Source organism: Columba livia, chromosome 2, assembly GCF_036013475.1.
Source record: "Columba livia isolate bColLiv1 breed racing homer chromosome 2, bColLiv1.pat.W.v2, whole genome shotgun sequence".
NCBI classification, from domain to species: Eukaryota; Metazoa; Chordata; class Aves; order Columbiformes; family Columbidae; genus Columba; species Columba livia.
Window position 1 is genome coordinate 37,589,213 of NC_088603.1, and position 71,716 is coordinate 37,660,928.

General features: G+C 40.8%; 2 protein-coding genes across 21 annotated transcripts in view; one reads left to right on the forward strand and one right to left on the reverse strand.

Moving 5' to 3' along the window:
* Positions 1–3,289: 3,289 nt before the first annotated feature.
* WIPF3 (WAS/WASL interacting protein family member 3) lies at positions 3,290–42,860 on the forward strand. 8 transcript variants are annotated; one of them, XM_065051431.1, is made up of 9 exons: positions 18,521–18,615; positions 19,048–19,075; positions 19,690–32,199; positions 33,582–33,714; positions 34,359–34,487; positions 35,943–36,677; positions 38,421–38,567; positions 39,262–39,363; positions 39,761–42,860. In XM_065051431.1, exons 3-9 carry the CDS (start codon positions 32,179–32,181, stop codon positions 39,799–39,801), a joined length of 1,308 nt encoding a protein of 435 aa, XP_064907503.1. In that variant the 5' UTR covers positions 18,521–18,615; positions 19,048–19,075; positions 19,690–32,178; the 3' UTR covers positions 39,802–42,860. The 8 variants fall into 8 exon arrangements, with proteins under 8 accessions (XP_064907498.1, XP_064907495.1, XP_064907496.1 ...); XM_065051426.1 differs by lacking the exons at positions 19,048–19,075; positions 19,690–32,199 and adding an exon at positions 3,290–3,430 and having other exon boundaries at positions 18,477–18,615; XM_065051424.1 differs by lacking the exons at positions 19,048–19,075; positions 19,690–32,199 and adding an exon at positions 3,535–3,886 and having other exon boundaries at positions 18,477–18,615.
* A 2,243-nt stretch (positions 42,861–45,103) lies between these two features.
* The window catches only part of SCRN1 (secernin 1), a 38,939-nt gene continuing 12,326 nt past the window's right edge, over positions 45,104–71,716 (reverse strand). For 8 of the 13 annotated variants that reach the window (XM_065051437.1, XM_065051436.1, XM_065051439.1 and 5 more), the window contains 7 exons: positions 61,318–61,499; positions 55,274–55,476; positions 52,001–52,195; positions 49,884–50,049; positions 47,760–47,940; positions 45,686–45,845; positions 45,104–45,410 (listed from right to left, as the gene is read on the reverse strand). In XM_065051437.1, coding sequence (XP_064907509.1) covers positions 45,687–45,845; positions 47,760–47,940; positions 49,884–50,049; positions 52,001–52,195; positions 55,274–55,476; positions 61,318–61,499 — 1,086 coding nt within the window. In that variant the 3' untranslated portion in view covers positions 45,104–45,410; position 45,686. Of the gene's footprint in view, positions 45,411–45,685; positions 45,846–47,729; positions 47,941–49,883; positions 50,050–52,000; positions 52,196–55,273; positions 55,477–61,317; positions 61,500–71,716 lie in introns of all 13 variants that reach the window. The other 5 variants (XM_065051433.1, XM_065051445.1, XM_065051432.1 and 2 more) reach the window with 1 other exon arrangement.

Here is a 71,716-nt window from a genome sequence, read left to right on the forward strand (position 1 = left end):
ATTTGTCTACAGCTTTCCTCAGTATTGCAGTCTAAACTGCATTTGTAAACATCACTCCATTGTTCTGTAGCAAGCAACTCACTCATTTTTAGGAATTTCTTACTAAAATCTATTAAAGCAAAATTAAAGTTTTGAGTTGTTATTAACCCTCCATGGAAAAGACAAAATTTGTACAAATAACAAGGAAAAGGTCAATATTTGCAGACAAATATATGGGAATATCTCTGTTCATACATGGGAATGTCTCTGTTAATGTGGAATTAGAGCAAACAAAGTCATCAAACACAATAGCTGAGACTGTAATTGTAACAGAATTTTCAAGTGTTGAGAGCTGTTCAGAAGTGTAATCAAATAGCATGCTAAAAGCAAGAAACTTCTTTTATTTCTGCTCTTAAGCTTTTATGCAAAACCTATTTTTATATTATGCGCAAACACTTTGACCTATAGGTATTTCTGTTAAGTCTTAAAAATGTTTGCATAAATAATGACAGATACAAACCAATCTGTATTTTCTGACAGATGTGTTTAGCCTTGACTCAAGTTTAAATTATTTTTTTTTACTTTAAATTTAAATAATTTTTGTTTATGTTCAGTGGTGACTAGAAAGCTTTGTATGTGCTTCTTCAAAACACAAAGGTACAAATGTTGTAAGGGAATGAAGGTTTTCACATTTTCCTTATATTGTCTGAGGGAAAAAAATATGAGTACTTATAAGTACTTTCTTTGACAAGTATTTATATTGATACATACCAGTAAAGCATCTCAGATTGTTCTACACAAAATCAGTAACAATGTGCCAAATGAAAGATCTGGTTCTTCTTCCTCTGTTTGGGACACTCTATCTCCTCTTAAATGGTTTTCAGGTATTTTTCATTTTCTTGTGTGGGATTTTGGGGAGTCTTGGAGATAACAGTGTCATAAACATGCTCGCATTGTAGAAATATATCTAAAGAAATGGTCAATGATACATTTGCTAAGAATCATTATCATCTAGCATTGAACAAGCTATGAATGGGAGGAATCTTCAATTAAGCAAAATGCATTTTAAAAATTGTTTTAATTTTCATTTGTTTGTAGCAAAAACAGATGAATCCAAATGAAATTTCTCTCGCTACGAGGCATCATTCACCCATCACATACTATGGCAGGTCACCACAGGCCATTCTCATCTCTCTTGTCTTTAATAGTCCTGGCTTCTCAATGTATTGGACAGAGATTCTGCTTCCTCCTGGTTTAGGTTAAGTTTATCCTGCCACTCGTTCATACTCTTGTTCAACTACACATTTGTAATCTCTTCGGAATTATAATACAGGCTCATAGCACATCTGGCTTTCCACAGAAGGCCTAGGACCAGAAATGGAAGGGTGCAAATTTCTCATTTAGGCTGTCAAGGCTGGAGGTATGAGCTGGGGTTCAGCTGTGCAAGATACAGCAAGGGAAGGAAATGTGGGAGAAAGATACCAAGTATGGCAGCTGTCTGTGCTGGAATAAAAAGACGACAGACTGGGGCTGTTCTGTTGCTCAGCCAAGCCATTCAGGAGTCCCCAGATCGATATGAGAGGCATGTTCCCATCTTGTGACAAAACCCAAAATAAGCTTTGCAGTTGCTTGCTGTGTGGTACCAAGGAACCACAGAGAATGCTGAGTCTAGAACAGAGGCAGAGGTTCTCCTTTTCTGGAAAAAATTGTTATATTTTTTTGATCCACATTAAAGCATATTTGTCAGGAGTAAAAATATAATTGCAGGGAACCAAAAAGAAGGGGTTTTCAGTGCACTACCCTTCACAAAGCTCCTTGCCATTTGTCCAGAAGTCTTTGGTCTCTTCCACTACCGTTGTGCATTCCAGAAATGCCATCGTTCTGATTCATCATTGGAAATGGAGCATTCTTTTGCTTTTCACCTATGCCTCTCAAAGACAAAACAGAAAGAGAAGACTTTTGTAATTCCTAGGTGTGCAGCCCTGTTGGACTCTTGTAATAAAATCTAATGCACAACAGGTTTCTGTAACCAGCTACCACTAGCCAAGAGGCAAGTATTACGTTCTTCGGTGTATTAAATGTATGTGAACTATGTGTACCGCAGGTAAAGTTAATTGTTACAGACTAGACCAGTGCATAAAGTTCATACCAGGTCAGTCCAGCTGCACAGGAAGAAATGCATACTGTTGCACTGTACAAATTCTGCTGTTACTATGTGGACCTTGTTGGGACATGAAAGAAAGAAAGTGAAAGAAAAGTCATAGAAACAGGATTAAACCATTTTTTTCTGGCATACTTGAAGCTTGTTCCTCTTAAGTTCCTTTTTGATCTAAACCAAAAGGTGGACAAAGTCCATTTCCACATTAGAAATCTAAAATAAAATCTCAGCTGAGATTAATTTACATGAATACGGAAAGATATTTTCAAGTGTGGCATTATATATATATATATGTATTTAAGTAAATGCTTACACTTAAAGTTTTTTTCTGGGGCATTACCTATGGCACTCTTGTCTTGGTTTTGTGCTTTTAAGTTAAAACTAGTGACCAATTGGAAAGGGGTTTAGAGCTCCCTGACCACTGTGGCAACAACTGGGGCAGATGCTTAGGACTGGGAATTATTTAGTCTGACAAGCAACCAGGAGGATATTTTCAGAATCAAACTCACACTCCCAAACAGATGGGACAGAGAGGTCTAGAGCACAGATTTTTGTGCCCCTGCCCTGTTGAGCAGAGGAACCACAGCCTGATGGTGACTTTTCACCAGTCTCAGAGGCTATATTGCCATTGTCCAGACCCAAGCAACACTGATTTTCCTGACTCTCTTTATGATCAAGCAGGGCAATAGAATCCCCAATTCGACATTTCTACAACAAAACAAGTTTTCAGCAAAATCCAAAGAAGGTAGGCCTGCCTCTCAGTTACCTGAAAGCACCATCTGAAGGCCACTGTGCAGACAAGGACCTGCACTATGATATAAGCTATTCAGCAGCATCTTCATTTCAGTGGCGTTTGCTGCATGACAAAATGGGGGTGCCTTGTTCCTCCAGCTTGCTGGAAGCCTGCTCAGCAGCAGCTCCCTTGCCCTAACAGAAACACGGGAGGTTCTCTAGTGTGAGGTTGTAATGTTTCCATCTGCAAACTGCCTTGAAAAACATCCAGAAGAAAATAAGTTTGTTTTGGGGATTTTTTTAGATGCTTCTACGGCACAATCTGGGGCACAAAAAACGAGGGCACCCAGCCAGCTCTAAACGCAGGCCCTCCCGAGACTGCTGGGCCGAAGCAATCCGGCAGCTGGACAGCTTTTGGCAGGGGGAGCAGGTAGTAACATCTTCATGCCATGGGACAGTATTTTGGCTTCCGCGCGGACTTTAAAAAATAACCAGCTCTGCCACGGCATCCACTCGTGGGATGGTGCGCCAGGCTGCAGCTGGATTTCAGGTGTTTCAAAGGTAGGGATGGAAAACGGGTCCCGCGGGTGGGTGCGCACGCCGCACACCCCCGCGCAGGCCGGCTCCAGGCCCGGGGACGCGCTGGCGCCCGGAGCCGGTGCGGGGCGGCGGCGGCGGCACCAGCACCGTGGGGCCACGGGCGTCAGAACCGGCCGGATTCGGCCGGCACTCACCTGTCCCCGCGCTCCCCTCTCGCTCGGGGCAGGGTGTGTGTTAAATTACTTTTATTTATTTATTTTTTTAAATTATTTTTAATTCCCCCTGAGGACCTCAACAGGCGTTTTTCTCCTCGAGATCTTAAGATTTTCCCTCTCTCCTTCCCCCCGCCTCCCAGCCAGCTCCCCGCTCCGCGGAGGGGAGGCGGGGGCCGCCGTACCTGGCGCCCTCTGCCCGGGGAGGAGCGCGCCGCGCCGCCCCGGCCTCGACGCACCGACACCGGCACAGGCCGCCGAGCAGGTGGGCGCGGAGGGGGTGCAGTGCTGCGGCTGCTGGGTTGGGGGGTGCACGGTGCCTCCGACCCGCCCGGGACCCCCGGTCAGCCGGAGACAGCAGGGAGGGCTGGGCTGGCCGGCCCCGAAGGCGAGGCGGGCGCTTTCCCTCGCCGCTGGGGCCGGGGGCCGCGGTGGGAGAGCTGGCCCGAAGGCAGGAGCTGCCGCGGGGGACGAGAGGACTCCGCGGACAAACTCGCTGCCGCGGCTCCTCACTGACCGCTCAGCAGCGACCGGGCAGCGCCGCGCCCAAGCCCCGCTCCCCGCGGGGGGCTCCGGCAGCGCTCCCGGCAGCGCCCGGACCCGCTCAGCGTCCGGGCGCCGGGCCAGGGAGGGCACGGCGGTGGCGGGGATACCCAAACCCTTGGGATTCGTTTCCTCACAGCGGCAGAGGACGTGTGGCTGCATGTTCGGGACAGGGTTTGCGTGGTGCTGCTCTGCTCTTTTGCCAAGTAAAGGAAAACGCGCTGTGTTCAGGCGGCGAGGGATAGGAAGAACTTTTTTTTCCTTGTTTTTGCCCTTGAAATAGATATGCTGGAGTAGGTCAGCTAAGAAAAAGGAGGCTGAGTAACCATCAGAGCTACCGTGCATTATGCTTATGTACCTGTTACAGGGGGAATGCTGGAGAAGAAGCTCTTAAAGGTTTAATAATAATTAACAAGGGTAAAAATTAGACTAAAATCTTGTCACCTGGGCATCACCCTGTTTGCATTAATAAAGAGCGACAGGAAATGTGTTGGAAGCGGGTAGCAAGAGTGGGTTTTGTTACTATTCTTAGGATGTGCTTGGGGTTTGCAAAGGCGTAGCAGCGGCGGGGAATGTCACAGCCCGTGTCGCTGCCCGCGCAGGGAGGGGCGGAGGAAGGGCGTGTTTGTGTTGTTCAAGGAGTCCGGGAGTTCTAGGAATAGGAAGGACACGTTAGGCCAACATGCCCTTTTTTCATTTGTTACTGAAAGTGGAATATTACGGAGTTTTCTGAAAGGTAGCAAAATAAATCTGGTTTAGGAGAGAAGACACTGAGATATAACGTAAAGGTTGATCATTTCAACACAGAAGGTCTTGGGACAGTCCGGATTTATGGGCTAAGATCCACAAGTGCTTCTGCTGATTCAGACAGAGAAATATTGCTGAAATTGTGATAACAGTGATACCTGTTATCATGCCTGCTGCATGAATAGAATTGTTGAACTGCTTCCTGATACAATCAGTATTTTCAGTTTCTCCATCCAGCACAATATCCTGTTTATCTAACAACGTGCGTTTGTACAATCATTGTTAAAAGTCTTCAGTTCACATCCTTCACACTGAAAGGTAAACCACGGGGAAGATGATGAAGGAAGTGAATACAACTTTATTCTGTGGTGGCAGTCGGAGCAGGGACAGTTGTTAGGTATGTGTGCCTGGGGGTGGTTCCAGTTCACTGCCTGCACCTGTGACCCAAAACAGTGTCCCAGCTGGAATGTGCAGGTGGTGCAGATGCAGCTGCCACCCACGGCTCAGCTGGTGAGGGACATTGCCCAACATGAGGTGGAAAGATTGAGTCTTCTTTGCCTTCAGTCACAAGCTTCCTTGTACAAGGTAATATACAAGAAGCTCAGTGTGGAACCCTTAAAAAGGATTGTGTAAGTGTGTTTTGTTTTGCTTTGGATGTTTTGCGGGTGGTGATAGTGACAAAATGTGGATTAGACTCATAACCAGAAAGAAATTCCATGGGAGTTGATTCTTCTCCTGTAGAAGATCATGGAAAGGAGTGGGGCTTAGCAACCAACTGCAACCACTCTTGATGTTACAGTGACCTTGCTCTTAAAAGTTTTAAAGTATTATCTGTAACATTTTATTAAGATTGAGCCTCCACTAGACTAAGTGGCATATGAAATAGCACAAAAGTGCAGGTGCCTGTGCCAGCTTGCAATATAAGTATGAAATTTAATTAAAAAAAAATAAAGAGATATGTTGTATGAAGACGGGAGTGTACGAATACTTTGACTGGCTTTGTATACAGACTTTGGTTGCTTAGGGACAGATGCAGAGCTTAATTCATAATGTGCAATGTTCAAGTCATTACTAGTTTGGATTTATTCCTGAAAATGGTTGAGGTGCACGTGAGATTCTGATTCTGTGGTTGTACTGCACTGGAAAGAGCTATGACTGTATTTATCAAATCATAGTATAATACAAAGCAACTCTCTCTTTTTCCTTTGTTACTTCTCTCCATCACCTTCTCCCCTCTCCCCGCCCCCCTAGGAAAAGATAAATAAAGGTCTTGTAGCATTTCAGTTTCTGCTACCTTGCATCAGGAAGGGCCATGCTAGGGTTCTATATGTAATGACTACTAAATATGAATTCACAGAAATTATTATTTTATTTTTTCTAAAACATTATATCAAAACATAGCAGTATTGCATCTCAGTAATCATACCATAACAGTCAAGACTGTTTGTTGAATGTCATAACAGAATGTAGCATAGATGCTAATAGATGCTCTTTACATAATACTGTAAAAGAATGGCTTTTTTGGTTGATGAGGTAATTATTTTGGGAAATTAATTGTTCTCTGGAAATAAGCTCTTGTAGTGAAAGCAGCATCTTAGTCATAACAAGTAGAAAAATATTTGCATACTTTAAGAGACAGATATTAAAAGCTCTGATTTACAATTGTGTATTATATCTAAAATAAATATTAACTGATATTATATATTAAATAGTTTTAAAATATTCCCTCTCTGAAAAGAAGCAGGGCAGTGAAAGGATTTGTGTTCCATTTCTTTGTCTGTTTGTTAGTCATAACTCACCTAGAAGAATTGCATGATTTTTCAGAAGTGTTTGCTTCTGTGGAAGCTTTTTTTCTCTGTGCTCAGTGACTGGGACAAGTTCTGTTCAGTTATCAAAAGTAGGTAAGATTGAACTAGCTCAGTTCAGCTCTCTTAACCTTGACTTCCATTCAATTACGGATGTGGGATGTGTGTGAGCATCTGCCGGGATATTTTGTGGATATTTTTTACCATTTTATTTTATATTATGTGGATATTTTGTGCCATTCACTTTAAGGTCTAATAAATGAGATCACAGATGAAAACATGAAGATAATTGCTTTAGGAAAATCATGTAAGGCTCTGTTGTACCAGAATAAAGATTCCTGCCTTCTTCAGATTATATGTAAAATTAATATCTACATAAACGTAATAATTGGCTATAATATCCAGTAAATTATTTTATCTAAAGAGCCTCCAGTACTCTCCTTACACTGAGTCACTAGTGACTGCTATGCAGTTTTGAGGTATAGCTTTCTGGAACTCTTTTTGCCACTGTTCTTATAGATCTTCCTTGATTAGTCTGTGCTCTTATGCAGAGTAGTTGCTCTCTTTGGAAGTCTGAAGGGTTCTGAAAATTAGCTTATGGTAGCAAAACCTTAAAGGGACTTCACAGTTGCTTTTTCATCTGTGGTCATTCTGTGTGAGGGTTGTTCAGTGGCTTCGTTGTCAGGATGAACTGTGGTGCAAACAGTGCTGTATTTGCTAAAAGTAAAAATGTCCCTGGGCCATCCAAATCAGAGAGAAAAAGAGTGCGTTTTTAGACAAAATTGTATTCTTCTGAATATGGCCACCTTAATTTGACTTCTGAGTATCGTTGAGTGGACTCGTTCAGTCTTACATATGTGACAGCTGTAAAGCTGCCTTTGGATTGCTTTGAAAGTGTGTGTAACAACTAAAGAATTTTCAGAAGGTGTGAAAAGCGTGTTTTCATGCCTTGGTTATTCAGACAACAGCTGAAATGGATTTCCTTTAGACTACCAGAAATAACCTCTCTCTCAAATAAGATCATGGACAGGGAGCCTGATACTTCTTTGCATTGACCCTGTGTCATCTTTCACCACTGTTACCAGACGATCTATATAACTCACTGTGATGAGTAGGGAATAATTTTGTAGCCAGCCCAGGCAGAGGAGAGCAACAAAGCAGCCGTACTATAGCTACAGTGTAAGTGATAATACCGCATGAAAAGCAGAGGAAAGCTGGACCAAGATAAAGTTCACTAAACATAAGAACAGAAAATTCAGCGTGAAAGCACTTGCTCAATCTTGATGCTGCTCTTTCAAATACCTAAGAAAACTACCTGCAGCTTCTATGTAATGGATATGCTGTATCCTTCGTTGACACTGTTGGCAAGTGCAATGTCTGCCTTGATAAATTAAAGCGGTGGCTAGAAATTACAGTGCTTCTGCTCGATTCGTAAGATGGGGTAAAATGCTCCTCACTAGATGAACAAAGTGAATGAATGGGTTTAGAGATAGTAGCCCCTTTGTGTTGGTCTTTCAGGAAATAAATGCAGGTCTGTAAATGACTGCTGTGCCATTTAACTTTTTCTAGTTACTGTATCATGTTTTACTCTCTTCATTGTAAGTAACAAAAAAGAAAAAAAGAGGAGGGCAGAATATGGTACCAGATCACAAGGGATGTCTTGGGATCTTTTGTTCCTCCTTCATATCCTCTTGTTTGAAAAGGTATTATGTTATTGCTGTCCTCACTAGCATAGTTTTATGCAGTGAAAAATGTACATGCACCAGCGCTGCTGGCTGCCTATAAAACTGGCAAGTTTGGGACTTTTGTCCGAGTCAGTCACACTTTTGTTTCACGTTCAGAAGAAAAGAAATAACACTGTATCTGTGCAAAATCTATAGATCTGCTTTGTTAGTTGAGTAGACACATAAAGAAAAGAGCACAAAAGGCAAGCCAGGCTTACATATCAGGAAAATGGAGCATTTTTTAGTAAGTTACTTTCAGATGGAATGTTTGCTCCTCTTGAGGATGTGTGAATCACTGCAGAAATATGTCAAATTCTGCCTAGGATTTGGATGGAAAGTTGCTTCAGTTGATTCGTTGTGTGAGTGCAAACAGCTTAACACACATTAGTGATGTTACTTGTGTTACTACTTGAGTATTTTCAGAATAAAACCCTGAAGAACTGACCTCACTTCTACTTGAAAACGAAGGAAAAATTAGTATAAAAAATAATAAGAGATTAGTCCTTAAGTTAGTAAATTGTCTGAGGGGGTGGAGACTATCACTGTAGTGTACTGTGTGAGTGACAGATGTGGGGCCCGACAGGACATTTAATGCAGAATGAAAGCCTTTTTTAGCCTTGAAATGACTAAGTAGCAAGGAAATTATGCAAAAGCGGATTGTACAAAGTATTCTTGGATCAAGTGATCATGAGTTTACATTGACTTAGCAGCAGGCGAAATGCTGCAGTGCCATGTGGGGATACCAGAGCTCACTCTGAACAAGCTGTACCAGGAGCTGCAGAGGCCCATATAGCTGCAGGATGTGTTTACTGTGGTTGCTTTGCTGCTTTCCTCTGCCCAAACTGGTGGTTTTTCTCCAAAATTTCAGTCTCGTATCCAGTCCATCATGTGAGAGTTCGTATGCTGGCACTAATGCTTACCAGCTCTAGTCAGGGTGTATCTCCTGGTACCTCCTAGAGTCACATTTCCTTTTTTTCAGAGCCAAATCAGCCTAGTTCTGCATTTCCTTTGATTTCTCTCAGTCCTAGCAACCTGTGCTGAACCCTCTGGTATCATCATGCAGAGTTATTCACTTTTGCATCCTATGCAGTGTGCCTTCTCCAGGACAGACAACTCTACCTTGTAAATAAATTGTACATTGACCAAAGACAAAAGTGAAGAGATGGGATGGAGAGACTGGTAAACAACTAGAAGAGGCAAGTAAAGAAAGAGAAGGGCCCAATCCATAGCGGTAGAAGTGAAAGATGAAGTCCAAAACCAGCATAAAACTTGCCACCAGTGTTGGTGGAAATGAGTGATTCTTTATCTTTCTCCTGCTTATTCTGATGGTAGCACATACTTGCTGCATTGGAAGTATTCTTGGGAGCAGACTCTGGCCTTGTTTGAAGAAAGGAAATTGCAGGAAACCACTTTGCTTCTTTGTGTCTGTGATGGATACATCTTCACAAAAATCTTCTGTTGCCAGTTAGTCCCTAAAATTACCTTCCTTCTTCAGCAGGCAGCACAGTTAACTGGTTTTGGATTCCTAATGTTGGTTGCTTATTCTGTGTGTATAGGTACACGTCAGTCACATTGTCCTGTTTGAATATAGTGACTTTCACAAAGACTTGCAACTGAAGTGCATTGATAGGTCAAAGGGCTGAATCTTCAATTTAGTAAAACTCATATTGTTTCTTCTGAGGACTTTGTTTTACCAGCAATGTAGGCCTACAAATCAAAACATATTTTGTCAGGGATTTTAAAGGGAACTAACAGTTGCAAATGACTTTGTGATTTGTTGTTCTTTGCACAAAGCAATATCATTGTCCTGGAAATGGATGTAGGTTTGGAGGTAGATATTTTGTCCATTGCCTTTAAAAACAGCTAACAATTTTTAGTACAAGAAAACATATTTACACTTTGCACACAGGAATTTTTATAAATACATCAGCTATGACACTTAAGATGCAATAAGAGCATTTTGCACTCTATTTCAGAACACGGAATTAATTAAAATACTAAGAATGCAACATTGTGGTAGTGTAGTGAGGCTTCCTTAATAACATGGGGTCTTATATGCCTTTTACTTTTAAGTATGGAAGCTTTACTCTTCAGTAAAGAACATCTAAGATGAGGTCACCAACTACGTAACTGAAATGGAGCGGCAGTTTCAACCAGATTGACAGATAAGAGCATGAAAGTAAGGATGTATAAGCATGTTCGGAAGTTGTAGTTTAATTTGTTGGAACATCAGGGCTAGTATTTTTACCACTTGAAATAGATTTGGAAGGAATATTAAGTAATCACAGCTTACTGAAAACCAAGATCACAGCTTCCCTTTCTTTATTTGAGGTGAGGATTTCCCTGTCAGCTTATTCCTGCAGGTGATCAGACCATCACGTTTTACATCCCTTGTGACAGACAATTCTCCTTACAGAATATGGTGACCACAATCCCTGCTGGGCCATGATACTGATAACCGTGTTGCAGGGTAAAACAGCTTGTGTTATATTGCCAGATTTATTTTTCTTGCATTGCCAGTATTTGACTGTGTTTCTTAAGCTGGTAGATATCAGCCTGACATGGCATGCATACAAGTTCCTATCAATTTATATTTCCAAGATGGAAAGCTGTGAATGTTTAAAATAGGATCTCTGATGAAACATCATGTGGTTGAGAGTGAAAATTTTATAATTATTTGAGATACGGATTTTGAAAGTCTTGGAGTGTTCTCATACCCACGTTTGCAAATTCTTTTCACTGGATTCACTTTTGAAAACAGACATTTGTTGAGCTGTGTATAGCAAATATAAAAAGCAAGTTGCTCAATACTACCCTGTTTGGGTTTTCTATTTTGATGCTAGCTACTTAACTGGAAAGCAAAACTTTCTTAGGGGAATTGACTAAACCACTTCAGGGATTTCTTTGGTAGAATGTAAATAAATAAATGTGAAAACATACAATACTTCTCTGCAGAGGCCACAAAACTTGCAAGTGTTAACTTGAAACATCCGATTGCCTCTACTAAGAGAGCTCAAGTGGTGTTCACAGTGAAACTCTTGAGGAGTGTAAAACAGTCATCTTCAAGATGCGGCAGTGACCTTGAACTTCCACCGAGCTGCGCTTTATTTATTTAGCTTAGGCCAATGATTAACTTTGCAAATGACTGTGTATCAAATTCACTATTGTTTATATATCTGGCAGTGAAATAGGCCATGTCTGACTTTGTGTGGACTATACATTTAAAGGAAACTCTTTTTATAAATTGTTTCCTTTGCAAAGTTACATCTTTGTGCAAGTCCTAATTTCTTGTAACTTACCTCATTTGTCTTTGGATTCTTTAACTTCAGGTTAGCACTATGGTCGGCATAATATATTTCTTTTTCTTCTTAGATGTTGTTCTTTTCTCTTGCTCCTTATTTAAAAGAGGATAACAAATTCTGTTATTCTGCTTCCTTACAGCAATTAGCCTTCTATGGCAGATCCCCACAGAACAGAGGAAGCTACACCCTGAAATAGTCATGTGTAGGGACATGAAGTCATCTGCACAGCTTTGCCTCTGAAGGGAGGTTTGTCAAGACCTAGCACTTCAATTTCCAGCCTCAGCACCATAGGGAACCCAGGGGAGAACTCTACCCACGGCACACATGGAAGCAAGGCGTCTTCAAATCCTTGTAATTTGTGCTAGGTCAGCCCTGGCTTGTTTGTTGCGGCGTTATCAGGCTCATGACAGAACAGGAGTCATGCTGGTTTTTGTAGGCAGAAAGGGAATGCAGCCCTTAGCTGGATCAAGCCTGGTGGAAATAGTCCAAACTGGGGAGAATTTATGCTCCTTGGCTTAAATGCAGGATACTGTTACATGCTGTGAGATAATCCCACAGACTGTGTAGACAAATGCTGCTTTAAAGTATTTCATCGGATATTAAATGGAGGAGAAGCCCCCAAGGTTTGTACATTTCAATGGAAATTAAAAAGCCAGATTCTGCCTTTAGTTGCAGTAATGTGAATGGTGACTGAGAGCAGAAATTTGCCTCATAAGTTGTATGTGATCTGGCTACTGTCTGTTAGGAAATGGTGAAAGACTGTAGTTTTCTTAGTCAGCTGTAGGAATACATCTGTGAATGTCTTAAACTATATCTAGTAAGGTAGGTATGTATATCAGTGCTTTCATTTCTCATGAGCTGTAAAAGGAGGTAACAGTTTCACGGTTCTGCACTGCTCTGAAATCTCTCAAATACAAGTATTTTCTGGAGGGGTTATTTTGCAGAGAGGAAACCATAAGCATACTTGCAGGCTCTACCATGATTCTTCCTTGTTCTATTTTCTAAACACAAAAAGTGATTCACACTGAAAATGGTAGAAGTAGCATCTGGTGCTTAAAAATTTCATAGTTTGATTCTGTTATGCTTAAAATCTAAACTGATCCATTCCAAACAGAAGCTTTTTCCAAGTCATTTCCAGTTGTGTGATAGTGACAGAAGAAAATTTGATCTGTGTAACACACATCCACTACTCTCTGTTTTTTCTCTTCTCTGATTCTGCATGTGTTGTACTGTCTTCAAAAGACCTGTGGTGTGCTTGTACCAGTGATTTCAGCTGCTCTTTGGTGATGTTTGACAGGAGCAAATGGGGCCACAATTAGGCTCACTGTCTACTTTTCACATTGTGAAAGATGAGCAGATGCTTATTTCTCCTGTGTGATTTTGGAATTCTTTTAGTTTACTGTTAAAATATAAGGCGTTAAAAGCTGTTACTCAGAACAGTATAGTTAATGGAGAAATCATAGTTGATTATATAAAAGCTGATTAAAACTTAAAAACAGAGTTTGTGTTCTACATTTTCTTTAGTTTTTAATCAGGAAATAAGACCAATATTTTAGATAAGTTTTCCTGCACATCTGTTAAATATCTACCCCAGCCTTCATTTTGAAGCAAAAAAATCTGTTCATCTCCCCAAAGCTGAATTACCTGCCTCAGAGTATACAATGCAAATGATTGCATATCCAGTAAAAACAGATCAGTTCTTTTGCAGTCCTTTCTCCAAATTTGTTAAGTGTTGTATTTGAAATTCCAGCTGTATTGTTATATGATTATGCCACCTAAAGACATAAGGAAAAGAAAAAAAAAATGCTACTAGCTAAGAAATAAATTTGCATATAAGTGCATATTATGTGCATTTAAACAGTTGTTTTCCTCTGTCCTTTTACCTTCCAGACACTGTTCCAAATGGGAGGCAGAGCGCTCCCTGCCTTGCCTTTCCATGCCAGTTGAAGGTACTTCAGCACAGCCTTTCCAGACAGACCTGTGGTGGTTCTGCTGGGCATCAGTGTGGCAGGAGATGTGACAGCTGCTGCCCTAAACCCAGCTTGTTCCTTAGTGTGGCTCTGTGATCCCAGCAGGACTTAATTGTGGTGCCCAGCACTGTGTCAGTGGCACTTTAGAAGGAGACCTTTGGGAAGCTTTTGGATCAGAGCTTGTGTCCATCTCATGGCTGGGCAACGTGAGACCAGATCTACATAAAAGCTTAGTCTGAGTTTACCACAGGTGAATTCAGGCACAGGGCTGAGACCACTTCATGAAGAAGCAGCATCTGCATCTTCATTGTCTTGTCTGTCACTTCAAAATGAAAGTCTAAGTGAAGACTTTATTTGGGCCTTCAGAGTTCTGTGTTGAGGACTGTACTTGCTGTTCTTACTTAAACCCAGCTGCTGTTCAAGCAAGCGCTGTGAGAAACAAGGAACAGTCTGTGACACCTGAAATTACCAGTCTTAGAATTACCCTTACCAAGGGGACAAAAAAAGACCGATTGCTTTGAGACCCAAGAACAATAATCAGTTCACTGACTGATGGGATGACTTGTAAGAAGTAAAACAGCTCAAAAAATATAATTAGACCTTGTAAATGTACTTCTGAATTAGAATTCTTGTATTTCAGAAAGCTGATGCTGAGGGGTAGGAGAAACTATTTTACTTAGTACAAGGCAGAGTCACCTGCAGTAGAGTGCAAATGGGATCAAATGGAGAAAAGGAGAAATTAGGCTGATTTTTCAGGCAATTTGAACTATGAGAATTGACTGTTAAAGAGCCTCCCAAAGGAAATAATACAAGTCACATTATTTGGGACACCTAAAATTAGACTTCAGAAAGCACTAAAAAAAGATGTACAACTTTGCTTTCGTAGGGAGGTGGACTAGATTTGGGATTTTCCTTTTTTTTGCAATAAATTCTGTGATTGTTGGGCCTGATTATATTCTGTGATGTAGAAGTCAAGGGAAGATTTACATTATATTTTTGCCTGAGAAAACTGAGGCTAAACACACGGGCTTCTCCCCTTCATCTATTGCCAACTTTTAAAACTGTATCTTTATCTTTCTGTCCCTCAGGGATAATTCAGACCCTGCTCTTCCAATTAGAAATATGTATAGAGGAAAAAGGGCACATGTGCCTTAAGGACCCTTTGTGGCATTTCCCTCTTGTCTGCCTCTTAACAGACGCTAGAACTGATCAATGTGATACTCCTTTTTTGTTTTTAATTCAGAATTTATTTATCTTATAATGTGCAAATCCATAACCCCAGCATATTCTGAAGCTATTGTCTGAATTTCCAGCCATATTTTGAGTAGCAACTTGATGAGGGAGGAAGAGGCAAATGAACTACAGCCTAAATACAACCTTTAACAAAGGAATAGAGGCTTCCACATAACACGTGTTGATATATTAAAGCGTTAGTGCAGTGATACAAAAGAGGTTCTCATACCCGGTTTGACATGTTAAAATGTGTAGATAGTGCAGTTATGACCAAATTTTAAGAGCTAATTTTTTTAATTGAAGATGCCTATCTTTATCTACATCCAGTCTTTCTTTGCTATCAGTGTCTCCTTGTGTGAATGACAGCACTCCTTCCTCCAAAGCTCGCTTGAACAGATAGAACCCTTACATGGAAAATGTTTGTTCATTGCGTAGGTATTAGATGTGATCACCTTGACACTGTAATAGTACTGGTATAAAAAAACATATGAATTTGTCTGTGTGCACAAAAGCATGCCAAGGTTGGGACACTTTGCTTCTGAATTTGTGATAGGAGACAAAGGAAGGCAGAATTTTCTGAAAGATAGTTCATTTGTAGAGGATTTGAAACAGCATGGGAAGAAAGCTATAGGGCATCTCCAATATTTAATTCAAAAGTTGTGGGTTATAGCCCCCCCAAATACATTCTTCTCCTGCGTCACTGGACCAGAGGATTCAGGATGGGGGAGTGGGATACGTGGTGAACACTGCCTATGCATGGAATTTTGGGTTGTAGGTGGCCACAAGTGGCCTCAAGTTGCACTGGGGGGGTTCAGATTAGATATTTGGAAAAATTTCTTCATGCAAAGGGTTGTCAAACACTGGAACGGAATGCCCAGGGAAGTGGTGGAGTCACCATTCCTGGAGGTATTTAAAAGACATATAGATGAGGTTCTTAGGGACATGACTTAGTGCCAGAGTAAGGTTATGGTTGGTTTTAATGATCTTGAGGTCTCTTCCAATAAAAATGATTCTATGATTCTGGCCCTGGAACATCACTGGAAAGAATGGGTGCTGGGGCCAAGACTAGTGAGAGAGGCAGGCAGAAAAGAGGAGACTGAGGAGGACCTCATTATGGTCTACAATTTCCTCACAAAGGGAGAAGGGGCAGGTGCTGATCTCTTCTCTCTGGTGATCAATGACAGAACCCGAGGGAATGGCAGGAAGATGTGCCAGGGGATGTTTAGGTTGGACATTAGGAAAAGGTTCTTCACCCAGAGGGTGGTGGAGCACTGGAACAGGCTCCCCAGGGAGGTGTCATGGCCTCAATCCTGACAGTGTTCAAGAAGAGACTGGACAATACCCTCAGAGACACGGTGTGAACTGTGGGGTTGTCATATGCAGGGACAGGAGTTGGGCTCGATGATCCTTGTGGGTCCCTTCCAACTCAGGACATTCTATGATTCTGTGAATGGTCTGCATTTCAGATGCAAGATTGACTTCTAAATACCAAGAGCTGATTCCCATTTCCTTTCTCCCACTGCCGCTCACCCCCAGTGTGCTTCACCTCCTGCTGCCATGCATATGGTCTGCCACAGATGCGTGGGTTGTATTTTTTTTTCTAATTTGACTAAGAGCATATTTTCCCATCTAAATCCTTAATGAAGACAAAAGGCCTGTATTGCAGGGTAGGAAGATGCTAACCCAAAACATATTATTAGCAGGGAAGACTCATTCTCCTTATGTCCAGGTTTTTGAATGACTTAATTGACGAAAAGAGATAGCTTCTGATAACAGTTTTTTGCACAGGGCAACAATGAGGGTGGAATGGTGGAGATGCTGTGATGCCAGCTTTCTTGGAAAGCTTCATTAAGCCATTATTGAAGTGATTGTGACCAATTCTCTTAAAGATCCAGAGTGCTTTGATATGATAGGCCTTTGCATAGCAATCTCTCAAGGGAGAAAAATGTTGCGGAAGCTCTGCATAGTTAATTTTTGATCGGTCTCCCATAAACTGTTTTACAAGATACAGCAGAAGAAAAATACTCAGATATTATCTGGATATTGTTCACAGACACTTGGTATGAAGTGGACAAAGCTGCATGTACCTTTTAACTTCACTGACTCTTCCCATCCAAGTATTCCCTCAGATTGTAACTTGCCACATTTCTGTCGTGTCGTCTCTCCTGAAACCCTCCGGGTTGAATAGTCTCATTTCTTCTGCTTACACAGGTGATTCTTAAATTACTTGACCAAAAGGTTTCAGGCAGCTGGAAAAGCATAAACAGAGTAACTGCTTTTAAAAAAGAAGGAAGGAATTAGGGGACTATGGCCTGGGAACTGTGATGCTTTCAACTTCACATAAATTTCTAGAAAAACACCAAAATGAGTAAGATGTTTCTAAATGCTCAGAGGACAAAGGAAAAGTTATCATCTACAGAGATGTATAGAGAACAAATGTGTCAAATCAGTGTAATTTCCTGCTAAGATAAAGCCTTATAGAAAAGAAATAGCAGATGACATGTTTTGTGTTATGGTAGGACTTTTGATGCTGTTTTGCATGACATTGTAAAGAATCTCTGAAGACAGTCATGATGCGATGAACATAAAACTAGATGTAAACCCATGTTTGGAGCATTTCTTCGAGAGTCACTATCAAAATAAAGGAAGTTATCAAGTATGGCTTGCAGAGGGCTATATTTGGGGCTGCCTAGTACTTTCATTTGCAATTTTACTGATGAAATACAGGGTTTGCTTACTAACTTTACAGATGACCTCAGACTGAGAGGGGATGCAGTCATGTCAGGGGCTGGGTTAGAGGTGAAAATCAGTGATTGATGGATGCCCTGTCATTCTGCAGGCAATTTAAAAAACAAACAAAACAACACCACATAGCTTTTGCCGGAAGATATGTGTCTCTATAGTCAATGCATTACTAAAGAGTTGTGGAAAGTTAAAATTTAAAAATGGCAGGAAAACACGTGTGACTTTAATACACGAGATGCTTGGTCCTTATATGCTGTCCTTTGGTAATAGAACTATGTTTAATGAAACTTTAATTTGTAGAACAATGAATGATTTTCCTTGTTTTTTTCTTTTTTTTTTTTTTTTTTTGGTAACTTTGGGGCAAGTCCAGTGAATGTCACAGAGTCACTTACTCTGTCTTTACAGCAGCAAAACTCTGGCTCAAATCAGTGGAGTTTTTGTCCCGTCAGGAGTGTGTCTACCTATGGTTGCCTGTGAGTTGCATTTCAGGGCTATGGGCTGGATTGAGGCAAGGCATAACAGTTAAAGCTGGCCTGGCTGGCATCGATGCATTCGGTATTCATGGCACTTGGCCAGATCTGTGAGCTTGCTCTTTAGATGAATGTTGTCATCAGAGAACTATAATGAGGCTGCTCGTTCTGTAGTTTCGGAAGCAGCACAGTATAAAAGTCTTCAGTCTGCTGTGAGCTAGAAATTTGGCTGATCTTCAGCTTACAGTGTATAAACACGTTCCTCCTTTTCTTTTTTCCCCCCACTTTTCTTTCTCCTCCCTTCCTTCTCCTCAAGGACATAGACTTTGGTTATATTTTTGATAACTGCGTGGAGCTAGAAATCTGAACGGATGCCTGTGCCACCGCCGCCACCACCACCTCCTCCTCCACCGCCCCCTCTGCCTTCTGGAGGGCCCCCTCCACCACCGCCTCTGGTAAGATTGACTTTTCATCTCCATTAGCAAAAGCTTAGCTGTAGTAGTCAGCTCAGTCCCCCAGAATTTTGGTGTGGATATTCATAGCAAATATCTGCTTGTTATGCTGGCTTTTGTCCTTCTATTCATTAGATCTGTCATCTCCAAAGTGGGATGTGTGTGATCATCCTTTGGGGTGCAAGAAGAAAATACTAGAACTTTGGTCATACAGGTGTATTATTTATAAATAACTAAATATAGGTACATTGGGGTGCATGCTCAAAAATTTTTTATTGCTAGGGGTGCAGGATCAGATGGTTTGGAGATAATTACATTAGGGTGCATGTGGTGAGAACTTAACATTTATGAATACTTCTCCAGCCACAGGGAACTAATTTTGTATTGGTAATGTGCAGGTGGTAAATGTTAATTTCTTCATCCTCTTTCTTACAGCTTCTGTTAAGACTCACAGTGTTCAGTGGTAGGTGTTGCTCTTTCTAGCATATGCTGTCTTCCTGGGGATACAGCACAATGTGCTTTTATACATGTGCAGGAACAACTACGGCTTCCAACAGATGATTGCTCTGTGTGTCATTAAGCAGAACATGTGTCCTGCCAGTATGTTTGCAAGAAGAGGAGGATGCTCTGAGTGAAGTTTCAGGGTATTGCGTTTTCATACCTTCATAATCAATTATTGTACTTATGGTAAAACATACGTAAGTCATGCCTTGTGTTCTGCAATTAATTGTTCATAGCCTGTTTCTGCACTGAAACTCTTAGACTGTTTTTGAAAGGGTGAAACCTGGCAGGGTTGTATTCAACACATAATATCTCTCCTGACTCTTTTTTTTCATGTATTTTTCTGTCACTGCTGTAATTATTTGCAGTGTATGTTAGTCCCTGTAGTAAAACAGTACATGGTACTTTAAATGTACTTCAGATTATTATTATTTTTAAGAACTTTATTTCTCCCTTGCATTCTCTGGCATCTTTGCCTGTTTTGTTCCCATGAATGTCTATAGATTTTGTTTGATAATGTTCTTATCTTCCTTCAGGAGAAGGCTTCCTTGCTTGTTTCTCTCTGCTACTTTGCAGGCTGAACTATTTTGTAAAACGCTCTGTGAACTGTGGAGATGAAGAAGAGGAAGACACAGACAGCACGTGAAATCAGCAGTGCTTGATTCCTTTTTTCATTCTGTTTTACCTTTGGGCACCATGAGCAGCGTTCTCAGTTAGCAGCTCTTCTGGATTGGTGCGCAACCTATAATGAGATACTAAAATTAATGGGCTGAATTTTGTGAGCAACTGAATCCCCACAACTGCAGTTAAAGTCAAGAGAAGCTGCAAGTGTTCTTATCCTAATACATTTAGTGCAGTAAATATCTAGAGATATTTTTAAACTTCTCTAACGTATGTCAATTGTAAAAGACTTGAGAAAGCTAAGAGTACCCTGAAAGACCAGTGTGAACAAGTTCAGCTTTTTGTTTCCCCTCCTTTTCTGATGACTAGAATCACTACTATGACAGGATTTTGATGCAAGGGGGCTTATGCTGTATTTCTTTATTTTAGTTAGATCATTCTATTTCAAATGTCATCTGCTGTGTGTAAGACATACAGAAATTAGAGTCAGTTTTATCTTGGTGATAGGATAAAAACTAAGCATATTTCTAATTAATGTCTGATATTACATTCTTAATTTTAAAGAGTGTTGACACTGAAAAGAGCACATGAACCAACATAAAGAAAACAATGTGACAGAACATTGAGGTTTTTTTGTAACAGCAAAAGGATCTTTCCCTGTCCAAACTGATTCAGAGAGGGCCAACTTTGAGAGATCTGTAGTCTCCCTGGTGAGTTCAGCAGGAGTACAATGTAAGAGTCAGCTGGTGCCAAGTTGCAGAGTAAAATCTTATAATTGGGGAATCCATGAAAACTTGCTACAAACCCCATTTTCTTTTACTAGGAAGCTGTTTTCTGGTACCTGGCATCTGTATTTTACAGCTGCTAAACTGCCCAGCTGTTGTTACAGCTGCTAAATCTGCAGTTGGAGGATGGAAGAAGAAAAATTCTAACAGGCACGTAGGTTTAAGGAAAACCTTCAAAGCAAATAAGTTTTATTTGAGCAACAACTGGAAACATTCCAAAGTAAACAGCACTGTGATTTTTATTATACTGATATAATTAAACCAGAGTAACATTTACATGTTAGCAATTAGAAGTTAGGTTTTAATTTTGCTATTGATGTGCAGGCAATCCACTACTTTAATTTACTTGATTTATGTTAGAAGAGAAATGTCTGTGTGTAGGTTGAGGTTTTAGAATCCTGTCATTTTGCATTATGCCATTGCATGGGTACCATGGACTTCTCTTGCTTTTCTAATTACATGGAAAATACCCGTACTTTCCGCTTGTTTTCATTGTTAAGAGATTTTTCGCAGAAGTATTCACCACGTTATCTTTTTTTTGGCACATTTTCTTAAGTGAATATGATGAGCCATGGTCCCAAATGATTTTGAGGTCCTTACTTCATTGAAATCCTAAGTACTGTTGGCACTTGACTTTTCTGTACTGTTAACTCTGTCTTAAGGCAGAAGAAATTTAGGTCCTTTCCTACTGTTTTCAAAGATTTTGGATTTGCAGATATTCTGCAAGTATTTGTACTGAATTCTGCTCACAAAAGTTGTTGCAAGATAATAGTAAAGTGGCTTGGAGATGGTACTTCAGACGTGTTAGGAGCCACCTGTGCCCAACAGCTGAAAAGCTTCTGGCTATTAGAGCTTGCTTAAAAGAAAACAAAGTGGACTTTTCAGGAGGGAATGGTAGGGTATCTGTGATAGCAGATGTAGGTGGCTGAGTCAAAATGTAAATATAGTTAATTGGATGAATTGAGCATGTCTTCAAGTGCCTGCCTAGAGAAAGATGAGACGGATGAGTAGGCTGAATAAAGCTGTGCCCCAACATATTTCCTGGTACTGGCTTACAGAATTCAAATCTTTTTCTCTTTCCCCCTCCACCCTCGTAGAGGAAACTTAGCAGGGAGGCATTAGGTTGTTTGTCCTAAAGCTCTTTCAGTTTTATAGGCATGTGTGCATCACCTAGGTATGTTTTTTCACAGGTCTTTGTTGCTGGTTTGTGTGGGTTCTGGGGGGGCTGCGATGGTGGTGTTTTTGTGTTTGTTTTTAAAGCTTTCTATTTCTGAAAAAATTATTTTTATTCCCCCTCTATTTCTTTTATCTCTTTTGCCCTTTAATTTATCATATGAAATGTTCTGGTTGGTTTTGGCTGTCATATTTCCAGGAGTAGATACCACCACTGAGAGTGACTGAAAATTTCTCTGCTTCATCTACCAAGAGAGGATCAAGAGAAAGTTTTGCTTTGATAAACCATGTTCACTTTTTACGTGCAATGGAGGCTGCTGTGCAGCCTTTGTCTGTACATTTGAATTCCTAATGTTATGATCAGTCGTCACCTATTAAAAATGTTAACACTGAAGGAAGTGTGGATGTGTAGCAGCCCTGCTGGGTTGTGCCTTATTCAGAGAAGATGTTTGTTTAATGATTCATGTGTTTTTGGAGTTTAAGAAAATACTTCTATTCTCTTTAGACTTGTTCTTATTAAAGCTTTAGCATAGAAATTAACCCCCCAAAACCATAATGGATCAAATAATTAAAGCCAGTAAAGTAGCACCAGGAGTTTATTTGCCTTATTGATGTACTGAAAACTACGAGAGCAGGAGAAGAAAGAAATGTGCTTACCTTGGTGTGGAAAAGTGTGAAACTTGAAATAATGCTCAATGCTAGACTGGTATGTAGATTAACCTTAATGATCACTGCATTATTATTTGGTTTAAAAACCCATAATTTCTGTTGTAGATAAACAAATTTATGTGTTTTCTAAGTTTGTTATTCTGACTGGATTTTCCCTTCTTGTAACAAAAATTCGGAGGAGCAATTCCTCATGGTAGAATACTGTGATAAACGCATAATTTACACAGAGGCAGGATTTCCAATGTTAAGGAAAACATCAGCTGATAGTTTTCTTTGGGGGGATGGTTTTTTTTCCCCTCCTTCATACAGTTGTCAGAGTGAAAACCTTGTTGAGCTGTTTTCCCCAACCTTCCCAAGAAATTCAGAGCGCTACAGTGCTTATCTGAAGCTGTGTGGGAGTTGGTTTTTCTCCTGTGACATTTAGTACTACTGTTCTTTGGCAAGAGAAAAAACAACATATATACAACATCTTGGCTGAAAATCCTGATGATTTATGGTATTTTGATTTAGTCTTAACCAAATATAATGTGAGAAAGAGAATGTGTGCATATAAGTGTGTTTATGCATTAATGTGTGTACGCCTGCTAATTATTTATTGTAAAAATGAAGGTAGTTTCTTGGGTGAGCAATAGGCTGACAGGCCAGGCTTAAATGGTTCTGGTAAATGGGGTTGTGTCGGGCTGGTGACCAGTCATTAGCAGGGTTCCACCGAGATCCCTTTTAGGGCCAGTGCTCTTTGATGTCTTTATAAATGACTTAGACTCAGGACTTGAGGGGTTGCTTAGTGAGTTTGCTGGTGACACAAAACTGTGGGGAGCTGTTGACACTCCAAAGAGCAGAGGGGCCCTGGAGAGGGATCTGGACAAATTGGAGAAATGGGCAATCACCAACTGCATGAAGTTTAAGAAGATAAGTGCTGGATTTTGCACCTGGGACACACTGACCCTGGCTGCACATACAGACTGGGGGATGAGATGCTGGAAAGCAGCTCTGCACAGAGGGATCTGGGGGTTCTGGTCAACGGCAAGTTAAACGTGAGCCAACAGTGTGTCCTGGCAGCCACAAGGGCCGATTGTGTCCTGGGTGCATCCAGCACAGCATTGCCAGGTGGGTGAGGGAGGTGATTGTCCCGCTCTGCTCTGCGCTGGTGCGGCCTCACCTGGAGCACTGGGTGCAGGTCTGGGCGACACAGGCTAAAAAAGATATAAAGCTACTGGACAGTGTCCAGAAGGCTATGAAGGTGGTAAAGGGTCTGGAGAGGAAGCCATGTGAAGAGAGGCTAAAGTCACTTGGTTTGTTTGGCCTGAAGGAGACCGAGGGGAGACCTCATTGCGGCTACAGCTTCCTCACAAGGGGAACTTTTCTCTTTAGTGACCAGTGATAGGACCTGAAGGAATGTCAGGAAGATGTGCCAGGGGAAGTTTAGGTTGGACATTAGGTAAAGGTTCTTCCCCCAGAGGGTGGTGGAGCACTGGAACAGGCTCCCCAGGGAGGTGTCACAGCCCCAAGCCTGACAGTGTTCAAGAAGAGACTTGGACAACACCCTCAGACACATGGTGTGAACTGTGGGGTTGTCACATGCAGGGACAGGAGTTGGACTTGATGATCCTTGTGGGTCCCTTCCAACTCAGGACATTCTACGATTCTAAGTTTCCACTCGGGCCCCTAGGCATGCATTCATAACACTGAAAGCGCAACAGGATCACCCATAGTGCCAATTACAAGATAATTAGGAATGTGTTTACTAAAATTTTAGGTGAGCTGTGAGTAAGATCAGATACAATACTTTGTCATGAAGTTCCTAGGTCAGGAGATACTAAATCATAGTATTTATTGCAGCTAGGTAAAACATTCTGGAGCAGAGTGCAGGCTTGGTTACCTTGTTGATGACTGGCCATCATACAGACTGTGCTGAGGGCTGGCCAAGGTGCAGCTGACATTTTGGAGAACACTTTGTTCCAGCCAAAATAAAGGAACTGATTTTTAGTGTTTTAATAATGTATCACATCTCATACCTGTCTGCTTTCATAAAGAAGTGAGCAGCAATTATGTAGGGAAGATGATGTGTCTGTGTGGTTTATTTGACTTCATTTTCAGATAGTGGAAAATGTCGCACAACTATAGCATCTCAAAGCATTGTTGCTGCAGTCTTCTGTTCATGTAGTCGACAAATACAGAAAGGGTAAGTGGGAGCTATGAAAAGTGGGGAAGATGTAAAGAAAGCATAGTACTAGGTTGGCATTGCTCCCTGTGTTTAATGTGGACAGGGGCATGTACTGCAGATATTCAAATGTGCTAATCTTAAATTCTTTACTTGAGATCTCTAAGGTCACCACTTCTAATGTATTTGGGTGGCAAGTTCTGTTTTGCAGGTTTCTTCATAATGTTGTTTGTTGTCTGAATGGAATGGAAAGCATTTAATTTTTTTTTCTTGCTGTCTGTTTTTCATCTGTTTGATGTATAGAGACTACAGCATCTCGCAGAGGTACCAGATGTAAATATCAAGCCCAGGTACTAGAAGCAGCCTAGCTACAGAGAGCTCAGAGGTTAATTTACCATTCTAATCACAAGCTAATACTGCCCTGAAAAATCACTACCCCATCTGTAGTGTATGTAGTGGCTACATATTAAATTCCATCTGCCAGTTAATCTTACACTTGTAGCCTTTTAATTAAAAGAGAACTCAGAATTATAGCAATACTTGAGTTGAACTTCTCTACGTGGCTGGAAGGTGACATTGCAAGAAATGTTAGTTTCTTACTATTCTTCTGTCTTGGGCTGACCGTAATTTTCAGGGATACTAAAACACATAACAGGTAACTGGGTAGGAGAAATGGCACAGCACTCTTAGAACAAAGCAAGATTAAGTTGTGATACGCGTAGGTTGCCATATGTTGAATATTTTGTTATCACTACTCATAGTAACCCTCGTCATTCTGGGAACCCTACTGTGGTAGAGAGAGAGAACAAACAGCAGTGGTGTCACTGGCTCCCATGGCAGCATTTTCAGCCTTGTGCTGTTTGACATTATCATTGCAATGCCAGGGCCTCATGTTTCCTTCTTTGTGGAAGAATTTTCACTTATGTTTTCACTGATGCAGAGGAAATCCTGGGAATTTGAATCCCCAAAATTTATAAATCAGAATGTGAAGGTCAAAATTGTATTTGAAGACAGTCTCAGGGTATTTTTGGTATCTGACTTTTGATCTTTCTGAACGGCTGAGAAAAAATTTTAGACTAGTTTTGATTTTATACTCCCTTCATTTTGGTGGCTTCTGTTACTGCGTATTTTCTTTTAGTGAAAGAACAGCCAGAATATATGCCGAAAATGTGGGTGTTGGTAAGTTAAATACCCACAGAAAAGCTAAATGGCTCAGCAGGTATAAATCACTATATTGATTCCCTTGCATTTTTGCATTCAGGTACAGAAATGTAGCAACCCACACTGGAAAACTTTAAGTACAGCCTTGTGAATGAGCCCACTGCTCCGTTTGTAGCAGGAGCAATTGAACCTTTAAGTATAGAAGATTTTACATTGTCTGGCAGAGTGGTGCTAACATAACATGAAGAGGGTTTTATTGGGTGCAGTGGCGTCAGTCACTGGTGGTGTTTGGAATGAGCACTGGGATAGAGATGTAGAAGACAATAACTCCTGCTGTGCCATTTTTTCTCTCTTTTGTTCCCTGCTGCTGTGTCTGCTGGGAACGGGTAGATGCTCGTGCAGAGCAGGCACCATCTCTGCTAATGCTGAAACGCCTCATTATTTGGGACTAAGGCCAGAACTAGGCGGTGGCTCAAAGTCCGGGAAGAGATCTGTAACAACTTCTGCACAGTACTTCCCTTGCTAGAAGCTGAGGAACAAGGCTGGTGTGGACAAGGCCTATCTAAGGACACACATTGCTCGGTGACCTTCTCAACCCGGCAGGTTCAGATTGCAGAACTTTGTGCGATGGAGACTGAGATCATAGTTAATCATTATTGAGCTGGGTGTAGATGGAATAGTGAAATGCTGGTCATGTCATTCTCTTGAAACAATGACTTCGTTAGTTGCCAAGAAGCTATTTGGCATGTCCCCTTATGTGAGTTCCCTCAAAAAAAAAAAGTTGGCTGGAAAGTGAACCCCTCACATGGGAAGCGTTTGCAGCTCAGCTTGCTAGAAGGCTGAGATATTGCTGTGTTTACCCAGGTAAACCAAGTGCCAGGAATTAATTAGTTTCATCCTATGCTACACAGCAGAAACAGGAGAAGCGGCCCTGATCTTGCGATTGACTGTGCAGGTGGAGTCTTGCACCGTGGCGAGGTTTCCCATTATTAAAAAGCTTTAAATCAGAGGTCGGGGCTCTATTGTGAATAGATGAACCAAAACTCACACATACCAGATCTCACAAGCTTCTTTATAAACAAACAGTTTAAAATACTTAAAATAAGTCATGTGCTTTGTTGTTGAGACTTGTTGGATTATTTCCTTAAGCTGGAAGGGGAGTTTGTTTTATTTTATTTTGCATTTGACCGTGCATGAGTGAAAGCACACCTGATGCATATTTAAATGCAGGAGTGATTACAATGTTTTTCTGTATTGTACTTCTGTTTGTGACTTGCTGGAAACTGGGTTTATTTTATTATTTTAATAAGCTCTTGTTTTTTGTTGCAATTGCATTTCTTGGCACAGTCACGGGAGAGACTTTAGCTGCCCGGCTGAGAATTCTTTGTAAGAGCAACTCTCTTGCCTGCTGGGCAAACTGCTTCTGCTGCAAATACACAATTGTGAATTCTTGGCATAATTCTAATCTAGCAAAAGTGGATTGTTCTTGGGAAAACAAGTTCCTCTGGCATTTCAGATTTCATGTTAGGCTACAAATGCATAGATGACTTTTATACTCCTCTGCTATGTCAAGGAAGACATACTTGTTAGCTTACACTGAGGTTTCTGGTCATCTTCTGTATTCTACCTTGTTCCAAATCAACCTCACTCTTTTAGTTAAAAATTATGACATTGTAGTTTGTTTGAATGTTCTGGTATCTTACTCGCAATATTTCTTTTTCTGTCAGTTTCTGGTTTTGAAAAGGATGCAGAGTTGAATTCATGTAAATACAGTATTTCTGATGCTTAACAGGGATCGCCTTAGGGAACACTTGTGGTCAGCAGCTTGCGGTTGAGTGGAAGGATGCTATGGAGTAAGTTGCTTGCGAGCAGGTCTCCCCTGTTCTTAGTCCATTCTTTTTCATCAGCAGTGTTCCAAGAAGGGTATTTTAGCAGGATGTAGCCTCTTATGGCCCCTCACTCCACGTCTGTACCCTTCAAGATTGCTGTAAGCACCAAGCCCGTGCCTGGCGTTCCTTCAAGAGAGCAGGAGCTTTATGGCTGGATGAGGACACAGTCAGCATCTCTCTCTCCGTGTCCTCCTACTTGGAGAGCCTTGCTATGCCATATGGGGAATGAGAACACCCATCATCCTTCCTCAGATGATTTATCAACCCCAAACAAGCTGTGTTTTCCTCTTGATATTCTTAGCCATCTCTCGCATGACGCACATAAGGCATTACACAGCTACCCTCACCTTTATTGTCCTCTTCCCTGAACGATCCATATTTGTCTACACCAGAATCCCAGTTATGTTTAATACAGTATTTGGGGGGGTTTGTTATATTTCCAGTTGTTCTGGCTCTTCCTTGATCCTTTGTGTGTCCTTGAAGTAAGGTTTAGACATCTCAGTTGTCTCTCACTGTTGATGGACAGTTTCTTTGGCCAGACTTGGCACTGCCACGTCACCGACTGCGTTGCCTATATACCTGTTACTGCTTTTACCCTGTCTGCTGTTCTACATGCTGATTTGAATTGTCCATTGCCATGTTTGTAAACTTTTGCATTTCTTAGTTTAAGTTTAGTCTCTGAATCGTGTCAGATTGGATGTCAGAGAAGGCCAGGACTGGCTCAGGAACTCTTGTTTTCATTAATGTGTGTCTCTGTGACCAAGCATCCCTTTTCTCAGAGCTCTCTGTTCATCTTTCCTTATCTTGCTGTAACATCTTCCCTTTCCTTCAAAGCCAAAGCTGAGGTGTTGCATGCTGCAGTGGTGAAGATCCCTGGCCTTGGCCATTCTCTGTGCAGGTTTGGCTGAGCATGGCAGAAAAAAATAATAAAAAATAAAAAAGAGTTTGAGGACGCCCCTTAACAAGTCCGTATTTTACTAGAATGTATGCCTTGTCTGCCTTCTGCCAGTATCTGTGCTTGGTCTCTGCCTCAAATAACTTCTTTTTTTAACTTAGGGGGGAAAAATTGGCCGTGGGAGAGTGGAAGGGTGATTGACATCAGATTCACAGAAATAAATGAAGCTGTCAGCAAAAGAGAGAGCTCTCTTTCTGCCCACAATAAAATACTGCGTGTCAAATTGATTGGTGGATTTTTATTTTTATTATGTCTCACCAAATAGCTACTTAGGGATAAGATAAATGTATTTTGACTTCTTTTTTTTTTATTTTTTTAATCTACTTCAGATAAATAATAATTTTTTTCTACAGTGCTGTGTTTCCAGTATTTCCTATAAAAAGTGACCAGGAAAGGGAATCCACTGTGATGACACAATTCATTACATGTTAGGAATATAATACTCAATACTATGAGTTCTCTGAAATAAAATAGAATGTAGTGCCTTTTGACGGAATTGTGCTTTATTTTATCTTACTTATGGCTCCTACCTATTGCAAGGCTGGAGTAGTGGATCCTCTTTTCTCATCAGCTGATGGGTTTATTCTGAAACAAAGGTCTGTGGCTGCCCGGCTACTGGGATTGTGCAGGTAGCTGAAGGTACATTTTTGCTGCAACCATCAGGTTTATAAAGATCTACGCTATCCTGAAGTATTTTGCAAATTCAGTAAAGGGTATATTTAAACATCAGAGCAAATACAACCCATCTGTGGGAGTGTCTGCATCCACTATGACCTGACCTAGCTGCCCGGAGTCCAAAGGATTTCCCCTTTTCTGTGCTACTATGAACTTTTTCAAATGGCTGCTGCTTTCTGCATTTACATCATTTTGGTCTCTGAGCACATATGCCTCTTAAATATTTTAAGTATCATAGGAGCCCAGAGGGTAGGTTGATGCTCTTATTTGGCTTGCAAGATGTAAAGTGACTTTCCCAAGGTGATGCAAATATTGCAGCAGTCATACTCCCAGAAACAAAGTTCATTGCCATGAATTTTAGTCCACTTTTTTTAAAAAAAGTCTCTCTGATCTTACTCTGTCTGATACAACCCAGTTTAGGGTGTTATGATTGTGATTATTCAGGGCCAAACCTTGTGCGGTCCATATGTCTAGTCAACACAGAGTTGTTCTGCCAAATAAAACTATTCACTGAAAGAAATCCTTAGGAACCCCTGGCTGCCTCCCTGCTGTCAGCAAGTAGCTCTGTACGGGCTCAACCACTTGCACTTCACAAAAAGCACCAGAGAGGATCCAGCCTTGATCTGAAAATCAAGAAGTCAATGATCTGCTGCTGTCCACAGCCCTCTGCAGGGGAGACCGGTCACTCTGGCTGCTCCTATACTTGCTGCTTTCCCATCAGAGCTTGTCTGGCTGTGTCTTACATTGACTCGCCAAATGCCTGTCCCTGCTGGATTAACAGATCTCGGGTCCTCACCGTCATGTCCCTTTGAAGGTTTGCGCTTTGGGGCTCATGGACCAGCCTGAGCTGCTAAAATCTGGACTGTCTCCTCCAGCTTTCTGAATACCACTTCGGCTCTCTTCCTGCGCATCTCAATCTTTTTGATACCATTTTAAAGATCTGAAGACCAGAACTGAACTTGTAACTCCATTTTTGCTAATATTATTTTTTCTGAAAGGATAAAATATATCAGAGGGCTGTGTTATCCTTCCTTGCCATGTCCCTGTGTTAGGAGGTCGGGCACACTTGCCCATGCACTGTCACTGCTGAGGCCTATGGCTGGTCAGGCTTCCAGCACTCTGGATGCTGGCTTTAATTTCAGAGGTATGGTCAGAACTTTTCATCTGGTCATTTTCAGTTTTATATTTGACATTTGTATATTGTGCATTTTTTTTTCCCTTCCCTCAGCCTTAGGGGAGTGTGTTTTGGTTTGTTGTTATTTTCAAATGGCCTCGAGTTGCAGTGATTTGATCTCTCTGTGTAACCATGCTGTCCTCATTCATTTCTCTGCCAGTCTGAGTTACCAGCTGCAGATTTTGAAATGTTTATTTCCATCACTGATGATTTACACCCTGGAACATCACTCTAAATATTGTGATTTGGTGGTATATTCCTGTTTACAGGTACTTTGGAGACCTGTCAGGCAGCCCCAACATTGACTCTATACCTTACTGAATGACATAGCTGAGGTCGCTGAAAACAAAAGTAGCAGAGTTTGGTCAGATGAAAAGGGAGTAGATCTCATGTACAGGCTGTTTACATGTGTGGTTTGTTCTGTTCTGTTTCCAAGTATGCACTGAATGTGCTATTCTTTATGTCCTAAATAGTAGCAGAATAACCTGATGGTTACTAAGGTAATGAGAACCCACCGTTCTCTTACCGATGCAGGTAAATAAAGTATGGAATTTAATTTCACTCTGTGTTACCTGAGGCAGCTCTGGCATCTGATAAAACAAATGATCTTCACATTCTCCTCCGCTTCCCTTCTGATTTTCACTGAAAGATTGAGATGTTTCTCTTTTTGTAAATAAATGAGGCTGCCCTGCAGATGGAGGGAAGAAAGTAGCCCAAGAATTACATCCTTTGTCATGCAGCTGTTTTTCCTCTGTGACTCAAAATATATTTGCCTTTCTGCTTAAATGCTTCTACTTCATGTGATCGGAATTGAAGATTTAACACCCATATGACTTCCTCTTTTATTTTTCTCTTGATACGCAACTTATGTTTATTATCTGTTCTTGTGCGATGGATTGCAGGCATAGCATGAGTGTGAATTCCAGATTAATTTCTTAATCAAAGGAAGGAAACTTCCTTTTTGATTGTGTATCAAAAAGCAATATGGTAAAAATACAAATTTGCTGACACAGTAACACCAGTAGATGAGTGGGTGAGATACGTACCTGGTGAAATGATCCTTGACAAGAATTGTCACTGCCCTTGGGAGAGCAGGCAGCAAACAAGAAATCCAAAGGAGCTCTGACCACTGTGCAAACAGGCAACACTACACCCCAGACCATCTTGACTTTTTAATGGAAAAAGAGAATCCGTATCAAGCTACTCAGCAGCTCATCAATCACCTGAATCCACCAGGCTGGGCATGGGAGATTGTATCTGTCTCTTACATACAGGAGGAGGAAGGAGAAACAGCGGGGGCACGGGATGGAGTTGTGCTTGAAGTAAGGGAATCTACTGCAGGAGAAAGGCAGCAGGTTATGCTGAATTATGGGCCTCCAGAATAGTGTTCCTGATTTTTATCTTTTTTTTTTTGCTATAAATTGTGAACAAATTAATGTCTTAGCCATGTTAAAGTGATATCAAATCATGGGTGCTCTCAAATGTAAGTTGCCATGAGTGGGATATTTTAGCGTAATAGCCATTCAGATATCAAGGGTTTATATTCTAATAGCCTACCTGGTCAGAGAAGGAGCGGGGGGGGTTGGCGGGGATGAAGTGGACAGCTGGCATAATATACAGATATTTGAACTCAGAAATGAAAAGACAGCTGCTGGATCTAATTTTAAACATAGTCTTGATCAGATCCCTCTAGATCCTGGTTGTCCTGCTACAGCAAAGTCATTAGCGGGAGTAGAGAGGAGTGAAATTCAAGATACTGATAAAAAGCTTTTGTGAGAAGGGGAGTCACCTTTGTTCCAGTTATGGTATTTCCATTTCTCACAGTAAGTATTTAAAGAAAATGCAAGTGGAAGCAGCGTCTGGTTGGTACATGGTTTGACACTGCTCCCACAGGCAGCTTTTCTGGGTTGTCCTAATGCTGTCCTGAAACCACAGGGGCCAGCAGCGCTGTATCCAGTTAGGAAACCGTGTATTCAAAGTGGGGTTTTTGTAATATTTAAAATAATATGTGGTTATAGTATCGGTCACCAGATAATAATTCCGAGGTTTTACATCAGGTGTCAGGAATGCATCGGAAGGGATCGGGAGTGCCATCTAGTGCCATCTCTGCAAATTTAGCTTGCTGGTTTTGTTTGTTGGTTTGGTTTGGTTTTTAGCAAGTGCAAAAATAACAAGTAGTATCGCACTAGTATAGTTCTTCATTTAGGATTAGCAAGATAAGATATTTTATTAATTCAGCAGCTGGTTAAGCATTTTCAAGCGTCTGTCTTGCTTTCAGAATGCTACTACCAAGCCAGGTATTTTTGGTTCAAAGTGTGACAGTATTCTTCTGCTTTATTTTAACTACGATGCTAAACTTAAGGGCTGTGGAAACATTCCTGTATTTATTCTCTTTAGGAACTTAGCTAACCCCCGGGAATTTGCAGTAGCTGTGGACACATGCAGCACACTGCTCCTCTGACGTGAAGATTCCCCTCTGCTAGACCGCTCCATTAACCACATGACAGGTTTAGAAATAACAGCTTTGCTGGTTTATATCCACTTCAGGAAAGAGAAACGTCCAGACTTTTAAAAGATTTTATTTTATTTTTTTTTTTAAATAACAGGAAACTTGAAGAAATAAGAATAAAAAATGAAGATATATTTTTTTTGTTTTGTTACAAAACTGTAAATGACAACCTAACTTTACATTTACAGACCTTGATTAGGCTAGAAATGTTACTAAAATATAATTGTATGCTTCTAAAGACAAATCCAAATATAAGTGCAGTATGCAATTAACTGTCATCTTTTCCTAAGGCAAAGCAGGTAGAACAGAAATATGTATATTCTAAGGTAGGATATAAAATCTGTATTGTAAAGCATTGCAAATAGCATGAAAAGAGAGAGGTGGTTAGAGCTGGAGTTGTGGGGCAGAGACCATAAATGGCCAAGCAAGAGCTCACATTTCATGTAAGTGTGTCTCCTAATTTCCTTTCAACAGTATTAGCACAGCCAGTGTTAGATTTGTGTTATATTTAAACTTTCATCTTTCCTGCCTCCTATGCAACTGAATGCTGTTCTTGCTGATTCAACCCAAAGGCTTTGAAATGACAGCTGCCAAGGCTGGTTTACTTCAAATCTTCCATCCCACATTTGCTTATGTGTCCTTTCCAAGCATGTATTTTTGTCTGTACCTCCCATCTAATATTCTTATTGTCAACAGGGAAGTTCAGAGCTGCCAAAATTGCGAAAGGAAGACCAAAAAGCACGGAACGCGCTGTTAGCCGATATCCAGCAGGGAACTCGCTTAAGAAAAGTGACTCAAATCAATGACCGCAGCGCACCACAGATCGAAAGTGAGTGTGTGCTCCTGGGTAAGGGCCCCGGGTGAGCTGTGCTGAAGCCTCAGCTGCGGAGATCAGCTGGACAGTTTTCAAATTGAAGGGCAGGTTTAAAGTTCAGCAAAGGTCTGCACCTTCATATGGCTTTAGGATGTGGAGATGCTTTCTAAACTTGCATCCTGCTGTAAGATGAATAACTATTAACACTTCACTGTTATTAACACTATTAAGTCTATAACTGGGTATCACCTTAACAGGCATCTCCTTGTCCAGAAAAAAAAGTCACAACTGAGAGTCCTTGAGAGTTTCTCAATGAAATAATTGTTTAAGTGGGAATTGTTTGCTCTGGCAGAAGAACTGTTCTTTACTAGATCAAAAGAACAAAAAATGCCAAAAACATCTGGAAGCATAAATTTCCTGTTGTCTAACACAACTTTTGGTTGGTGTCATTGTGGATGTGAAATTAAGAAGCACCAGAGGGTGCTGTGCTCCAAGATCTGGGTCAGAAATTGTGTGAAGAGTAACTTTCCTTGCTGAGCCTGCCTTAAGAGGGAAACGTCTGCTCTCGGCTATGTTTGTTGGTGCCAGGTCTTACTAGTCTGAGTGCAAGAATGAAATTACTTTCTGGTATACCCCGTGTTTTTTGTTCTTTTTAACAGAACCCAAGGAAACTAACAGAGATGGAGTTAATCAAGCCATTAATAAAGGCAGCTCTCAGCAGCCTCTGGGAGGTTTATTTGCTGGTGGCTTCCCTGTTCTCAGACCAGCGAGCCAGAGGGACATGCCAGGTAAGGGCTTAATTTCTATGAAAGAAACACTGGAGGCAAATGTGGTTTGGGATAAACACACTTTGGGTTTAGCTTTAGTGTTTGATTTTTATTGCTATTTACTGAACCCTTAGTTCATCACGTGACCATGGAGGGCTCAATTAATAATGTGCTTGAAGTAATCTTTCTAGATGTCAGGTGCCTTATTCCTTAAAATATAAATAATAAGCTATCTCTGCACTGGGTAGGAATGAGATTGAATAGGTTGTGCAGAGTTTTAATGGAGACTTTTTGCATTAGTTTAATGAAAACTTTTAATTGTGCCTTGAATATTGAAATCTGAGCTTATCAACTTCAGCATAAATGGCATAGAAGTCATATTTCCTTCCCTCCATTAGTGTGCATTTCTTTAGTATTACAGGCTTGTGTGTTACTTTTAAAGATTCATATTTAAGATTTTTGCTCTCTGGATTTGGTAAGCACAGTTTTGATCCAGAAAGGTAATTTATTGACCTGAAAAAGAAGGCTATTGTTGCTTCACAAGGATAGAAGGAAGGCATGTGTGGGAGCCCCTGCTGCTGCTTTCGCCTCAAGAAGGGGTGACTATTTTAGAGTCACAGCAATGGCCTCTGGTGCTGTTGGGCAGCTGGTGACTGCTCAGGCAGCACAGAGCAAGGTGGGCATTTGCAGGGAAAGATGCAAATTGGTTCTGCCTGCAGGGTTTTCTCCTGGAAGACGAGCCCATAATGCGCAGCTCAGATTGTGACAGAGCCGCCTCACCGCTTCAGCTGCAGTAGCTACTTTGGGTTGTTCTAAAACTCTGACTATGTGAATATAGAATGAGATGCCTTTTTTTGGACATCTTGCTTTGTGAAAAATCCTTGATGTTTACTCAGGAAAATACATTTTGTAAGGTCAAGCATCTGAGCATTTGCAGTTGAAAAGGAAACATTTGAACCTGTACCTTTGAGAAAGCCTTTGAGGCACTAATTTTAAGAACTTGGCTTTTATCCATGGGATTGAGCTTTACATAATGTTGCGTGAATTTTCAAATCTTGAACAAGTTCTTAACTTCAAGGATGCAAGTTGATGCGTGTCCATCTTGTGTTCTTCGAGGTCTTTTCACTAGGACTCTCGATTCCTCCAAGCAGACAGCTCATTGATGTTCAGCCAGCTGTACCAGGCAGATGGGGCTGGTATGAAGTACCTCAGGCCTTTTGAAGAAAAGTACTTTCTCCTTAAACTGTTTCATTTCAACTGAGGAACAGGGATCAGAGTCCCCAGTGCCTACTGGAACACATCACCTCTCAAGCCCCGTTACACCAGGGGCAACCTGTTGGATATGAGATGGCTTTGGAGAGCTAATCACTCCGAGTAACCAGTGGGGAGGGGACGATGAAGAGCTGGCTCTTTGCACTGTTCTGTCTGAGGAGCGGGAACCAAACCCTGAGGTATAATGTGATACCTGTTTTTCAGCTGGGAGGCCTGGGCAGCTTCCAGGGGTCCGAGCAGCAGCTCCCAAGCCCTCTGCCCCACCGACCTCCAGCACCGCCAAGGCGAGCAGTAACCCGTCGCACCCGGCTGAAGGCCCAAGGGCAGCGGCCCCACCGGAGCTCCCCAGCACCTCCCGAGCCGGAGCCGGCCCGGGGCGGCCCAGCCTGCCCGCCCCCCCGCCACCGCCTCCGGCCTCCAGCAAACCTTCCCTCGCCTTCCCCCCTCCTCCGCCTCTCCCCCCTGCAGCCGAGCGCCCTCCCAAGGGGGTGTCCCCCAGCGCTGCTCCTCCGCCCCCGCTCCCTCCTCCTCAGGCTGACAAACCCACCAAGTTCCAAGCAGGAGCTTCACACCCGCCCCCCCCTCCTCCCCTGCCCCTCGTTCCCCCCTGCGCGTTTCCCGGCAGGACAGCGGATTTCCCTGCTGCTGCCTCTCCCTCTGAAGGAAGGGACTGTCCCCCTCCCACACCGCCACCCCCACCTCCTCCTCCGCCACACACGCACCCCCTGACGCTCCCCAACAGGCTCTCCTTGACGCCCTCCCCAGCCTTCGGCACTGCCGACGTGCCCCCTCCGCTGCCCCCTAAGTCCCCCAACTTGCTGTCGCAGCTCCACAAGCCCAGCAGTATCCAGTCCCTGCCGCTGCCCCCCACTCCCGGCCTCCCCCAGCCCACGGCGGCGGTGGCCGAGACCAGGAGGAAGAGAGCCGGCCGAGGGGCAGGTGAGAGCCGCACCTGGAAGGAGGGAACGTTTCTTCTCCCTTTGGCTATCGGGGAAATAGCACTGGTGGCCAGAGAGTGTGGCGGAGTGCGGATGGAGAGGGCAAGTAGCAGCAGGGTGAAGTCCATCGTCTGGAGTACCTGTAGGTCACGTGGCGTGTAAGGGGCATGTGAGACATCAGGCTCTTCTTAGCGCTGGACACACACACCTTATGCTTTAATCTGTGATTCTGGGAAGCAACACGCTGATCAGCAACGTTTTAGGACTGCTAGGCTGTTGCTTTTATGTTGGAATTGACTGAACTCAGGAGCAGTTTCCTACCAGTCTCAGGTAGGGCAGCCGAGTCTGCCACATCTGCAGCTGCTCGAGCTTCGATGACAGAACCCGAGGGAATGGCAGGAAGATGTGCTGGGAGAAGTTTAGGTTAGACATTGGGAAAAGGTTCTTCCCCCAGAGGGTGGTGGAGCACTGGAACAGGCTCCCCAGGGAGGTGTCACAGCCCCAAGCCTGACAGTGTTCAGAAGAAGAGACTGGAGAACACCCTCAGACACATGGTGTGAACTGTGAAGTTGTCATAGGCAGGGACAGGAGTTGGACTCAATCATCCTTGTGGGTCCCTTCCAACTCAGGACATTCTATGATTCCAAGTGTCAGCCTACCCACAACATCCCTCCACTGCTGCACCCATGCAGTCTGGCAATGGCTGGAAATGTTACAGGAGAGACTAAAGCAAAGACGGGGGACGGGGCAGCTGCAGCTATAGATGGACAAAGGCAAGTACGGATGCAGCCCTCTGCTTTTCCACAGTGGCCAGTGCCTCTTGTGATCTAGGTGGCAGGGTCAACAAAGGCTTCTCTGACTGCTTGGGAAATGGGGATATTAGCTAGTGTTTCCTTGAGCAGATGGTAGAAGGAACTTTTTTCTGACTGATATAATGAAGATAATAAAAAAATGAGTCTAGATCTGTGTGGGCTTGAGGAATGGAGACAGCTACTTAATAAGGAGCATCTGAAGAGAACGTTCCGTACCCTGTATTTTAGCAGCCACATGTCAAGAGAAAGATTAGTGGTTCCGTTTGACAGCCATGGGAAAGGCCATGTAAGTACAGCACATCAGGTGCTTCGTGATGGTGATTAATGCTGCTCAGGAACTGTCTGATTCATGGTGGCTCAGCTATTTGAGGTTTCCATAAAATTAGCCTGCCTTTCTCTTGGTTATCCAGGGGGAGAAGCAGTTTTGAGAGGCTGGTAACTTGGAGACCTTGGGCTCCCTGTGCTTCACACAGTTCCTGTGGTAGGTCTGCCCAGATGTGAACTTTGAAGGCTCTTGCAGCTCCTCAGTGAAATGCACAAGAACGATGGTAATTCCAATGCATAGCTGCCAAAGTGTCAGGAAATTAATTTCTTTTAGTGATGATGCCATCTAGTGTGGTTGTTGCTTATTTTTCTTTTCTTAAACAAAATACTTGTTCTTGTCAAAGTGGAAGGATAGATGGGGCCAAAGCCATGCTTCAGAATGTCAGACTTCCCTAGAATCAGATATAGCAAGCCGGAGCCAACACCAATAGTGACTTAAAAGTAATACTTAATGCTATAAATCCATGGTCAGGCTTGACAAACAGCAGCTATGAAGTACTCCAAAGTAGCTAAGTTTGCCCTAAATCCTGCATTCCTTCTACACTTCCACTTTTGTACAAAGTGTATTGTCAAGTTTGGTTAGTCACAATGTTGTTTCTCTTTTTAAGGACCTGGTGCTGGGAAGCTTGTCACTCCTCCACAGCCACCAGCAAGATCACCAACAACTGAACTTACAAGCAAGTCTGGAGTCTCAGCCTGGGCTGCAGCTCATGACCCCTACCCACCACTTAAAAATGGAAACATGCACATCACTGGTAAAATAACCTAAATTACGTCTCTCAGCCTTATCTAATGATTTTAGTGCAAAAGCCTGTGTGTGTCTCAGACCACAAAAAAATCATTTGAGACCTTCTCATGGCAATAACAAGGTAGTATAACTAGACCCATTAGAAATATTTTTTGTTCAACCTTATATAATGAGAGAAAATTAAGGTTTTTTCACAAAGGTGTTGAATCATCCAGTAGAAAAAACAGCATGCGCTACCTGCAAAATTATTTAAGGTTGCTGTAGGGTGCTTAAATTACTATCCTTAAAACCAGTTCATGGACATTTAGTAGCTTTAGTCCTATAGAGCAAAGACTGGGAAGAATTACTTCTGTGGTCTGATGAATTGGCCATTCATTCTTGCTTATAGCTAAATGGCTTGAAAACCACCCAGGAATACCCCTGTTACCACAACTTCATCAATGCAGAAAACTGGAACAGCAGCCAGAAGCTTCACTTCAGTTAGTAGCAGGCAGTGTTTGCAATTAAGCCAGAAAACTTGGATGGCTTACAGATACACTCCTCAAGATTGTTTATATGGAGTGAGCCACTATCAATTCCAGGGGAAAACAAGTCAGCATTTAAAATTGAAATTACTTGTGGCAATTTTTACTTTTTCTTTTTTCTTTCTTTTAAGTATCTGTCTAATAGTGACAAATGTTTATTTCCCTGAAACTTCCCAGATGACTTTGAATCTAAATTTACTTTCCATTCTGTGGAAGATTTTCCCCCACCTGATGAATTCAAGCCATTTCAGAAAATATATCCCAGCAAGATAGCTAGAGGTAAGTGTGTAAACAGCTCTGATAATGATCCAAAAGGATTAAAAACAGCAAGTGAAAATAAAGAACAGAAACCTGCATTAATGTGAAGAACTGGGCTCAGGATTAAGTAGAGAAGGATGGGATTTGTTACAGTGGTTGCAGGGACCAAAGATACAATGAAAAGTACTTGATTAATTACTATTAAGTCTTAGTAGCTAAAAATAAAACTATGTGGCTTAACATGCATTCTGTGTTCTTCAGATTGTTGAATTTGCAGAGCCCTTGATGTTAAAAAGAGACAGGCAGCTACTGAGTTGTTTTTTTGTTCATGAACTTGTGAAATCACAAAAGAGAGGTGATTTGATCCATGTCTTCCATCATGTGTTTTGATTTAAATCCTATGCTTGGTGTTTTACAGATCCCTCTAAAAATCCGCCATTAAGAACACATGTAAGATGAGAAGAGTCTTCAGATGCTCTGTGGATTTGCTATTAAACAAGAAGAACATCAAGATAATATATAAACCAGAAGGGGTCCCTATTACAGTGATAAGAGATCATATTTGAATTGCAAGTGCTGCAATGTTAACATTTTTATAAACTGGGAAAGTGCTGTAAATACTTTTTGAATTGGCCTACAAACCACAGAAATGTTAGCACAGGCTTTTAAATTATTGTATATAGGTGGATAATTTTTAAGCAAAGCAACATAAAATCTGAATTCTTTGTAGTGTTGAAACAATGCTCATTCATCATGCTGACATGTCACCCCAGAATACTTTTTGCATTACCTGCCTGTAGTTAATTTTTCCTCTTCCATCATCATTTTAAAGTATTTTGGAAATCCTCCAGTTATTATTCAGACATTTTTCAACTAACTACTAGAAACTAATGCGATACCTTTAGTCTCCCTGTATGTTTCTTCACTTCTTCTATTCTGCCTATCCTCAGATTGCAGCAGAATGGCACTTTCATGAACAGATGGGCCCACAATCCTTTTCTCATTAAGTGCGAAGAGGAAAGAGCTGATGAGGAGCTGTGGCTGCTGTTGAGCCCACCTCTTATTGATTACAGATCCTTATAGGATAGTGTCTGAAGAAGCCCAGCTGGGTAGATTTGGTCATGGACTTGACAAAAGACAACAGAACTTTCCCAGACTGGAGGAAAAGAAAGTTTTCTACTGTAAGAAAAAGAAATATGGTGTGTGTGAATGCACATCCCATGAATTATGTACGTAAGGGCACGTGTCCTGTATTTTTCTGCTGGCAAAGTGGATATTCACCCTTTGTGTGACAGACTGTCTTTACCCAGCAATTAGGAGGCTTCTGGATGAGGGGTCCAACACCTACATTATAAACAGACAACTACAGCTACAATTGTTAACCCAAAGCACCAACAAAGATTCATTATCCAAAACACACCAGGTGGAACAAACAGTCCCCAAAGTGGTTTCTCCCTTTAAGAGAGAGGGTTGAAAAAAAGTAACAACCTAGCAGCAAAGACAACTTGAGCTTCTGCTTTTAATATGCAGCCTGGGGTAAGGTCTTCAGATCTGTTCATAAGATGTCTATTTCCACCAAGAATTACCCTAATTTTTGTGCATTTCACAGCATGAGGAGGAATGTTGCCAGCAAGGTTGAGGGAGGGGATCCTTCCCCTCTGCTCTGTACTGATGAGGATATACCTGGGGTACTGTGTCCAGTTCTGGGCTTCCCAGTACAAGAGGAGACATGGACATGCTGGAGAGGGTCCAACAAAGATCCAATAAGATCATGGAGGGACTGCAGCATCTCTCATATGAGGAACAGCTGAGAGACCTGGGACTGTTCAGCCTGGAGAAAGCTCAGAGAGAATCCCATCAATGTGCATAAATATGTGAAGGAAGGGTATAAACATGGAGCCAGGGTCTTTTCAGCAGTATTCAATGACATGAACAGCAGCAATGGGCACCAAATGAAACAGAGGAGGCCCTGTCTGAACATCAGGAAACAATTTTTGCCTGTGAGGGTGACAGAGCACTGGCACAGGTTGCCCAGAGACATTGTGGAGTCTCACTCCTTAGAGATACTAAAAAGCCATCTGACATAGTCCTGAGCAACTGGCTCTACATGGCCCTGCTTGAGTGGTGGCGTTGGACTTCCAGCCATCCCTCCTGATCTCAATCACTCTCTGGTTCCCCTTCTCACAGCTCTCCTCAGTTCCTGCACTTGGGTCACAACAATCCCATGCAACACTACAGGCTTGGGGAAGAATGGCTGGAAAGCTGCTTAGTGGAAAAGAATCTGGGGGTGTTGATCAACAGCCAGCTGAATATAAGCCAGCCGTGTGCCCAGGTGGCCAAAAATGCCAACAGCATCCTGGCTTGTATCAGCAATAGCATGGCCAGCAGGACTAGGGAAGTGATCATCCCCCTGTACTTGGCACTGGTGAGGCCACAACTCGAATCCAATTCAGTTTTGAGCTCCTCACTATAAGAAGGACATTGATGTGCTGGAGTGTCCAAAGAAAAGCAACAAAGCTGGTGAGGGGTCTAGAGAACAAGTCTGATGAGGAGCAGCTGAGGGAACTGGGGCTGTTTAGCCCAGAGAAAAGGAGGCTAATATCACTCTCAACAACCACCTGAAAGGAGGTTGTAACAAGGTGGATGTGAGTCTCTTCTACCAAGTAACAAGTGATAGAACAAGAAGAAATGGCCTCAAGTTGCAGCAGGGGAGGTTTAGACTGGATATTAGGAAAAATTTCTTCCTAAAAAGGCTTGTCAAATATTGGAACAGGCAGCCCAGGGAACTGTTTCAGGCACCATCTTCAGAGAGGTTTAAAAGACATTTTGAAGTAGCACTTAGGGACATGTTCAGTGGTGGACTCAACAGTGTTAGGTTAATGGTTGGCCACAATGACCTTAGAATCATTTAGGTTGGAAAAGACCTTTATGATTCACCAGCTTGAAAAAAGACACTGCTGTTCCAGGGTGAGTCTGGTTTTAACAGCCCAACTCTTTACAGTTATGGCATTAATTTATATAATTGCCATAAACTCCCCTCAGCTGCAGCTATAGTAACAGTATAGATCACAGGTAAAGACCTTTCCCCATGGCCATGCCTTTGAAAAAAACTATTTGGAAAAGACAGGTAACTGCATCTTCACATATCTCTGCTTTTCTCTCAGTTCTTGCAACAGCTCAGTTACGCTGCAAGTCCTGCTCCTACACACATGCTCATGGTGTGGAGTGGTCTAAGGGTAAGAAGCTCTTCACCTGGAGGACTCTAAGAAAGCATCAGTCTTTTTCTAGCCTATTATGATACCTTGCTGTATATCATGTGAAAAGAAAAAAAATAGTGATACTTTGAACAGTAATTACTGTCACTGTAATTATTATAGTTACTTGATAAATATGCATTAATAAAGTAATAAGCAGGGGTCAGCATATACATTGCATTACAAACACCTGGAAAAGTTTAATACTGCTTTGAAGAATATTTTGCTAGAGTACTATTAAAGGTGACTTATTGTTGGTTCTTATGAGTTCTGGAACTTGTGTACTGCTATCTAATATGTACCTTCATAAGGATTTTAAACCTACTTAATGACATACTACCTGCCAGAAGATATCTGAAGAAGAAAAAAAATACTCCTGTTTTTTATTATGATTAGGGGCATTTTAGAAACAAATTACATCTTTCGGAGATTAAATTAAAAAGCCTGTGCATATTTGCAAGCATTGGTGAAATGCTGTTTCCATATGTACTGGATTGTTGTTCAAGATCCATTGAGACTTTTGAAATTGCTGTTACCTGGAGATACAGAATCACACTGGCTGTCACCCAGGGGCAGCTGGCCCCACTATGTCCTTCCATTCAGCCACAGCTGCACTCAAGACCACTGGAAGTTTTAAGGTCATATAGGACTCATGATTACACTCCAGCACATTGCTGTAGCACAGTATTATTTTTTTCTAAATGCACTACACAGCTAAAGCAAAAGCAACATCCTATTAGAAAATTACTACCTGGATCACTGCACTCAAAACAATTTATTAGTTCTGTCGCATAAGCAGTTCCAAATAAGGACATAAATTCCCACAAGATAATTGCAAATGTTGGTTTGTTCTTTCTTAAGAAACAGACAAATAAGATATATTTTGGTTTCAGCAGGACCACCCTCTTCGTTCATCTTGCCTCCCTCCCAACTGAAAGGCTAGAGATCAGAGTTGTGCAAAAGAGCTGTGTGAAGTGGTATATCCTAATTTTGGCCGTCTCGATGGGACAATTATTTTATCCCTGTTCTGCTTCACAAATATCCAGCTACTCCTATCAGGATGTAAAGTGCTCAGCAAGCAACAGCTTACAGAAGCAGTTCAACGTGGTATGTATTAAGTGTACTCTCACTTGGAATATTTTCACTCAAAGTACCCTTTCATTCCAAAAGTGGATTTTATGGGAAATCTTCAGTTGTGGGCAGTCAGCAAAAGCACACTGCTGCTTCAGCTGGCTTCATCCAGCACAATACCCTCTGAAATGAAGTAGGCTTCTAGGCTAGGTAGACAGAAGCTAAGTTTTAGGGTTTACTTGCCTACTTTCTCCTTCCCTTGTCTCCATTTTCAGAATACCCATCCACAGGAGCTGTTCCTGTCATAGAGAGCATGGGAGGAGTATGCTGTGAACGGGAAGATGATTAGGTAGGCCATAAGAAAAAATATTTTCACAATTCCATAAAAAAAATTCTGAGGATGCAGTGTGCCAATATGGTAATGACTACTTCCTTAATGCACAACTCTTACCATTTCCAGTTGAGGTGTTGCTGCCTTCTAAAGAGCTTAAATTTCCTCAATAGAAAAGCCCATGGTTCTTCACCATGCCCTTCCCTGAGCAGCAAAGCATTTTAACTCCATATGCTAACTTCTAACTATTAAAAACAGGGATTTCTTGTCTGAACCTCCTGTTAAAAAAAACCCAGCCATCTTCACATGATGCAGGAAGCAGTGTTTACCTGTTTAATTCTTAAAGGGCTTGCCCCATCTCACTTCTACAAGAAGAAGATACATGAGAAGCAGGTCTGTCTGTAAAGACTGTCAAGGAAGGGAAGCATGCTGCAGAACTGCACTTAATATCAGGAAGCATAAGACAACCATTTCTGAGCCTAACCAGTTGGATTGCCACACCCACCAGTAACTCACTGGTACGTGACTCATCAGCCACATATGCTCACCACGGAGTACTAGGAAGTGTTCAGCAGTACAAAGGCAGAAAGATGGTGAATAGTCAGGTACTGATCAATGTCCAGCATCTATTCCCTCAAAAAAAAAAAACCCCAAATTTGTAGCTTGTATATAAATATGACACCTTATTCCATCTTAAGAGCCAATAGGTTATGTATAGATGTCTTAGGCTTCCAGGCTGTCTCTGTGTTTTAGTAGTCAGTACTAGAGCAGCAGCCACCTGCATCACAAACACACAGGCACCCCTAAGTTGGGTGCAGGTGAAAGCAAAACTCAAGTTGGAGGACCCAGTCTCTGGTCATTTGTACAGGTGTGAGGTCAGATGCTGAGCGACTGTAACCAAATATGCCAATATGAGGTCAGTACAGCAAGATCAAGAACCAGGACTTACCTTCCTGCCCCCCCAAAAAAGTGGGATTTCAACTCTACTTTCTTTGCATGAATTAGCAAGAAGATAAAAATGCGAGTCAGCCTTGCTGTGAGCCTAGTCCTGAGCAATAGAGGAAAAAACAGATTGTTTTCAATAACAATATGGCGGTTATCCTGATGAAGTTAATCTTTTCTTTAATTGGTTGCCCAACATACATATTTAAACATTCTGTACTAAATTAGCCAGCATGCACACAGTAATTGGACCAGTCAGTGACTTTCTCCTTTCACTATATACATACACAAACAGAAACACCACAAGATTGGACAAAAGAAAGCAATTTGTTAACCTGATACAGCTAGCAAGTAACTTTTTTTTCCTCTAGAAATGTTTCTCCTGCAAATTCACAAGTGTGAAGACTTTCTTTCAAGGCTTGAAGAACTCTGCAGTCTTCCAGTGAAAAGGCTAACAAGAGCCACTGTAGCTGAAACAAGATAAAATTAGTTTTAAATCCATTCCAAGCAGCAGTGAAATTAAAAAAAAAAAAAATAAAAATTGCAATGGATCACAGAGGAAAAGGGACCTTGGAGACAATCCGAGCAGATGCACTGAGGTAGAAGGTGGCTTTGGACCTGATTCTGAACACCCTTAGCTTGGTGTTAAAGAGAAGGAGGAAGATCAGAATCAGATCAACATTGCACATGCACTGATCCATGATACCAGAAACCCAGTATCTAAAGAACTGAAGTGTTTGCTTACTTTATTTGAAGAACTTTAGTTCCGTGTCAACACAGTCATAGAAAAGATCCACTACTTCAGCAGGATCCAGAACCTCTGTACGAGTAAGGATATCTTCCATTGCGTCTAAGCCTTGTTTTTCAAGGTCTAACATAATCCTCATCAGTTTCTGGCCTTTATCCTAGAGGCATGAAACAACCAAACAGGCTCATTAAAGCATTTTACTGTTCTCTTCTGTTATGGAGCTCTTCCAAAGTATTTTTAAAAATGAGAAAGCCTTTGACCATCAAAAAAACTATGATATTAACAGAAGTAGTTTGTATGTAAAAAGACTAAAAGGAACAGTGTTGCACATTTGTGCAGTAAGAAAAATAACCAAGAATAGTTGCTAAGTTTAAAGCAGAGAAGGAAGATGGAGTAAAAGCTGGACAGAGGAAAACAGTATAAGGCTTGTACAAATAGGAAAGAGGTTAAGCAACTTCTTATGCCTGTAAACCCACAAACAGAACTGTATGAGAAGACCAGAAGCCCCGGGGATTGTACAGATCATGGTATGTACACATGTATCCCTCAGATAATCACCTGCAAGATGATGATTAGATCTGAAGTGATGTGTAATATAACAGCAGTAAGACTCCAGATCCCAGGGAAGGCTTTGGGTGTCATTTTGACTGACTTTTATTCATGTTTCTGGGCAAGAAATTCACTCTTAAAAAAGAAAAATGACAGCTTCTTCAAATCCAGATGTAATTTAGAATCTCCTATAATTATTTGGTTTTTGGTTTTGTGGTTTGTTGTTAATTTTTTTTTGTTTGTTTTAAATGGAAAAGCGCTGCTTGTTTTCTTTGCAGCTACCAACATTGAATTCCAGAAGAAAAGACATTTTGAATGAGTGATGGTTCTGAGCTTTCCAGGATTTGTATAAGCATTTGTGCAGAAAGAGCAGAGCACCTGCACATTGAGTCAATGTTACCATGGAGGCCACAGGTTTTAAATTAAACCATTCCAAGGGATTAAAACCCACACATAGCTAAAACTGCATTTAAAGAAAGTTTGTACTAGCAAAGGTTACCATGGTTTCCTTAATCACTAAAGAGTAAGTCTGAATGCTGTTATGATCTTCTCAAGACTCTGACACATGCAAACATGCACAGAGGAAAACAGCAGAAAAGTCCTCTGTAGAAGCTCAACATGATTATGTGGGTCTTCCACAAATTGCCCAAAATACCCATACCAGCATCACCAGCATGCCCTGTTGATCTCTCCTTCTGTCTTACTTCATTTTAACCAGTTATCTAGTTTAGTGCTGTAGTTGTAATTACAAATGTCAAAGAACAGTTGTTGAACTACTTGCACTGTTACAGCAAAAGCTGTATCTCCATCAGTTGGAAAATATGTGTAGAATAATCCTTTTTCTGCCTTTACTTATTCCAAAATTTATTCCCATTCAACACTTGAGGTTTTTACACTGAAAGCTTTTCAGCTCTCGAGTACTTGTTGCATAGCACTGGAAAATGTCCTTTCTTCTCTCATGGCATTTTCAGTTATTTCTTACAAATTAATAGAAATGCAATAAATTGAGACTTGCAAAACTGTCATGTGCAAATTATTCCTTAAAAAAAACCCCAACCCTCAAACTCTGCAGTTCCCAGTCCAGCATATCATTTAAATTACAACATTCCTGCCACCATCCTATCATATAATTCTGATACCATGTTGCACTAACATCCAGTGTTCAATAATCAATTTAAAAGACTATACACACAATGAGGACTGAAGAAGCTAAAGAGCTTGTCGGTTTGACTTTTCAACTTTGTAAAAGTAATGAAGCAGAGCAACACACTCAGGATCATCAAAAAAACCTATGCAGAATAGTTTGCCCTTCAGAGGGCACCATTATTCAAGCTAAACTTGCAAGAATTCTAAGGATACTCAGCAAAAGCCTTCTTAAAATTATTATTCTGATAGCACAGAGAAATGTTTAGCCAGAACAGGCTGTATGTTTTTTGTTTGTTTTCAGTGAGTGACTCTGAAGTCAATTATGGAGACAGGAATCTACATTTACCTCTTGAATTTCCAGTCCCATGGTTCTCACCTGGTCATTCTCAAGGAGAGATCTGGCCCATTCATGTGCCTTGTACAATTCATGCCTGCGATCAGGTTTCTCCTGGAATCGAGGTATCTTTTTAGCAGGATCATCATTGCCAAAAGAAGGAGACTGTACTTTTGGTACTAATTTTACATCATCAACAAAAATAAAGGGTTTAAATATGGACCTGAAAGAAATGAGAATTACTGCTTGCAGTAATACAAGTTTTTTTTAATATGTTATTCAAATGTTCACCAGGCTATTTTAAACAACAGATGCAGAACAGCATAGGTGGTTCATCTACACTAGGCACAGACTGGGTCACAGAGTTGGTACTGGTCACAAGCAAAACAAATCTATGTGCTTTAAAAGAGTTGGATTTGCCAGTTATCATAAAACTTCATTACCCCTTTTTACATCTAGGCTTCTTTGGTCTCCTTCATGCCCATTCTGCCACTTCTTCAGAAAAGTAGCACTGTGTTTTCCTCTCTAAGTTGTTGGTTTTGTTTTTTTTTTTTTAAAAAACAAATTTGAGCATTCAACCTCACATCAGTTTTTCTCCTCTGTTGAAACTGCCATCTCGCCTTCTCCTCCCAGATTTAATATTCATTAAAATCACAAACAGACACTTGTGTGGAGCAGGGAAGATTACACACCTTGCTCAATATAGGAGAATGTGCCACATAACCAGCAGCACTTTAAAATTTTATATCAAGTGGAATAAAAAAGACATAACTACCAATATTGTGACACTTCTCAAACAATTTTGACACTGAGTTTGGATCTAAACTCCAGAGAGAGAGAGAGAGAACAAAACCCCAGCAATCCAGGATCTTAATTCCTGGAAATCTGAGAGCACATATTGGCAAGTGCATGGAGAAACCACCTTCTTTCCCTTCAGCTACACAACAAAATAGCACCCTTCATTCTGCAGTAAAGAAGCTGCCAGAAGTGCAAGACTTCTGCAAAACATGATTAATAGCCACTGTCTGCATACAGTCAGCAGGTTCATTGCTGCTACTCTTTCCATCACTGTCATGAAGTCTTGCTGACTAAGAGTTTATGTGACTCACTAGCTTAAAATAATGTTTTTTTTAATGCATTAGAGAACAAAAGAGAGCAAGAAGGGCCTCTAAACAAGGGGTTTTACAGCTAGACTTTCCACCTTTAAAAAGAATAGAAATCCCATCAAAACAATTTGAAGCTTTGCTCCTTTTTATCTCAAAGGATTTGCATCAAGTCAAATAAAAGCTTTGGTAAGCAAGCTAAAACTTCATACATAACCCTGAAGGTTTGAGCTGCATAATGCAAGGTAGGTGGAAAGTCCCTTTGGCATGGAAGACTTCTGTAGCCCTTGGAAGAACATAATGCTGACTACTACTCTTCTTACAGGAATGACTGTCAGCTGTTTTCTTCTCCCCATAACCTCTTTACCTCAATGCAAGTGGCAGATCTCCTGAATACCTGCAAGTGGTTTAGTTTAATTTCTGTGAATCCCAGGTGGATTCTGTTTAAAACACAAGATAATTAATTAGTTCTTTGATGATCTGGCTCATGAGTTCCCTTATCTCCTCTGCTGCTTTCAATTAGGGAAAACATCATTTAAACCAACTAGAAATTGTCCCGCCAATAAAAAAAACCCCAATACTTGGGATACCTAGGAGTTGCAGATGTTTTGGTTTGTTAACATTTTGATGTCATACAAGGCTACCTACAGTACATGCCCCCTCTTTGCTAGTTAGACACTTCATTTGTTTCAGTTTTGCACCCACCTGTTCAAGAGACGCTACTAAAATGCTCCACAACCTCATCATCTCAACAAGAAACCACTGGAGAGCAACTATGCTGGAGTAGTAGTTCCTGGGTCCTCCCCAAACTGCACTTACTCTGAAGCTCTGAATTTAGGCAAAGTTCCAGATCTGGCCTTTCAGCCCAGTGGTGCCCATTTAGAATTGTGGCAAGACAGTTCAGTAACACAGGACTGTCAGATTGCACACCAACAACTACTGACCGCATTTCTGGTTAGAATATGCTCTTGAAGCATGTTCCAACTTCGGTAGCAGGGTTTGTTTAATATCTTTTGACCCATCATCTGCTCTGCACCCAGGGAACCCCGATGCTGTGGCTTACCTTGAAGGGTCTGGCGTGCCAGTGAAGTAATGAATGCAGGGAAAACTAGAGTCCTGAGGCAGAACAGACACTATGCTAGCTGTAGTAAGGAAAGATTCAGAGTCCACGCAGACACCGCTATCCTTGTCACGTAGGACATCAATCATAGCTTGTGCAGAAACGTCACCTACATGAAGTGGGGGGAAAAAAAAAATTCTGAGTGTTCAATGGCTTCGACCCCAAGGTAAGGATTTTAGCTTGAATGGGCTTTGACCTAAGATAATCAGTGACACTCGGTATGGGCATGTCACAAATCCCAGTTAACACTTTCTATTTAAACAATGTAAACCCAGAATGAACTTTCCTAGCTAGTAAAAGAGAACAGCAAGAAGAATTAATTAGGCATTACAATTGCTGGGCGGGGAGAAACGTCATTAAAAAGGTATCACTCAGGAAGAAGGCCATCATGTCTGTAATACTGCTTTAGCAACTACTATGAACAGACTACTTACATAAACCCACCTATTTTCCTCCAAGAAGCTGCCTCTGCCAAAGTCTGGGCAGATTGGGAGCACCTTGATCTCCCACTTCTAATCTATTTCCATTAGGTCTCAGTCAAAATTCTGAAACATCATCTCACTTTCACAGGGTGTCACAACAGCAGACACTGAGATTTTTCTCCAAACCACTGTCTACAAGAATCCCTTGGTCTTAGTCTGTTTCTTGCCTGTGTCTTATGACAGCTTTCACCCCACAGCACACCATGTTTTCTTACATTACTCCCTGGGCAGGTAGAGCTTTGTTCCCAGCAACTTCTCAAATGCTTCTGTGCCTCAATATACCAGCAGACATGGAATGACCCAGCAGTCTGAAAGATTTGCAGCCACAGCCATCTGACTGTAGGGGCCCTGATGCTTTTTACCCTGTTTCCCCCAAAATAAGACCTACCCTGAAAATAAGGCCTAGCATGATTTTTCAGGATTTTTGAGGATGCTCGAAATATAAGCCCTGCTCCAAAAATAAGCCCTAGTTACAGGTCATTAAAAAGTCTATTTAAGTAGTGTCCAGGCAGCTATACATGTAAAAAAGTAAAATTAATTGGCAATAGAATGCAGCAGGACAGATGTGACAGAATGTGATGACATGACTATATTGAATAAACATTGATTTTTTGTTCAAGAATAAATGTAGATCATTGTTCTTGGAAAAATAAGACACCCCCTGAAAATAAGCCCTAACTCATCTTTTGGAGCAAAACCTAATATAAGACCCTGCCTTATTTTCAGGGAAACAGGGTAGTGCTATAATCCAGGTTTATTAAGACCTTTCACCTATGGTCCTCAAGGATTACTGTATCTGCCTCTCAGACATGAACCACACTTCATGTAATTCTATAGTCTTAGCAGGAACTCTGCATTGCAATAAATATTTCACCTCTACACTCTTCTTGACATTTGCCACATCTGTAGTAAAGGGTTTTTTCACACATGAAAGAGCAGATACATGTCAGCCATGGGCTGCTGCAGGCTGGTAATTTCAGAGCTATTTGGCCAGCTGCTGTGAACTTAAGTCATTAATCAATTTTGGACTGGAAATAAACCTTCCTTTGACTGAAGGCAATTGGCATGTTGTCTGTCTTGCTAACTGTGTTTGGCTTGACAACGAAAAAGGGACTTCAGTTTGCAACTGACTAGCATTGCTCTTCCTTACACTATGGTCTTAATTCCTTCCCCAAAAGCCTAAGCAAACCTCCCAAAATGTAGAATCCATTGAGCTCAAACTTTCCTATGTAAATCCATTGGTTTTAATACTATAATTTTAGTATTAGGCCACTATAACTACACTAAAGCACAAATGTAGCAGCACATCATGCACATCAGAACAACCGTGAAAATAAGTTTGTTAGGTTTTTTTTCGCAATCCTGTTTCAAAACCTTAAACGTGAGGGAGACATTAAGGGATTCATCCTTAGTTGTGACAAGTTTAGAGGCAGTCTTCAGTTCTGGTCTTCCTTTCCACACAGTTTACATGTAGAGGCATTCTCCTCAGTCACATGTAGTTCTGGACAGAATGCCTGAAAGGAGGCAGTAATGACCAAAAATCCCACTGCATATACAGAAAGATGGTTCAACACTTACCACCTTGCTTTTCTAGGCTCTCCCTGCCAGAACAGCAGGCTAAATGGTCATCAGCAAGAGAGAACACTTCAGAAAAATTGAAGTCTGAGTCCCCATTCCACCAGCCTTGACTTTTCACATAATTCCTTAATTCAGGATGCTCAGCATCAATTTTTGTAGTTAATGAAAGCTGATTGCAAATGCATTTCACCCCCTCTGTAGAAAGAGCCACATATTAGAAGAAAGCATTAATATAGTTTTTCTGGGAGAAGCTGGAAGGACAATGTAATTTCAATTAGGAAACAAATTAAATCGGTGGTTAGGACGTACATTTGGCATGACTGCGTAACTACACTTGCACAGAATCACCAGTCACTGCAGGCTGCAGATCTCAATTCTCTGTGCCGTACTTAGGTTTTTACACTGCCTTGTGATTAATAGCGTTATTTAGTCAGAATACCAGTTTCACAATCCGTACCTCATACATTCTGACCATGAAATAACAGTGGTCTCTACGGCACCTGCCTAATCTTTTCTCCAATGATGTATTCTATCGCCACAACAAGGATTAACATCTGACTTGATTTCAAAATACAGAGTGTTTCAAAAAGATGGACCCAATTTGAAATCACTGCCTCTCTGCAATTGGCTCCATCTTTTTGAAACGTGCTATATATTTCAGCAAAGCTGCATTTAATGTAATGACCCTTCTTTGCCTATCAAAACTGAAAATTTAATTTGGAAAAATGTTTTTAAAAGCTTACCAGTTGCTTTAAGCTTTTCAGTCAAAAAACAATTTTATTGTAAGCTGCCAGATAGGCTTAAATTTAACTTCATTTTTAATCTTAAATTCTAAAATGGCATGAAGTAAAAAGAAAGTGTAAGTAACCTTCAAAGAATACGAAAGGGTTTTTAAATTTGCTTTTCTCAAAAATACCGCAGTGCTTATATCCATATATCTACAGCATGACTAACAGTGGCTGCAGCAGATACTCCTCAGAGAGAATAAAGCAAATGCACTGGAAGCCAGGGAAAGAGCTGATAAAATAAATTTCTACACTTAAAGCAAACCAGGTTCTGGAATTTGGCACAGACTCTTTCTTAAACAGAAACCAAAGCAGTATTTGTGAAAATTATCAACACTGCCTTCCGTAAAAGTAACCTTACTTTTGTAATGCCTCATGTATGCAATTTAAATGAGTAACAGCTTACAGGAGGAAGTTCTGCGTATCGGTCTGTGGAAGAGTCACTGTCATTCCGTTCTGACTTACACTGGGTCAGTGACAGCTTGTTCTGATTCATGGTTTCAAACAGCATACCTTTTAGGGAATTTTCTTGGGTGTTAGAAATATTTACATTTGTATCAAGCCATGTAAGCCACTCCCTAAGAGTTCTTTAAATATCACATTTAGTAACACGTGTAAAATAGTATTTCATGGTTTTGATGCCCCTCAAAAAATGATAATTTATCAAGCAAATAAATTTTTCCACTCAGACTGAAGAACAGTAACAAGGATTTTAACGTGTTTATTCTTAAATTACTGTTGAAGAGTTGCGTGATAAACACTCACTATAAGCTTTACAGAACTGCAGCGGGAATATTAGGAACAGAAAAGCTCCAAGAACAGCGTCGAGAAACAAAAACTGCCTTCACACTGGGGAATGCCACATTTTCCCTGTTTTAGCAGCATTTGTGCATCCATTTGAAGCTGAAGAGTTGCAAGAGTTGAAGGTTATGGTTGCAAAAAAAAAAAAAAAAGAAAGAAAGAACTCCCTGAACGAACTATGAAATCAGAGTTCTTGCGCAGCCAACAGCCTCTCCTCCCGGCAGCCTCGGCAGGCTGCAGGAGATGGAAACTGCTCTATCTACGGCTCACAGGGACCTCCTGAAGAGAAATGTGCTGGTAAAAAAAAAACAGAACAGAGCTGCAGTATCATTTCAAAGAGCTGCAAGCAGCAGATGAAGGCAAGAGTTTACTTGCTGGGAAGAAGGGCATGAAGGTTACGTATTGCTGATGCAGCTAAAAAGCCTAAGTATAAAACACTGTTCTTCAAATATCAGCCAGGTAGGGCAAAAGAAGGCGGCAGGCTGGCACTCCATAATCCTAGGGATCTCAGAAGCCAGCTGCTTTCCAGAATTTGGGTTTTATCAGGACAGCAAGATCAGTCTTCCCTCCTCTATTTGGTATCTGATTGTGCTAGAAAACGTCCTCCATCTCGCAGGTATCCCTTAAAACGCAAGCTTTGCTTGGACAAACGCCATCCCTGCTAAGGTGAGCTGATTCACATTTGATGGCGTGAACCAACAATAGGCCAGCACATAGCCTTGCACAGCCTGGTGTTATTTCTTTGCTTTGGTATTTTCAACAAAGTTAAACCTCCCTCAACCCCATATCTGCTCTCTCCTTCCCTTCAGTAAAAGCAAAATCAAAAGAGAATTGAATGGATCTAGCACAGTTCAAAGCATGGATGATAAAAATCCTCATAAATTATCTGTATTTTTAATTCATTCAAATGTGAGTAAATTTTTAAAAGGTCTACTCTTATAAAAATAAAAATATGTTTAAAAAAAAAAACCCAAAACACAACAACAGAAAAGAAATTAAATATATGCCTTTGTCTACTGTGTTATATTAAGGCAGCACATATTTGCCAGACAAGTTTTAACCAAGTTCAGCTACGAAGCCAGTGAAATCTAAGAGTTAGTTTGGCAGCTCTGGCTTCATGCATACAGAAAAAGAAACCATCTCCAAGCTTCAAGAGCAGTACTGTTTTGCAATGTCAGACAAGAAATGGGGATATGAGGGAACTGTATCTATTGCAGTTAAGCAACCAGAAGCAGCCCATTCAATTTACCACCTAACACAAGCCCTTTTCTCAAAGCTATCAATGCTTATCCTTCCCTCTTAATATTTTAGATCTGTAAGGAACAATTTGGGCATTAACTCCATCAAAAAGGTACTTGGGACATTCCAAACAGTAAATAAATCTGGGAAAATACAACATTTACCAAAGATAAAAGTTCAAGCATTATGATTATTACATAGTTTATGTATACCGGTCACAATCCCCAGCTTCACAGAAAATGCTAAGTTACATCTGCCAATGCAAATCAACATTTAAAAAAATAAGAGTAGTACAAATATAGAAGAAGGTGAAAATCAACTGTTTCATCAAATACTTGCACAAACACGTCATTTATCTAAACTCAGTAACTTTAAGAACCAATTCTTCCAAGACAATTATTTACAGCTGTTTGTAATAAGAGCTGTTTGCTGCGAGCAATAAACTGACCTGTGATTTTTTCTGCTGCCCAGTACTTTCCAGAAGTCTCCAGTATCCAGGCTTCACTTCTATCCACAATCAAAAATGCACTTTGGAAAGTATGGCATGAACTCCCATCTTCATAGTAATTTCCACCTTGTCCATGCTCTTCCAGCAGAGCCACTATCACATCCAATGCTTCCTTAGCTGTTGCACCTCTTTCTAGGCCAAGTCTATCAAGAAAGGGCAAAACAGATTGAGACAGACATGTAGCGGTGAGGTTTCTGTAAGTTATTCATTTTAAACATCAGCACTGATCCGGTTTTCAAATACCAAAGTGTCAGGTCTGCCTGGTGTAAGAAATTTTGCTTTAATCAGTTATTAGAATTACAGGATGAGATATTAAATTATTTCATTTGTTTCAAGTCTTTATTTTCTACACAGGTTGTCTATTCTCAAGCTTTTAACAGCTGGTTTATATATACATAATTTTTTTTTAAATAGTCCAATTACCAACCAATGGCCTCAACTGCACTCAAATGTGTAATGCTCTATCTATCCCCCCTCAGGCAGAATAAATTTGAAGAACAACTTGCAAAGGTCTTTTTAAAGTTACAGCTGTATGCAAGTTGACTTTTCTGTACAGAAGAGTGGGAAATTGCAAATTAATATTACCAGAGATTAAAAAAAGGAATGAACATTCAGTATTTCAATTGAGCATTCAGTATTTCAATCTCTCTACAAGCTCTCTTTCCCAATGCTTCAACACTTAATTGGCCATGGAAGTCAGATGTAAGGTATTCTTTGATTCATGTTGCTTGCTGTAGATAGAAGCATTTGTGCACAGTCATGCTTCAGTGTTTCTGCGGAGGCTCCCCCCCCAAAATGTTTAACAATTAAACACCAGATACGGCTTTGTCTGCACTGCGAGTAACCATATGATTTTAAAAGAAGGTTTGAGCAAAGCAAGAGGGTTTTAGGGAAAAGTAAACTGAGGCACAAGAAGAGGTTTTACAAAGCTCTAGGGAATGACTGCATCCTGCCTTGAATAAATGAGATGATGAGATAATCCCTTGCGATAATTTACAGCCCTAACCAAGTCAACAATGAAAGCAGTAACCACAGGAGTCTCAATCAGACCTGCAAATTATTCTGCTGGTTCCAAAATCCAGTTACTGGTAATGATGAAATGCAGTATTTCAAACAACAGCATATCCATGCCTCCATCCTTCGGGAGAGCTATCTGGATTTGCCCAAAATTTCTCAGTTATGTCTCCTTTATATCTTCCTATGTTTTTATCTTTCTCTAATAGCTCTACAGACAAAGTCGTTTTGACTGATGGATAGTTCCAAGAAAATCACCTTTTTAAAGCTAAGTACTATGCCAGCTCTTTCCATTTCCATGGAAATCGCATGACAAGAAAACACTAATATGTCTTTTCTAAAACTACAGTACATAAATCAGGTTCTAATTATTTGGACACAAATTCGCTGATCTAAATATTTTTCAACCTAATCTCTGCACCGGGCCTGCTTCCTTAAAGAGCTGGCCACTATTAGTCTTGGTTTAGGTTGAATTTTCAAAAGCAGTGTTTCAATCTCCCTCAGCAGCATCTATTTATCACTTAATGACAAAGAAGAGCCAACTAGAATTTTAGATAGTTGGTATTTTGGGGGACTATTTGTCCCCCATCACCTTCTAGCTTTGCATTTATAAAGTCTTTCCTTCTCATATTGTTTCTCTTATTAGCTGAAACTTGTTTTGCATTGTTGTCTCCATTTTTAGTCCCATTTATGTCTCCATTTATGTTATTCCTTCATTATTTTCATCATTGGTACAATCGCTTTTTCAGAGCAATACAGAGATGCCAGTCTTCGCACATACCATAGATATCATCCAAAAGCCAGTCCAAGAGCACATTTTATTTATTCCCTAAGAACAAACCCAAGAACTGTCACAATGAATGAGCAGGCTATTACCTTGGTGACCATTTAGTCACTAGATTCAGTTATTATCCACCCCCTTGTCTCCAATTTATGACCATTAGCTTATGACTAGATCAAAACCTGCCATAACATCACACTAAAACTTTTAGTAATGTCTCTCTGAAATTCTGACATGGATACAGTCTTAGCTTTCTTTGTCAAAACTACAGCAGAGATTCAGGCCAAGGAAGCATCTTTTAGAACACTGTTTTGCACGTCTCCAATGTTACATTTACTTACATTCAACAAAGGCCTAGGCACTGGTTTTTGTGTGGATGCTCCTATCAGTCACAAGGGGCAGCAAAAAGCAAAGCGAGGGAAAAATTCCACCCTACACAACCACCACACAGCTCATCTCCACAGAACTCTTAAGTCTTGCCAGTTATCTTGACATCAACACCCTGGGCAACCGCAGCATAACCCTCCCACTAACACATTTCAGAGTTCTCTGCAAGGGAAGCTGGAAGAAAAGTTTTGAGTAATTTGACCCCCAGATGAGAGCCTGAATTATTCATTAAGGAAATTTCAGTGACTGAGTACAATCCACTGCCTCAGTACCTCCAATATGCTATCGCAGCATAATATAACCTTGTCAAAACAACATTATCTTAAGCTTTTCAACTTCACGTATCAGTTACAGATGCAGACTTTCCAAATGAAATAACTAACAAACATGATCATGACATTCTACTTTACTCAGTTTTGATGTCTCCAAGGAGAGAAATCGTTAAGCAAATTAATACCATTTTAGAGAGCATTCTTGACTCCTGGCCAAGATTGGTGTCTCTGTGTGGCTCTGAAAAAGTGGTTGCACCAGTGATGAGAAGAATGAAGAAATAATACAAACACATAGGGATTAAAAGACAACAATGCAAAAATAATTTACAAGTTTCTTCATATATGCCCTTTGTATTATAATGTTGTCCTGTTCTAACTGTATCAGCATAAGCAAAACAGTACACCACCTTTTCATAGAAATATAAGTAAACAGGTGCTTTATAGAGGCAACTGTGCCTCAAAACAATAAAAAAGCCTGCAGCCACACCAGGAAGAGTATACAAAGAAAGTCCTGATCATAGAATCTGAAAAGCTAACCAATGCAGCAATACCAGTGCAGCTTCTGACGACCATCTTTTGAATACCTCCTTAGAACAGAAAAGAAGCAGTTCTTAGGAATTTGTGCTGGAATCTGTTTTCTCTCAGTTTTTCTGTCTGTTGTGACTAGGCTCATATTCTCCATTTAGATAAACTGGGATAGGGACAAGCCTGCGTGGAGCAGGATCAACTTCCTTCCCTCAAGTCAATCACACACTTTATTTATTTCTTAAGAATCATTCATATGTTCTGACATGCTGTGATACACTATTCAAGCTACAAATCTGTAGATAACTGTCTTAATCCCCAGATATAGCAGTACAGAAGGTAACACTCTGTTTTCAGTCTTCAAGCCAGCAGCCAGTTACTACACAAGCAAAGAACTTTGCGAAATACATCTCTACTGATGTCCATTGTGGTCTCCGTTGAAAAAAAAATAAAATGCTTTGCCTATGAGATTTCAGGATGAATTTTCAGTTTCCTATTTCAACAACAAAACATGCTGATTTCAGAATTATACTACCCTGCTCAAAAATGCTTCTGGTCTGCTTAATGCCATGTGTTCTCACAACACAGGCTTTGCCCATGTTGACTGGATTTTCAATCCTAACTGAAAAGTAACAATTCCAGATCAGTTCAAAGATAGAAGTCTCCTTTACAGAAGAAGAATAATCACTTTAAGAGAATGTAGAAGCAAACTCTTCGGCAAGCCTGAGCATTCAAGGAAAATTTTATTCTACTACCTGGATGACATTCTGGGTTGACAACTCTTACACATGCTCTGAAGAACATGTTTCAGAGTATAAAGCCTTTAGTTTCTTTTGCAAGCAGGTAGCCGCACATGCACACACAGTGTCAGTCTTCATCCTTCATCTAAGACCTAATACAGGTGCATAAAACCAACATACACATAGGTGTGGGAAAAGTTTGGCCAACAGTGACGTGCATTTCTCAATTAGGTTTAAAACTCCAATTTATTTTTATTCCAATAAATCCTGAGTGATAGAATTAGTCTGTTCTGCAGATGCGTAAAAACAGGCAGAGCTGGCGCCAGCTACTTCACTGCTGCTATATGATGGATCTTGTACTTGATGGCTTTCTATTCTAGGAGGTCATCCCAAACATACGCTTAATGCAACTGGCCAAGTCTTCACTGTAAGAGAAAGAATCATTTTGGCTGGAACAAGAGAGGTTGCCTTCAACACACCCCTAGTTCTTCTTGCCTGAAGCACTCTCTGCATTCAAACTAAGGACAATTTCTTCTGCAGATAAGAAGGAAGAGAGGGAAGGTAATATCTAGAGGTGATGATCACTGGTACTTTATGATGAGTTTCTTGTTACATTGATATCTCCTGATTTACTAGTCTGGGTAAATCAGTATTTTGAGACTGCAATAACAGTGACCAAAATAAGCAGAACACTGCATCTAAACCAATGGTTTGTTAAAGTTTCAAAAGAATGCTAGTAGGAGGAAAAAAATAAAGGTGGAACTTGGAAAGTCACTTAACATATTGTCCTACATTGTCTTAAAAGAGCTAGCAAGTCTATACAGTCTCCCTTGATGCAATTAAAGTTACTAGCCCTCCTAGATTCCTTCAGTAATACAGTGTTTAGAGAAAATACCAAAGAGAAATATAACCCAGATTCCGTCATGATTTCCTTATTGGTCAGATTCTATAGATCTCTGATCATATTTCTCATTTCTACTGCATTTTCTCCAACTGGCTCATATTCCTCTTAATTTACGGTAGCTGGAACCAGATATTGTATTTCTGTAGAGACATCATCAGAGAACATTTACAATTACAGTTTCAGGCAGCTATACATCTAACAACAATTTCTTCTAACTCATGCTTCCTAGCTTGCTTATGAAAATAACTTCTTAGGCTTTAATGTCCTCTTTAAGAATCAAGGTATCCATTTCCTATCCTCTATCCATAAAATTTGTTAACACACTACAGAAGTAAAGTAGAATGGTTGGACAGGATCTTCTTTACTAACAGTTATTATTACACATTTATCAACTCCTTCATATTTAAGTGGTTTTTTTTTCTCTTCAGGAGCTGAGATTAAGCTGGTCTATCATCACAACTCTTTATAATTCAGTTAAGCATAGCCACAACATCTTACCTTTTCCAGTCACCCAGAACCTCTCCCATCTTTCACTACTTCTCAAGAAAAATGAGAATTCACCTGAAATTCGTTTAGTCTGCTCAGTAAGTATACTAGGGCAAATTCCAGCAGGACCACTTGGTCTAACATTGATGTGCTTACAAAAGCAGTTGTTGTCCTGTTCCATCTTCAACTAAATTGAGTACTTTTGCTGCCTGTCTCTTTGCAAGAAGTGTGCACCATTTTCTCTTGTTCTTTCATTTTCAGCTTTCTTCCCCCACCCAACTCTCCTTTAAATTCTCTTCACTACAAGATCAGCCTGCAGGTTGAGATTCACAGTGCAGCACAAGCCTTTTAGGCAGTCAGCCTTCAATGAACAGACTTACAGGGTTTGTTTGTCAAGCATTTAAATAAGGGCAATGGTTTGCATTGGAATGCATGGGCTGAAGTGAGGCATAGTAGACTGTTTATGCCTACAGTTGGCTATAAGCCCAGGACAAACTTTTTAGGTCAGAGTAGGCTGTTCTAAAATGGGGTAGAATGAAGGGCACAACAGGAATCTGATGTTACAAATTAGCAGTTCCTTACTAAAAATGTAATCATTTCTCTTATTTTGTCAGAATAGTCACTGCTAGACCATAGGGTAGGTAGATGAGGTTTAGTGAACCCACATTATATTGGTACATACTCGGTAGCCAAAATCAGATTACAAATGTTCTACGTGTTAACTCAGCTGTGTCTGGAGATCTGCCTAGACAGGTCTCCTGCTTACAGTGTTTTAAAATCTCATAATTCAAACACCACAAAGCTGTTACCTAGGATCACCATCATCTAAACCTTTGGTGTTTGAAAGGCTGGTCACAGCTCGGCAAGCCACCCACCTCACGAGATCCATTCCAAGCAATGCTTCAGATTCAGAAGCTGGTTCTCTGGTCACGACGGCTTCATTAGCTACACAGACTCCATGCTCATTAGCTCCCATTTCTGCCCCCCAAAGCCAGGAGGGCCTGCTCAGCACAACAGCATGAGTCTTCAGCACCTGATCAATCTCGATGTATGTGCACTGCAGAGAGAGCAGGAAGAGAAAAAGCAAAACAATTGCAAGCACTTTATCTAATTCTCTGACTGACGTACCACAAGACTTCAATATACAGATAGGACACATTATTTTTAAAAAAGTCCACGTCTTGTGTATGATATGGGAATTTTTTTAAACAACATTTCACTGTCATGGTTGAACTTCTACATCGGTCTGGGAAAACACATCTTTCTGTATAGTTGCATGCTTCAAAGAGTCAAGCAGAACTCAAGTGCCAGAATCAGTGGAAAGCAGTAGTAAACAGAGTGTACTGTTCCAGTAAAGAAACACAGATCATGTTTGTACAAAGTAACAACATCAAACCATTCCACCATCTCACAAAAGCACAATCTCCAGTACTTTATTAAGTACATGGTGTAACAATGGTAACTGGACAAAGTACATTTGAAGGCTTCTCCCTCTCCCTCGCTGCCACCTCTGCAGTTGCTACCAGGTCTGATACTGCTGGTAGGAAAAACAAAAACAAACAAACAACAACAAACAAACAAAATAATCAAGACTTGAAGAGATTTAGTGGAATGCTTTGATAAACAGTCACAAGAAATAAAAAAACCCAGAGATTGTTTTTGCTTAAATCTGACATTTCTGCTATTTAAAATGGTGTACTGTAATCAGAGGTTTGTGGATGTATTCTGACAAGTCAAAAATACAAAGAAAGGCTGCAGAGGAGTCACTGAAACTGCAAGAAAGAAAGAAATTATATGTTATGTTTCAAATATGCTTACTTTTCCCTTGCTCTACGGCTTAACAACAAGCACTGTTTTCCCAGACAGCCTGGAAGAGAGCTTGATCTCTCATTAGATCATTGGCTTGTACAAGCCAACGGAATGGGCTTTACATTTTGTACTGAGGTCATGGTAAGTTCTTCGAGGACCGAACTCCACAGAATTTTCTCTCGAGGAAACTGAAGCTTAGTTCTTAGTGTCCAACATTCCCCTTGAAACATCCTCCTTGCAGGAAGTAATCTGCAACATTTTTCTCGAGGAATATTTGGTCAGTAAGCAGGATAGACTTGGAGACCCAAAGTTGTTTGCCATGAAAATAAATGCTGTGTCTACACTAAAAGCTAAAGCCAAAGGAATCAGTCCAAGATTATTAGCAGTGCTAAATGACTTTTTTCCTAACCTGTCTATCCCGCTCTAAGGATTACACAGCATGATCATCTTCAGTCTCCAGTCTTGAGCAATGATATTTACAGTGCTAGTTAGTCTAGCATGCAATTAGAATGTATAACAGACCATCTTTAACCGGAAATGACATTTTTAGAGTCCTTCACTCTGACTATGCAAGGACACAAGAAATGAGCTTTCCGCCTTCATTAGGAATCGTGTGCGAACAGGTCAAACTGTCATCTTTCTACAAAACCAGGCAAATTATAGGTGAAATAAGAAGATGGTTTCTCATGAAGGACACAGGATAAAAAAAAAAAGGGGGGAGCAGCAGGGAACTCATTCATCCTAAGGGATTAAAAATAGTAGGAACATGCTTTGCTTTTCCCTTCTACCGTGTGCTTAATTTTGATTTTTGGCTTAGGCAATAAGACCCCATCAGGGACTTACCTGCTGTAGTTGTTGGAGAAAATCCCTAATATTTCACCAAGCTATTTGATCAAATCACTGATACACTATGATTTTGCAGAGGCAGATTCCTCATCTATTAAGGTGCAATGACATCTGGCACTGGCCAGGAGCTAAGATCTGACTAATAAAAACACTTTATACAGTTCATCCTTTGTTTTGTTTTCTAACCAAGCCACATCAGAGCAGACATTTCTTAACAAGACTTCCCCTTCTCCATCTGAGCTGTCAGCAAGCAAATACGATTTTTGACATTCTGTGCAAATTTTTTCCAGAGCTTTAGGTAAGTGCTGTTCGGATAAGTGCTTACTGCATGTGTGTGAGTGAAGAGAGAATAACCGTATTTCCTGGACGTGCAGCAGCAAAAGGCGAAGCACTTTCCAATATTACATGTGAAGACGTGACCGGAGCAGCTGTCAGGAGACAGGTCTGCAGGCAGGCAGACACCAAGCCCTGCACAGCACTAGTCTTGGCTCCCTACATCTCACAGGTGCTCAGCTACCTGGAGCCATCCTGCAGTCAGCCAGGACACAAACCTTCTCAATTCTGCAGCAGAAAGCAAAACCCAGATGCAGTGTGAAGGAGACTCAGTGCTTGATAAACCCCCACTTGCACAGCATTCCCTGGCTGAATAGCCCTATTATACAAGCTTGCTTACACTGACGCTTTCATTTTCTAGAAGGAAAAATGATGAAAACACTCTGAAAAGTGATAGATAGGCTAAAAAAAATGCTGAATACATTTTCTCTGCAAAACATATTTTAGCTATCCTTGCTACCAAACACTTATTACTTGGGGCCTCATTCCAAAATCAAGCATTTCCAAAGCTGCTATACTATAAAGATTTCGTTGTCAATGGCAGCAGTTGAAAAAGGGAAAAGAATAAATTTTTTGCTCCTGCTTGAAGGATCCAGAGCATTCTGGGAAAAAAAAATAAATTAAAAAAAGATGCTTTTGCTTTCTAACTATGCAATCAGAGACCAGAAAACATCCAGAGGTCTATCCATGCGCCTCAGACTACAGCTGTCACCTTCTATATTGCTTCTTTACAGTCTCCAACCCAACAAGTGAACATGGACCATATTTTCACATGGTTATTTTCAGCTTCCATACAATATCTCACATACATTGCCCATGTTCAAGCTTTATTTAAATAAACTGTCTTAGAAGACCAAAGTAACAGAAAACCATTGCAATCTGATAGTAGCTGACAGACCTGGTAAAGTACTACTGACTTGATCCTTGTCCAACAATCCTTTGCCATGGTTACTGATAACGATGAAAAAGTCTTAATGAGATTTTATCTTCCCATTAGAATTATTTTCTACAGTAAGCAGAAAAGCAGACACTCAATAGGACTGATTTATTAAGGCTAACAGGTTCTTAATCTTAAACATAAACCTCTTGCTCTTCATAACTCACACACACACACACTTAAAAAAACATCCGAAAACTCTTTTCCATTTAAAAGAACATCCTCATACAGAAAACAGAGGAGCTGGGCTATCTACCTGTAGCCAAGACATATCAGTCTTAAAGGCAGGTCAACTAAAGCCAGTCACAGAATTTGCATTGCTACCTGTTCCACAGAAATTAGAATGTATGCTTATGACAGCTCAGACATGGAAGGAAATAGTAGGGGAAAGACAACACCATCCACCAAAAAAACCTCAGTGGCCACTAGATCTCAAGAGACAGAGGCTCAGATGATGACAAGATTTCAAAAGCAAGCACAACCTACAAAACTCCCTGTCCCCTCTCTTGCACTCCACTGATCTGGCAAATCCCTCCAACACAATAGCATAGCAGCCTGTTCTACCAAGAGCTGTGCCAAACCAGGCAATGACGAATAAAATAGACATAAGGCACTGCTGAGATTTTGCTTGCTACTGATCCTGTCTTTAAAATTCCTGAAGCATCCAGCATCAGCATTTCCTAACACTAACATTTTTCTTTTGAGTATGAATACTAAAAAAAGAATACCGACACATTTGGTGGCAAAGGCTGCGAGTGAGTGGTGTCAGGCTCCACTGATTTGCCAGAACTCAGCCCTGAAAGCAGCATAACTGGCATCATGCCCTGTGACAGTAAATTCCCATCAGGAAATATAAAAGTAAAGAACAGAGATTTCACATAGAAGAGCCAACAACTTTAAAGATAATTGAGCAGGCTGGAAACTAATGACGTTTCTTTTATTTCACTTACAGCATCAAGAAAAGAATCTTATCAAGACAGTTCTAAGTATAGCACAAAGCACAAATGTACCTCCCACCCTAGCTAGGGCATGCAGCTATGCTGGAGGTATTCCAAAACCAGACACAACAGTCATAAGCACAAGAGATTTCTTCTTTCATTAATGAAAAGAAACTATTGTGCAGCCTCTACTGTAGTCAAGTCATTATGAATTATCAATGAAGTCACATAGGCTTCAGCCGTGCATAACAAAGGCAATAGTCAGGGAATGCTTTAGAAAGAAATTATATTATTTGAAGAAGGGCCATAAGATTCTAGATTACAGAAGAGATTCCCCCACACCACCCTCTCATCAGATCTGGGCTCTCACTTGGCATTGACTCTTTGCTTAACTGCTTCAAGCACTGTCATACCGTAGCACATGTTTGAAAATGGGCAAAATATCTGTACTACTGCAGTAACTTGAGAAGTTGCACCATGGCTGCTTTTAACCCCTTCTAAATGAGGGGATGGCAAAAATGTGACGAGACAGTCTGACAGACTGCTGCCTCTGTGTCCATCAATACACTGACACTGACAGCCTGGTTTGAACTGTCTGGAGAAGCAATTGCATGGGTGACACGGGCTACCTGAGCCCTCCCATCATGGTGCAGGACTGGAAAGCTAGAACATGGTTGCTCAAGAAAGCCCTTCAGAACATCTCCTGTGGATGTGCCTCGTAGAACATGTTTTACGGATAATTCTTCTGCTGCTTATTTACAGGAACAAACACAAGAGAGCTCAAAGGAGCAGAAATAACGATTCTCTGAAAAGTATGAAAGCAGTAGCACACAATACAGAAGATATGGCAAGCTGATGCTGTATCATTGCTTGCTTATGCACTAAGCAGCACTAAGTATGCAGTGAAAGACACCTGGACAACTTTACAACACCCATTAAGCAGGGTCATGGTATCCTCTATGAGCAGCAAAATGGTTGCGCCACAGTGGAAAGGACAACTGTGCATCAGGATAAATCTAGCCTGGGTACATCTCCAGTAGTCAGCCCTAGCTCTAGCAGTCCCCTACTCAAACCAGAATGGTGAACAGAAGTCTCTCCAGTGGTAGGATAAACCTTCAGGTAGCTGGCTTTCAAAAGTACACTATGCTTTTAATAGTATTTATATCCCTATGTTGTAGCCAGATGTAAGCAGCAGCATTTACTAAGTATACAAATACAGAATAAAACCAATATCTGCCACAGGAGAATGTATCTTCTTCATAGGAAGAACAGGGGATTTTTTTCCATAGTGCACTTTACATGGGCTTCTGTATTTGTGTGTTGTTCTAGCTGTTTCTATTCATTGAAACCAATAACTGTAAAATTTGAATCTGTATACCACTGATCTCTAGCAGTGTCATTTATCTTGAAGACCAAGGATAAGATTTTATTCTAGAAATGAATTAGAAAAGCAAGAAAAAGCCAAACAGTTCCCCTGTCAAAAAGCAGAACTATTCATCCTCTGACCTACTCTACCAAGCCACAAAGGAGATTCAGGCATGTGAGCCACAGTACAGAGATGTCCTCAACAAAATGAAATACAAAATTCTTTAAACAAACTAAATATCACAAAGTGCAGCAAGACACCCAAGGCTGAGAACACTCTCTGGAGACACTATATATCAGAGTTGACTTGGTAGCCAAGAATTCACCTCTTGGTTTTTAAGTTACAAATCAAGTAGTCTCCCAGGTGATGAGCAAAAGTAAAACTGAAATAAGGATGAAGCCTATTAATTCATTTTTTTAAAATGGTAAAAATTAGATTTCAAAGAAGTTACAAAAAAACCATCATGGAGATATCCTTGGAACTCCCAGATATCCAAGGACACACTTCTTTGCTTGGTCCCTTCAAAATGCCTGGTCACACATCTGTTTTGTCACAAGTAAACAGCTTGAGTCAAGACAGGACAGCTGGTGTTTTTTTGCCCCGCATAATTCGACACTCTCCCTCCTCTTCCTCTCTGTTTCAATTTAAAAAAAAAAGAAAGATTAAGGAAAAATATTGTTCAAGCTAACCAGTTTCGTTTTGGTAGCAGAAGAGAGCAAATAAGCAGTACTCCTGCAGTGAAAACAGAGGCTCTGAGAGGGCAGAAACATCCAAGAGATTATGGCTTCCACCTCTGAACTGCTGCTGGTTTGTGCATTGTATTAGAAAGCAAAGTCAAACACATTAGTTTAAAGGCCAGTGGCCTGCAATGGAGCAGAACAGAGAAAAAGCTTGCATTAGCCAGGCAATAAACTCTGCTGAAGGCAGAAACCACTTTCTCTCTTTATTAGTTGCTGTCTGCCTGCAGAGTGCCTCTCCTCCATCTCTGTGCGAAGTCTAAAGGTCAGCCTTAAACAAGGTGGCTTGAGGTAAGCCACCGGACTGCCTGTGTCATGAGACAGGCTGCTTACACAGCTAGGTATCAGGTCTCAATTGAGAGGTAAGAAAAAGCAGCTTTCTAAACTATCTCAGAATTGTAAGCCGTTAGACTACAACCTTTTTTATCTACATAGAGTAAACGAAAAGTTTCATCATGGGCACAAACACTACCGTGTTTCATCAAGGTTTCCTGTCAGTCAGCACTTACCCATGGAGGTATCACAGTGGGGGTGCCCAGATTCCAGTTCCCAGCTGCAGTAAAATGACTAAGTTTGGCACCGTGAGTCTAATCTGGAGGCTTCCCAGAGAGCAAATTGTTGGCAGATTCAGCTACCGCTTGGCTTCTCTTACCAGATCCAAAACATCTTAGCCCCACATATAATGCAGATAACCCAAACCGTGGGCATAAGAGGGAATCAAAATATACCAGAACTAAATTGCATCACTGGCATGATGCCTGGTGATTGCGTTACAAATACCAGAATGAAGATACCTCCAGGTAATACAAAGCCAATTTTAATACAGTCAAAGTCTACCTTCCAAGCTTTATAGGTACCTTGCAACATCAGACAGAGAGCCCTCAGTTAGATCCAGATGAGTTTTTGTGCCTGCAGTGCACAGAACAATGCACAGCAAAAGATCTTACCACTCCTCTCAAAACTCAGAGCAGGGGGAAGTAGGGTGGTATCTTAAAAAAAAAAAGAGAGAGAAACAAACAAGAAAAACAACTAAGGCATAACTGGCACAAAGTTTTAGAGAACACAAAATTCCTCCTACCCCACAGAGGGTTGGCTTTAAGCCCAGAAGAGTGTTTAATACTAACATATTAGAAAAACTGTGCACATTCCACAATTTGATAGGCTTTGTTGTAAACCATCCTTTCTATTTTCCCCCTTTCGCTTTTCCCTTCATAAGAAGTTGCATGCTATTAAGATAAAAGAGCTTTTAGAGCTCTACACTGAGCGAGCAACCATGACTATTTTCAAATCACAGATAACAGATAAAATTAGAAGTAATGGAGGTTGATCTGAAAAAAAAAAAAATCTGCCTGGAAATCTATCCTAAAAATAAGACAGAGAAGCTCACATCTTAAAACTCATTCAACAAGAATTCTCACTAACACATGAAAAACTCTTAAAAATCCATGGTGGGGGGAAAAAAGAACACACTTTTAATAGGGGAATTCAAAAAAGAACCCTATTTATGCCTAAAGCAGCAATATTTCACCTGCACACACAAGCTTGCGAGACTGACCACTACAACAAGGAGGAGATGCTGATTAGCATCTGCCGCTGCAAAATTACAATGCACGACAAGAACAAACTTTAGAGAAAGTTGTCACACACAGAGAACAGACCTTTATGAAAAGCCCCTTTGTTTGGGGTCTTGGGAACCTGCTGACACGGAGGGAAGGAATTATGTTGATGAGTTAGCTGCAGGGTTGCTTGTCTGGTAGATTGAACCACAAAGATCAAGCTTCAAGTGACTTGCAGTATTCGCTGAATTCCCTTGTTTAAGGCCCTGCCACAAACTAGCTGATAGCTACATAGCACAGCCTGCCTGATTCCTTTCAGGCGATAATCTACCTGAACTTCGGTGCCATTTTTGGCAACACTGCATTATGACATTTGCACAAGCAGCACAGAATGTAAACAGGATACAGACTTTCTGAGAGAGTCTTACGAAACAACCCATGTTGTTAGTGTGTTGAAAACCACCTCTTAATAGAAGTTCAGAATGTGAGTGACAGTCACACAGAAGTAATCAAAATTGGATACATACTGGATTACATTACCTGCAAAGAATATATTATAAAGAAAAGCAAGTCCATCATCACTGCCCAGTGAAGGTAACAGATCATGTATCTAATATAAGAAACCAATGCAAATGGACAATATAGAATGGAAAGAAAAGCTGTTTGGCAAAAAAAGAAACACCACTAGAATGATAAAGTGGAATATTTAGTCTGAGGTACAAAGGATTACTGACTTAGAAAAGCAGTAGCATGAAATCGGTCAACCATATTTTTCTATTTGCAAAATATTATACATTTATTTTTCTCAGACCTCTTTAGTTAGTTTTCTGAAATGCAACGGAAGGAAAGCTGTAGCAAAAAACCCCCCACCCAACGATAACTGAACTGTTGGCATTTTCCACAGGATTTAAAGAAAAAAAGTAGTAACCCTGAATACATCAAAGGCTACATCTAGAAGCTTTGACATTCCTCTTCACTCCCCCTATTACCTAAATACCTCTAACAACTCATCAAGTTTGCTTAAAAGGTGGATATCATGTTGCATGTGTGCTACTTAAAAAACATGAAGCAGATGAACTCAAGCCCTTCCCTAAAGCTTTTCTTAACTTTTAGAGGTACCACTAAGTTCACAAGGAATCAACACAATTTGCTCAAGCTCTACCTTTAGGTAAGTACGCATTTGTTGTAAAACAAGAGTAGCCTTAGACACATCCCTATAATAGGAGAAATACATACAATTCAGCTTATTAGCAAAAACTGAAGACCTGACTTCTGTTCTGCTATCACAGAGAGTCAGCATGTTCGAAATTGCAAACTTCTTATTCACTAGTGTCTTTAAGTTCATAAAACATGAAAATCTAGAAGCAAATTTAGCTGCCTAAAATGTGGATTGTACAGCTTTCATTGATTCAGTGTATCTTTCACAATTCTCACAGAAAACGATATTATTATGACACTTTTTAAAAACCTTTGAAGTGGCCAGATTGTACAGTAAATTTTTTTAAAGGATTGTTTCTAAAGAGAATTATTCTAGAACACTGATATTTTCTAAACTTGTTTGAACACATGCCCTCTCTCTGAAGGTGGAAAAAAACCCTTGGACTTTAAAGAAAAACTAGCAACTAAATCTATGGTTAGGTCTCTCCAAAGGAGAACAGGTAAAGGGCTGTGGGAAGCTGCCAGATAGCCTTAAGACCCAAAAAAACAATTAAAATCAGTACCTAGTTTTAACCAGCTTAGTGCTGAGTGTGCCAAAGATGCAGTGGTAAGTGATTGCTTGCACTACACCCAAAGTAACTGAAGATGTTTTTATTCTGTGCTGGGAGGAAACAGGAAGAATTTCAGTAAACATCTAAACATCTGGAGCCTGCATGTTTCTGTACACCACTGTACTTGTAAAACTTCAGGCTAGCTAATGAAGAGTTATGCCGTAGCACAGACTAGCAGAAGCCAAAGTACCCACCTAATTAGGGCTTAAGCCCCTACTATAAAAAAGTTATCAGCCCACTCCAATCCCTTGTCTAAAAGTGCACCTTCACCACATTGCAACAAATTTTAATTATTAAAAAAAAAAAAAAAAGAAAAAAAAAATCAGCATTTAAGTTGTAGGCTTGCAGATACCAGTTAGCAGAATAAATCCACAAACTGTAGTGTGCTAGGCAAAGGGATTGTGCTCCCCGCTTCCAGAAGGACTGGTAAGAGACCAGTTTATGACTGAATTCTACAAAAGGAACTGGTTAATCATGGGGTGGGAGAGGGTTCATAATAGATTATATATGACTTAATTATACCCTTCAACAAATTAGAACAATCTCATCAAAGAATAAGATACAAGGCAAAGAGACCAAAAGAATCAAGTGCTCTAACATTAAGTTCTTACAAAGTATTCTTTAAGGACACAAACACTCCAGAGCAGTTTTTGGAAGTTCTTCTTCCACAATAGCATTTTTTTTTCCAGTTCTATGTATAGAAGCCTAAAAAAAATCCCTGCTCTTAAGTTTTCTTCTTGTCGTATTGTCACACTCACATTCTGTATAGTAGCACAGGTCTACAACAGTGCTCCCAATACAGCACTGCAATTGACAGCAATTAGTGCTTTTGGACAGGGTTAAGGCATTTCTTTATACCCAAGATTAAACCATTTAATAATGTATGAGATGTACCAGATGTTGGTAGCAACAGGAATCAAGAGAACATTAACCGTTAGAAAGAACAGCACCAAATCCTCCAAAACGTGGAAATTGTCCTACTT

Excerpts from the sequence above, each read along its gene's own strand:
- WIPF3 (XM_065051423.1), top strand. The coding sequence starts at position 3,314 with ATGCCATGGGACAGTATTTTGGCTTCCGCGCGGACTTTAAAAAATAAC. Across the intron at positions 3,431-33,581 it reads GGATTTCAGGTGTTTCAAAG|GGAAGTTCAGAGCTGCCAAA; the intron begins GTAGGGATGGAA and ends TATTGTCAACAG. Across the intron at positions 34,488-35,942 it reads GAGCCAGAGGGACATGCCAG|CTGGGAGGCCTGGGCAGCTT; the intron begins GTAAGGGCTTAA and ends CCTGTTTTTCAG.